We start from the raw sequence: 72,089 nt of genomic DNA, 5'->3' as shown, positions 1-72,089 counted from the left end.
AATAGCAGAACTCCAACTCCTCTTGTTAAAAACCAAATTACATTAAGAGTTCTAGTTCAGTTATAGACTGATTAAAAAATATATATATATATTTATTTATTAGATTTCCAGTATATTTTCTAGAAATGGTCCAGCAGAGAATTTCTTCTCTCTTCCAGGCCAGGTAAGTTTTTTCATCTGCCCCTGTCTCAGATCTGTGTCTCTTAAAGCTGGATTCACCCTAAGGGAAAAATACCACTGGCCTTTGATTGTTTCCATGTGGATATGGTCATCCTGCTTTCTGTTCTAGCAAGTGTTGAAGGTTAATACTCCCATCTTCCAAGTCAGAAGTGGTTCAGAACCCTGTGCATCTTCACTGCTCCTCTCTAGCCCCAAGAAAAAAGCTATTCACATGATGTTTCAGGTCAAGAGCAAGAAAAGGATCTCAGGATTGAAAGGGCTTCTAGGATCTGGTCAGGACTGGCTCTGTTTTGTGCCTGTTGTTACAGCCAGTGAATGTTCTTCCCTTCACTCAGGCCTCTTGAGCTATTGGTACCTGCACCATCACAGTGTTTGCTGGTGTGTGATCCAGAAGACAGCATCATGTCAGGGCACTGATGCTGTGGGAAATGCGGCAGGACACAGCAATTGTTCTTCCCGTCCTGGGACTATGGGGCCTCCAGAGCAGCCAAGGCCATGGTCTGACTCTATGTAGGTCATGTAGAATGGCTCTGTCCCCCAGTCATGAGGCTCTGGGATGAATCTCTTGGACACTGGTGGGTGTGGGTAGAGAGATTCCATCCAGATTCCCTCGGAATTGGGTGCTCAGACAGTGGAGGGACAGCTGCAGCTTCTAGGTCATGAGTCCAACCACCAGCCTTAGAGATAGCAACCCTGGCCTCCAGGCTAGCAACCCTGGCATCCAGGCATGCAACGGCATCTGATCTGGGGTGGGGGAAGGCCAGGGTGTGAGCGCTCCTTGGGAAAGCCTCCTTGCCCAGGGAAAATTCCCTAATTTACCTGTTACATGCTTCTGATGGCCAACTCACTACCCTTGGCTCAGATCTCACCCTTTTGAGCTCAGACCCTATTATCCTGAGCATATTCTCTCCACTTTCCTTCTCAATGACAAGGTCCAAGGAATCACAGGGACTTAGCTTCCTCCTACTCATCTTCCAGAACTCAGATTAGATGTCCCTCCCTTGAGAAGCCTTCCCTGACTCAGTGTCCTGACCGGGTGCCCCGTCCTGTGCACCATGTGGTTCTGCACCACCTCCACATGAGCCTTAGCATATTCCGCTGTCATTCCTTGCTCTGTGTCTGTCTCCCCCACTGGACTGCAAGCATAGTGGGAGCAGAACTGGACCTCTGTAGTAGACTGTATGACCTTGGTCAAGTCACTTCTGTTCTCTGGGCCTCATTCATTTATTACAACTGCTTTTCTGTTGTACCAAGGGCTGAGCTGGGAAGCCACTGAGGTTACAAGATGGGTGACTCAAGGTCTCCAGTCTCAGGTTGCTTTTGTAGGAAGTCTTGAATATAAACAAACAAACAAACAATCAAACAAAGAAAACACAAGCAAGCATGATATTTAAGCTATTTAACTACCAGGAAGGTATGGGCATCCACCACTCGGCACACTCATATGGGGGCATCCCAGCTGAGTGTTGCCCCTCCAAGAAGCATGGCACCAAAAGCCCACGGCCATGGTGTAGATGTGCGCAAGATTCAGTGATGAGGGAAAAAGTAGCCCCAAGGTCTCAGTTTCCACATACATAAAATGAGGGCTTAGATTCGAGCAGAGGTCAGCCAGTGCTAGCCTGGCCCGTGGACCACATTTGACCAGCTAGCTGTTTGTGTAAACAAACTTTTATTGAACACAGCCACGCCCACTTGTTTACCTATTGTCCATAGCTGCTTTCATGCCACAACGGCAGAGTTGAGAGGTTGCAACAGAGCCCGGATGGCCCACAAAACATGAAATATGTACTATCTGGCCTCCTATAGAAAAGTTGGCTGACTCCTGGATTAGATAACGTTGTATTTTTCTCTGTGATTTCCTGAGCAGGTAGAACACACAAGTCGCATTAGATGTGGTTTTCTTTGAAGAACTAGGCCAAAAGTCTGTGTGTCCCAAGCAGACAGTGAATGCCATTCCCTGGGATGATGGGGAGTGGAGACCAAATCCTTGGAATACAGAATGTAGGCTGAGCTCTGTCCTCCAGGGAAATTATTTTTCTTCTGTACAAAAAATTCTGCCCATTGCCATAATGAAGCCCATTAGGGAGTTGCTCATTGTACCAGTTGGGGAGCACGTATTTGCAATTAAAAACAATGAAGCTTCCAGGAAGTCACAGTCAAGAAATGTGCTTAGACATGTAAGAGCTGATCCACATGCAGACAGAAGGGTCTAATGGGCTTGGTTGGACTGGCTTGGAAATCAACACTGCATGGTTTTTCCTTGCAGACTTCAAGAGAAAGAATCAGTAGGTTGGAACCAGGTTGGCTCCATGAGAGGCTGTGGTAATAGCAGGCTTGAGCAATTCTGGGAGGATGGGATGAAACCCCAAGCAAGGAGAGAGACTGGTGGAGCTCAGCTGGGCTGCTCTTCACTAATGTCTTCCCCTTGATACCCTTCCTTCTCTCATACCATCCCTTTTCAGTCTTTTCTGTTGAATCCTTAAAGGCAGACCCCAAGTCAAGAAATCTCTTGTTTATCTTTGAACCACTGTGGGTGATTGCATTATTGGCCCCAATTCCTTACCCTTCCCTGCATTCATCCTTTCCTAGTGACTTTGTAGCTCTCCCACCATCTCCAAGGACAGAGTGGGGAAATATAGTTTCATGCTCCTTGAATTTTGGTTTGGCCATGTGACCCGTTTTTGTTATATATGGGTGAGAGGACAGTGTGATAGCTCTGATCCTGAACTTGTGTTCCTATGTGTTGTTTGGTACCTCTACCATCACTAAGAAAAACATGCCTACATTAGGCAGGAGGTCAAAGGAGGATGAGAGACATATGGAGTGGGGTTGCTCTAACCAACCAACAGTCCTGCAATGAGAGCTTCCGACATGTCTGAAGCAGAGGCCTCAGCTGAGCCCAACCTAGATCAGCCAAATCCAAGTAGATCCACAGATGTGAGCAATTATAAATCATTGATACTTTAAGCCACGGAAAGTTGGGTGGTTTGTTACACAGCAGAACTAACTGATACCAACCTCCCACAAGCTCTGGAAGAAAGGGTCTATCAGAAGGCAAGAGAGCTGTTAAATGAAAGGTCAGGACAAATCCACCTACTGTGTTAGAAGCAAACATGGATAACAGCTAAAATGGATAGAGCCCTTCTTTATTCCTGGGTAAGAAAGGAGGAGGGGGAGGAGAAGGAGGAGGAGGAAGGAAGAAAGAAAAGAGGAAGGAGGGAAGGAAAGAAGGAAGAAAGGAAGAGAGAATTTGGGGCAATTGATTGAGGAAAAAAAAAAGACAAGGCTATAGCTTAAAAAAAAAACAGTAAGGGAACATTGCCTGAAGATGCAGAAGATAATTCTTTTGAAAAACATTTACCTAAGGAAACAAAGCTTTTAGATAGCTTCTGCTTGATACTTGTAATACAATTGGAGAAAATATGGACTTTTGAGGATAAGAAATTAAGTGTAAGATAAGACAACAGTATTAGCCATATGCACTCTCTTGGATCACTTACTCAGGTTCGCTTGCCAACTGCCATGCTGTGAGGACACTCAAGTAGCCCTATAGGGAGGTCCACGTGGGGAGGAGCTGAGACCTCCTGCAAACAGTCAGCATTAATTTGTCAGCCATGTGCATGAGCCACTTTGGAAGTGGATCCTGCAGCCTTCATAGGATGGCTGTTGGAAGAGAGTGCAAGGTGGAAGGTGCAATGATGTTTACAACCTACCCTCAGAAGTCACACTCCATCATTTCCTCAATGTTCTAGTGGTTGCATCCCCATTCAATGTGAAGGGAACCATGCAAAAACATGAATGCAAGGAGACCATCTTAGAGGCTTTGGGGACCATCTTGGAGGCTGACTACTACACTCAGCATATGAGATACTTGCCTAGTGGAAGAATTTTTTCAGTAAACAATAATTGCTAACATTTATCCTGCCTTGCTATGTTATAGACACTGCTGAAAGTGCTTTACATGTATTTAAACTTCCCAACAACCCTATGAGGTAGGTGCTAGTACACTCATTTTATAGACCAGGAAACTGAGGTAGTAAGAGTTTAAGTAATTTGCCCAATGTCATTCACTTAGTATGGAGAAAAGCCAGAATTGAAACTCAGGCAGCTTGGCTTCAGAAGCCACACTTGTAAGCACTGTATTATCCTGCCCCTTGATCACACTAAATTCTGCCACCACGGCTTTTTGCAATTGTTTTGTGGGAGTGGGTGTGGAAATATGAAGAATAGGAGGAAGCTAAAGAGGTGGGGGCAATTTGTTTGCTACTGTGCTCAGAATAGCAATTCCAGAATCCAGAAGCTTCTGCCCTACTGGAATGATCCTGCTACACAGTGACCTTCTCTGCACAACATGTGGATGACAGTTGGTTCCCTGTTTCCCGTCACTGCTTGAGATCATCCTCAGGATGCTTGCTGATGGGGTGTATATGCCACAACCAAGCTACCCAAGCATCTTCACACCTCCCTAGAAAAGAATACAATTAACTTTCCTTTTAAATAAACTTCCCAAGCCAGTCTATTAACAGTTATCTGCTCTCTGCTGCCAGGGAATGCAGATGGGTGGGGAGCATCTCACTCACTTGTTTGAGGAGTGTTGGGTAGTAAATTATAAACGAAAATTCAACCTGCTTAGAATAGCCCTCCCTGTACATTTGACCCCAGGAGAATGTGGTGAATTTGCACCAGAAGAAAGCAACTGGATTTCCCAGGAACAGCCTGGGGCTGCCTCTGTGGCACCCAAAGTGGAGATGGGCTGGGGTAGACCAGTTGTATATCGAGACACAGTTGAGGTTCTGCACAAGGCCACCTGCAAGGTCAGGCCACGTCCTGGGGCTTCAGTCATGTCTCAGAAGATGCTGCAGTGCCAGCCTTGGAGAGGGAAACCAACAGGGTTTGGCACAAAGAAACAGAGAGTGTGACTCAGAGCAGGGTGGCGGGTATGAGAGAATAGCCTGCAGAGGACAGTGAATGGGTGCGCTGCCATTTTTGCTGCTCTAACTTCATACTCCTTTTCTTTCTTTCTCTTTGGCTCAGGAGATGACTTAACATGTGGCTCACAGCTGACTCTTTGCAGGGATCTCAGATAAACGATGAGAAGAAGACTAATACCTGAGCACCTTTGTACTCTTCATTCTGTGTGGATTGAAGACAGAGCCAGATGGACTCCGCCCCACCTCCTTTATTTATGGAAAGCTTCACTCGCTTTTCAACAGGAAGAGTGAGGGAGGGAGGGACACTGGGGTTATGTGTTCAGGGACAGGAAACAGTAGGTATGAGCAAGCGACCCTGGTAAGCCATTGAATATGGACGTGGTCACTGGGGCCCACCTCCCTCTTCCAAAAGCCCTTGGCTTGTGGTCCAACCAAGGACCGCTAGAGGTCATAAGAAGAAGAAGCACTCATATAGTGCTTACACTGAGCCAGGCACTCTTCTAAATGCTATATGTAGCAACCTCTTGCTGCAGGCGCACTCTTACTCCCATTTCACAGATAAGAGAAGTGAGGCACAGAGAGATTAAGTAACCTGCCCAAGTTTACCCAGGTGTAAATGGCAGAGCCAGGAATGCAGACCCAGGCAGTTCAGAGCCCATGTTCATGACCACCATTCTGTATTGCGTTGCAAAGTACAAGAATCCTCGGGGCTATCTGACCCAGGTTTCCCAAACATCGCTCACTCCTAAACTACACACATTATTTTGCAACATCTGTGTCCCGCTTATGATGTCATTTACCTAACATTTTTCTCTGAATAAATCACTATGTTTAATTAAACCCATTTATTTTGAAAGGAATCTTGATATTCCTATTAAAGATGAAAAATCAGCATCCTTTGCTGTAAGTAGAAAGAAAATGTAAACATAAATTCAGTGAAAATAGTGTTACTGAATGTTAACTGGGTACTGCTGCCCGCCTGAATTGAGGGATGGAGAGAGAAGGGAAGGGGGGAGGGTCATGCTCACAGAGCTTGCCTCAGCAGATGCTCTGTTCTCTCAGGGAACCGCCTAGCTTCCCCCCTCCACTCTGAGAAAGCTAGTCTAGAACACCTCTCTTCTTATAGCTGAGGAAACAGAGGCTCAGAGAGGGGAACTGCTGTGCCTTCTCGCACATTGGTGGCCGAGCCCAGGCCAGCACTCTCGACCCCCGATTCCCCAGCACCTCGACCCCTACACCTATTTCTAGAAACGTTTCACATAGGCTGCACCTACCAGGTTCATTCCTGAGTGAATTCTGGCAATTTACATTTTGACTGGAGCTAAGCTGGTCCTCCAGTTCCCATGTTTCTGGAGGAATTCCAAGCCTCTGCTGTTGTAGCTGTCATTGTCCATTCTGGAGGTAGCCCCAGGCCACGTGTGAACTCAGGACCCCTTGACCTAGTGGGGTCTGCCTGTCACTGTGGTGTGGGTCAGTCACTTAGTTTCTTTCCATCTGCCAACCCATCTAGAGGTTGCTGCTAATAGCGTTTTCTCCATGTACTTCATAGGGCTGTTGTTAGAATCCAAGTGAGGTCATAGATTGGAAAATGCTCTGGTGAAAAACGCTGCTCTAAACAAGCACGCTCGTATTCACCCCAACACTCACTTATCTGGCATCCACAAGTGATAAGAACCATGAAGGAAGGGAAAAAGCATTTGAACAGACAAAAAGATATCTCAAAGTTGACTCATGCATTCGTGGGGCATCTACTTATCCTACAGCACAAGGTGCCAGTGCTAGCAGGGTATGAAAGAACACAGACAGGGTACCACGTGGCCCCGGCTTGAAGAGATTCACAGTGTAAAAGTCAAAGGGACACCCAGTGCACTAAAGTGATGGGGTTCTTCGCGATACAGACAGACCCTCACCCTGGGCACCACCAATCTTCCGTAGACCCAAGTCTAACAGGTTTGCTCAACTGTTTTCCTAAATCACATGACTTCAGATCTAACAGATGAAAAGGAGGCAGGTGCTAATTTCTGGGGCAGGGAAAGATTGATTTTGATGTAGAAGGGGGGCTGACCTGGAGGAAAGAGATAAGGAAACTCAGAGTCAGGAATTTATACAATGAAGCCTGAGGTCACTTAGTAGAGGAGCTCAAAACCTTACACTGACCCTGAGGTTTGTTGTTTTGTATAGTTATGAATAACCCAATATTCATAATCTCCTCCTGAATTGAGGGCTTTGTTTTTGCTGTTGCCTCTACCTGGAATGCTCTTCCCCAGACCTCTGCTGGCCTGACTCTTCAACTGCTTCATGTCTCTGTGCAATGTCCCCAACCTCAGCGACACCCACCCTAGCAACTCTATCCTCAGTTATTTCCCATCCTGGCTCCTGGAACTTTCCCATAGTACTCATCAGCTTTGGACATACTGCTTGTCATCTATCTATCTATCTATCTATCTATCTACCTACCTATCATCTATCTATCTACCTACCTATTATCTATCTACCAATGTATCATCTATCTATTTATTATCTACCAATTATCTATCTGTCTATCTACCTACCTATTATCTATCTACCTATCTATCTATATCTATTATCTATCTACCAATTATCTATCTATCTATCTGTCTGTCTGTCTGTCTATCTATCCATCCTCACTTTATCTATCTTCTATCAATTATCTATCTATCTACCTGCCTTTCAATCTGTCAGTCATCTTTCTATCTTGTATTATAGCTTTTGTTTGACTATTCTCTTTGGAACATAAGTTCCATGAGTGCCAGAGTGTTTGTTTTTTTTTTCCCAATAGAGCCCGTGGCCAGAGCATGTATTAGACACTCAGTAAATTTCTGTTGGTTAACCTCCAACTCTGAGTCATTAAGGGAAAGTCAAATTGTTAGTATATTTTAAAAAGAGAGCTCTTGGTAGCTGCTTTCACTCTCATCATCTGCCACATTATAGGGTGTCAATGTGCACACTGTATTCATTCCAGGAGAGTGGACCCCATCTTCCTCAGCTTTATATCCAGCCTGGAGCCAGGGTCAACACAGAGAAGCCACCTCCCTTCTCCAGCCCCACCCCCTCTCATGGGCTTCCCATGATGACTTCCCTGAAAGAGCTTCTGCAGAGAAACAGGTTTATTTTATTTTATTTTATTTTTTGGCATTTGCCCAATTTTCTTCACAATTTCCTTGTTTCTTACTAGTCTTTAAAGAGTCATTTAGGAGATAAGTAACCAGGATCCTTATGAAATACCTGACATAAAGAGAGAGAAAATACCGTAAATTATTGCAATTTACTCATCTATCCTCAGCCACTTAAAGGAAAAAAAAAAAAACTATAAAAGGCAAAAGTTTCAAATTAGCAACCAAAAATGCCCCACTTAACTTAAGTACTTTTTAGGCTAACTTTGTCATAGCAACTTGAAGCCCATCTTGGTGGTCACTGTGACCAATTCTATTGAAGCTAAAAATTACCTTAACTGTGTGCATATGCTTGGCCAGCACAGTAAAGTCTGCGTTACAGAAAATTAAAACTTTATAAATCAGTGAAATTACTTTTACTGGAGCAAAAGAAACCTCTCAAATCTAAGTGTTTTTCTTCTAAAAAAAAGCATAATTTGTCAGACATTAAAATAACAAAAGGGCTTTGAGAAAGGATTATGGGTTTCTGATGTTTCACCACTAGAATAGATTTACTTTATATCCGACTGATGTTGTAATCTTGCATTCTGAGGTAATGTTTTAGCTCTTTCTCTTCCCATAAATAAAGATTTCAATGATAGCACTTCATTCCTTCTCTAGAGCATTCCTTTGGATTTTTTTCCTCTCAGACTTGTAAACCATTTCACCAGGAAGGAGTACAAATTGGATGCAGGACTTCTGTCGGGGGCAGGGAACTCATTACCAGAGGTTTTCATTACTAGGAGCTTAAAATGGAAAATGTTTAAAGTCTGGAGAGTTTGAATGGAAATGCTTTGCATCAGATGCTTTTGCTAACCACGAAGAGGAGGAGAAACTCTGCTTTTGAAATGGAGAGTTCAAAGTTCTCGTCTTAAACCCAAAGGCGCGCCTGGCCCTGGGATTTCTCTGAGCCTGAGACTATCGATGATGAATACGAACTCAGGTAATTCTGATTTCAGAAAGAAAGCGCCTGTTTACAGCACTGACCCGCCGATCGCATGCGTCTCCTTTCCCTGTTGCAACCTACAACTCTCTCCGGACAGTATAGATTTAATTAGGGTGAAATCCCTTTAAAAATTCACATACATATCCCTTCCCCTATAAAGCAAACGCAGAAACTACCCAGGCTTTGAATATCTTTTGAAACTGAACAACTGTATGTAAATAAAAGGCTGTTGTTTACCAACAAGAGGACAAAAACCCGGGCACCCCTTCAGTTCCAGGCCACTGCAGGACACCTCTCCCGGGCAGCTTCATACTTATTAGCGTGATTGCCAACTTTGGTTTGTTATTCACAAATTCACCCTGAGCCCGGCCTTTGAATGCAAAGAAGAAATGGTGTTTATGTTCCAGATTTTTTGCTTTATTCTCAGGACTGAAGTAAATGATGAAGTATTTTCTGCCTCAGCAGAGCCAGCAGGGAAGAAACGCATGGTGTAATTACCTTAAACAAGCAGGCAATGGAAATTGCTTCTGGAGCTGCCTGGTAGGAGCCCCGGGGAAAAGTGGGGGACACCGGATGTCCGTCTACACTCAGACTCCCACGTGTCTACTTACATGGGGACTTTAGTCTTTCCCCTTTAGGAGGGACCCACGATGTATACCTTCAAAGGTGGCCTGTGCCCAATTTAGTGACAGAAATGCTCTCTCCAGCCAGTAAAACACATACTATTAATTGGGTATTACTTTGATTTTTCTGAAAGATGAAAATTGATGAACATGTTTAAAAGTTTTTAAAGAAAAATCATTGTAGTCAAGCCACACAAAATGACAGGAGCAAATCTAAACTTTATTAAAAATAATCTATTAAAGGGGCATCACTTATGATAAACACTTATGGATCTGAAACAAAGATAGCTTCGGACAAAGATTTTGATCGGGACAAATCAATCAATACAATCAATATGTACTTTATCAAAAGTACAAATGGTATTCAGTGTTTGACCTTAAATAATCTCCAACTCTGATATCTGGTTTGGGATCCTGTTCCAATATAATCATCTTCCTTCATAATCACTGAAAAGAGCCTATCAACTATGTCTCTGTTTTAAGCAATTGAGGTTATCACTGGGGTTTAGGCTTAAAAGCAATATTTTTATTAAACAGTCTTCAGAGCTCCTCTACTAAATAATGATGCCTGATTGTCCTTGCAGAGGTCTGGGGAGGGCAGTAACTACTGCAAAGGCTTGGGCATCCCTGGGGAGCAGGGTTGCGGGGGGTGGTGGTGGTGGTGGAGCCTGTCTCCTGGCTCCCCTCCCTGTTTCTCTCTCTGGAGAGGGCGGGCAGATTTCTTTCTCCTAACTTCTATACTTCTCCTAAGTGTGTGCGGTGTTCCTTCTACTACTAAGTAATGTGAGAATAGAGAATCAAAGAGGGTTTTTGAAGGGGGACAGATTAATCCCCTCGGATATGCCTGGAGGCAGGCAAGATATCTTCTGTTTTGTTTTGCAAAATTCTGCAATTAGATGTGCAAAACTTCCATTTTTAGTAAAGATTTTGTTGACAAATTTCATCCACTTCAGAGAAAGACACACACACACACACACACACACACACACACACCTTATTTCCAGGAAACGATTTTGAAGAGAATGTATTTTTGGACAACTGAAAGATTCCTGTGCCACCTCCCCTACCTGGCGGAGTGCCCTGGTCTTCAACGTAGAGGGTGAGCCTGGAAACTCCTCAGGGTGGACACTGCTTTAAATACAGAACTTGGACATCCCCTTCTTCATTTCAGCCCTAAAATGACCCTGGCAGGTGTCATTATTGCCCCCACTTTACAGATGAAGAAACTAAGGCTCAGAGCAGTTAAGTGATTTACTCAGGTCACACAGAGAGTAAGTGTTGGAGACAAGATTCAAACCCAAATGGCTTTACTCCAAATCCCAACCTCTTTCCTCTGGGTTCTCCTGACATCCTGCAGGTTTCATGGAAAAGAAAATGCAAGTTGGACATGTAATGCCACTTCAAGCTTAATTGTAACCCCGATGAAAAGAAGTCTGTGTCTCTCTTGTAACTCAAAGATCGATATGTGAAATGGAAGATAATTACAGGTCATGACTTAAATATTTAGTTTCTGCTTAATGCGCACAGAATTCGGATATTAGTTTCTCATAAATCAGTGCCCTTCAATTTATGCTCCTGGTCACAAATAAACCCTGGAGGTGAGCTGTAATCAGTCAGGCTAAATGCGCTGTCCCTTGAAGTACTTTTCCCCTTCATGTGAAGAAAGAGACTTACTTCTTGAAATGTCACTGACACCAGAACATCTTTTCCCCTCCCTCCACTACCAGTTCAGAAATTGGTGCCCACACTTTCCTTTTCTAGTGTTGTTTCTGAGGGTCAGTTCTTTACATCATTTGGCCAGGCTGCATAAAACAGCATCAAGTTGTGCTTTCTCTTTTTAAAGCCTCCAGGGGAAGGGAGGGGAGTGGACATGTTCTGGGCTCCTGCCCCACGCCCACGTTGTGAGCTGAGTTACGGCACTTGGTCTCCCCAACAGCGCTTGGTAGGATGAATTGTGATTCCTGTTTCCTGGATGCACAAACTGGTCTCCAGGAAGTTGAGAAGCTCATGTGCTGAGGACACTGAATGAATGAACTGCTGTGCCCTTCCAGCCTCCCTACCATCTCCCTAACAGGTCAGGAAATTTACATCTTGATGCAGAATGTCCTTGCCAGAGCCGCCTGTCACAATCCTGGAGGATAGGCACTGCGTACAGTCACAAATCCCTTCCTCAAGCCCAGTTTGAAGGTGGGACATCTGTGAGAAGGTGAATGATTTATCCAAGGTCTCCCTACATTTACTTAGTGGTGGAGTCTGGATTCAAACTGGGGTCCTTTTATTCCTCATCCTAAGCTCTTGACACTTAAAACCATATTTCTGTCAGTATCATTTACATTAATTAAAGTAGGATAGGTTAAAGAATAACAAGATTATGGCTGAAGATGAGGGCTATTTCACCTCTGAATCCAGTACAAGCCTATGAGAAGGAAGGTGTCTTCAGAGCTTCATCGAATGCTAGACATTTAGTGTTAATTTCTTACTGATCAATGCATCAGGGTTCTTCTCACCCCAAGCGTCCTGGTGAACACTGACTGTGTCCCCACTTGCAGCCCCTAAGTTCCCCATGACTGTTAGGGCTTTATATATTTCTTGAAGTCACATAATTAGGCTTAAATCACTAGTCCTCAGGGTTTTAGCTTGTGCATGGCTAACACGAAAGAGGAAGCTGCCAGGATATTTAGCCAAGAACAGAACACTTTTCCGGGACTAAGATGTTATAACCTTGGCCAAACCTGGACCTAAGAGGCCACCTGGACCGCAGTGGACCAGAGCATTTATATTGTCCAACCACTGCTCTCTGCCACGCCTAGTTTGAAGAGAGAACAGGCAAATGCAAGAAGATGGGGTAGGGGCCTGGCAGTCCCAGGGACCATGCCTCAGGGCACTTGTGCCCCAGTCAGGCTCCCACAGGTTGCTGGCACTAGTGGCCAGGATGGAGTTTGCAGGACTGTGAGGTGATCCAAGTTTCTGTTTTATGCCCCCCTTCGTGGGTCTTCTCAGAGCTCACTGGGGTCCCCGTAATTGGCTGCCTGGCCATACTCCAGCTCTTTGTGGCCTGGGCCTTTTGGACTGTACAAATACCAAAAGTGATGATTAAAAGCAAGAGCGCTGGAATCTGACAAACCCAAGTTTGCTTCCTAACCACTTAATTGCTGTGTAACCTTGGACAAGTCAGTTAACCTTTCTGAATCTTAGCTTCCTTGTCGGTAAAATGGAGATAATAATACTGCTTATTGGATAAGGATTATGTGAGATCATGTATATAAAGTACTCAGTGCCTGGCACATAAGTAAGTACTCAGTAAATGGTAGCTTATTATTTTTATTAGCTGTGTATTTTGAATATACAGCTTAAAGAATACTAGGCTTAAAATTGTGTAAAGAGCTCTGATCCATGCTACGACACTGGATGAACCTTGAAAACATTATGCTAAGTGAAAGAAGCCAGACACAAAAGACCACACATCGTATAACTCCATTAATATGAAATGTCCAGAACAGGCAAATCTATAGAGACAGAAAGTAGATTAGAGGTTTCCAGGGGTTGCGGGGAGAGGTGAAGGGGAGTGACTACTTAATGGGTCCAGGGTTTCCTTTTGGGGCGATGAAAATGTTCTGGAACTGGATAGGGGTAATGGCTGCACAACATTGTGACTGTACTAAATAACACTCAACTGTATACTTTAAAATGATAAATTTCATGTGTATTTTGCCACAGTTTAAAAAAATTGGGTAAAGCAGCAGTCCCCAACCTTTTTGGCACCAGGGACCGGTTTCACGGCAGACAATTTTTCCACAGACGGGGGGTGGGTGTGGAGAGCGGGGAGCAGGGAAATGGTTCAGCTGGCAATGCGAGCCATGTGGGTATGGTTCAGGCAGTAATGTGAGTGATGGGGAGCAACAGGGAGCAGCAGATGGAGCTTTGCTGGCCCGCCTGCCGCTCTTCTCCTGCTGTGCAGCCCGGTTCCTAACAGGTCTCGGACCCACACTGGTCCGTGGCCTGGGGGGTTGGGAATCCCTGGTGTAAAGAACACCCACTTCACACATGTCTTTATCCAACTGATGTCTGGTCACATGTTTACCTTGATAGTCATAGAGGCAGGATCAATCTCTGTACTCATTTACCCTAAAGATTAATTTGTCAAAATCAAAAGCCTTCACATTTTAAATAGAGCTTTATCATTTGCTCACATGAAACCACATTCCCCACCATACTGTGAGGTAGGCAACAAGTAAAACTGCCCCCATTTTACAGATGAGAAACTTGAGGATCAGTGGAAGTAGGACCAGTTGTGGTTGTTATAGGTGCTGTTTTATAGCATTGACCTATTTTTGGAGGTCACAGAGCTAATGGCTGTTGGAGGCTAGACTCAAATTTTTGTCTTCCGGTTCCTGGGTCAGTGTCACATTTCTTGACCATACATTGTATATTACACATACTACTTTATTTTTATGTTAATTATTTATAAATGATACTGTATTAGTGCTTATTCCTGGCTGACTCACAGGGAAGGCAGATTTCATCTTTGCGGAGAGTTCGCATTTGGACTGGTGGCTTCCCTTATTTAACTGAAAATTACCGCTTTCACTCGGGGCCATTAGCACATCAAAATGGTGTTTGTTGAGCCAGGAAAAGTGATACATTATGCTTGCATTTATTCTTTGGTCCCCAAAGACTAATTGTTGGTTTGTGTTTTTAAACATGCTTTCAAGTGCTAAGAGCCCCTAATGAGTTAAAGTAACAAACCGTTAGGGTTAAGAATAATGGTGTGACTGCACCAGGATAAGACAGTGACTCAAACACTACAAACCCCTCTATTTCTGATGCTATTTGTCACATGACAGAGTGTTTCTTCTACATTGTTATTCAATCCATACATCAATCTTTTGACGTGGGGAACTAAAACTGCCATTTTACAGGTGAGGACATTGAGGCTTAGAGAAACGAAGTGGTGCCCATTCAGAGCTCGTAAGGGGCATTCAGTTGTGGGTTGTGATACCCCCAGAGCCCACCCCAGAGAGCACCTGTTTGCTGATGGTGTCACACATTTGGTTAGGTTTTGGACATGCATGGCACTTGTCAGGTTTCTATTATAAACTGCCCAGAACCCACCTCAATACTGGCTTGGAGGTGATGTCCCCTGATTCCACTTGAAGACCTGACTTATTAGCAGAGGGCAATCTCTTCATGCAACTAAGTGACCCATGGTAAGCATCCTAGGAAGCTGTTAAAAGAAATGTTGGGGGGCTGCCCCTAAAATCTGCAGAGGTGATCAGCTGATTTCTCTGAGTGGATGGAAACCCAGCCCAACTCCCCAGTGATAAAGCAGCAGCCATGTTTGGAACATCTGGAGACATCCTCTGAGTGGATCTGTTCCCAGGGGGCCTAGGATATCACAGTTTCAGGATGAGGTTGTTAATCTTAACTACCACCATCATTTCAGCTTCCTTGGCATTGGGTGCTTAGCGCTCCATGTATGTACGATATTGAATCATCTCAGCTGTCTCATGGGGTCAGTACTATTGTTTTCCTACCTTGCAGAAGAAGGTATTGAAGCTCGGAGCAGGTGAGTGGCTTTCCTGAAGGTACAGTAGCCACTGCTCATGTGTCTCCTGCCGTACTTGCTAGCTTCCTCCCTTGGGTGGTTCTAGCATCATTGCTTGTTCTCATGATCTGCTCAGCTGAGCTCCAGAGGTATCAGATTCATCGCACCCTATCAAGCCAGGGCCAAAGCTAAGCTGAGGAGGTCGGTGAGAATGAGTCAGGAGGTTCAGGTCACTGGCAGGGCCTAAATCAACCACACACAGCCCTCATAGTTTAGGAGACTGGGGAAGATGGGCCAGGAATCACTCAAAATCAAGGGCCTCTGCTCTGAGGGAGGTGTGTGTCGTTGCACTTAGCAAAATAGATCATCTGGCCCTGTCTGAAGTTTTCTAACCAAAAAGCCTCGCTCCCCAGATTCAACCTCAGCATGGCCTATGTGCTATTCTGAGCCATACAGCACTTATGGGGTCTGCCTGGTGCTAGGGGGATTGCGCTGCTTCTTAATACGTAATAATCATCATTACCTCTCAATTACTTAACAAATAGACAAGCGCAGGGCCATGTTATTTCAAAAGAGCCTCCTGGGAGTAGGGCTGGAGATCTCCAAGTGCTACCCAGAATTAGCTGGGAGAGGGCAGGCGATCAGATCTTTTAATATGTACCCAGGGGAAAGTGCACATACTATGTACTAATAACTTAGGCAGTGTCATAAGTGTTCCATGCCCTTTCCCTCTAAGCTCTGACCTGGGACACACCCTGCTCCTTCTTTTCTTGCTAAGAAAGAGCCAGTCCATGGATGAGGATTCAATCAGGACCCTTCTGTTATTAGCACAGGTGATGAATGGGCTACCTTGCTCTCAAACCTAGCAGACCCACCTCTAAGTTGGAGACCAAGTAGCCATTCAGGAAAGATGAACAAACAAAAGTGAAAAGGAAAAAGAAAATCAGTAAATGAAATAGTGTGGAAAAAAGAAATTAAATTGTTTGGTGTTGTGTAGACCATAAAAAAAAAAAGTAAAAAAATGAAAAAAACAACAACCAAAAAAAACTGGATTGTAAGACATCACCCTCCCCTTTTTGGAATTATAGTAGCTACCTTGTGTTTGAGTTTGCCAATAAGCGAGTACTGCTAAAATTCTATGAAACAGATGCTTTGGGCAAGTTAAACATAGCCCATTTTCTTGAGAAATATATTATTTCCCAAGGCAATTTTTAGTGTCTTAAACAAGCACTGTTTCCTATGAGAAAGTAGGAACAAGTAAGACCTTTAGTTTTATATCCAAGAATTGATTTAGATTTAACGTAGATTGCAACTCTGAAAGGAGCTTTGGCTTTTCTGGTGCCACGAAAACTAAAATTAAATTTGGCTTTAACTAAAAATCCTCAATGCACAATGAGGATTAAATGTTAGGGGTCTGGCTGCCCATGAAACTTTTGATTTTGTTTTGATTGGCATCTCTGAACACTCAGAGCAGAAGGCACATATTTAATTTACAGGAATATGGAGACTTCAGGTACTCTGCTTGCTAGCTTTGTGTGGGTCTTTACACCGAGTGAATAGCTGTGCACTCCTCGTAGAATCAAGGACTGAGGAAGTAAAGGGGAGAGAAGAGATTACCCTTTCAGAACCCCGATTCCCACTAAACCAAAGGTAAGCTCTTTGTAACTATTGATCAGGAAATAAATCCTCTTTAGTATTCCACAGATGCAGGAAAACCTCTTCTCCCTCTGCTTTTCTTCAACTCTTCCTGCAAACACATAGTTCATACTGACCTTGCATTTCTTCTCACAGACTGCCAATTTGGAACTTTCCTGACCTTAATTGCTGAATTTTTTTTTTTTTTTGCCTCCTCAAAACAGGAAGTGAAAATACCTCAGCTGGTGAGTTAAACTTTTCTGTCCAAAAAATGTTCCAAACCATTTACCATTTTCAATTCACCCGGTAGGTAAAACAGTAATATATTGCGATCTTAGTCATGTCATTGTAGCCTCTCAAATCTCACATTCAGTATCTTAAAACAATGCTTTTTATTATATTCAAGGAGTAACGATGTAAGTACTTTAGATTTTTCTCTTAAGAATTAGATTATGACTCTACGTGATTCTAAGGAACCCATCAATATTTTTGAGGATATATATATTTTTCTTATTAATGCTCTGCCCAGAAATACTCAACTTCACTCAACTCACAAGTCTTTGCCAGCGGTAGCTAATGATCAACCACTGCAGAGGTGATAGAGGGGGGAGTGATGATTAGCACATATATGTTTATGTTATTTAAGTAGAAAATCCATGTGCCATTGGTAATGAATTGAAGGTTAAGTGACAATTTTTCTTTACAACCACTCTTGTCGTATAGTCTGTGAACTGAAAACTGGATTAACCTTTAATTACCCTCTACGATCTCTCAACCCCAAGACAACATTCCCACTCCTACCAGTAGTATTTGCATATACAATTTAATGAGAGAAACATCTGTTTGCATATTTGGTATCATTAATATTATGCAGATAAATAGATATGCACAGTGTGATGGGCATTCGTGTTAATGTCTCATTTTCTTTCTTCATTTCTAGTCTTTCTTCCTCCACCCACTGATTCAGCTAGACTTGTATTAATTAGAAGTAAAGCCTGTCTAGAGCCAACAGCCTTGTGCAGAATGCACAGATGCACTAGGATCTGAACGCCTGCAAAACCACATTTTATCCAACTGGGGAAAACACTGCTGGGTTTTATGAAATTTACACTTTATAGGCTCGTGTGAGTGTCTGCATGTGTGCGTGTGTGCGTGTGTGTGTGTGTGACATTTAAACAAAACTATGCTTTCCCCTCTTTAATCAAAATTTTAGAGAAATCCTTTGTATGTCTATCTTAGGAAACATTTGCTTTCATACACAGCTTTCCTCTTCAATGACTGTATCAAAAACTTCCTATATGGAGTTTGACAATTTTAGCACTGACAGAGCCCTTGGAGGCCAAGCCAATCAAACCTTTATTTTTGAGCCAGGCTAAGTGACTTGCCTGCAGTCACCTTAGTGGCTAGTGATGTAGCTGGGCCTGGGCAGGGGTCTGAGCCTCTGGACTTGAAGCCTAGTGCTTTGTCGACTGAAATGTGCTGCCTCTCTATGTGAATGAAGTTTCAAGACATTTACAAAAGCCAGTAAACCCATTTCAAACAGTTTTCTAGAAATTCTATGCGGTTATTAACTGAGGCCATTTTAAAGGTGTGCACATATGCATTATGAATATAAGATGCACTCTATAAATACAATCTTTATCAGTAAAGGTTATGTTTTGTGTATAAGTGTTTTTATTTTTGCACGTGCAACGCTTCTGTTTTTGCATTGATCCAAAGATAATGAAAGATTCCTTAAAGATTTTCAGGGCTTTAATTTCACGGTACATTTTTCAATACTTCTTTCAATATGAAAATAAAGTGCTGCTTCTTTATGCTTTTTAAAGTAGAAAAACTCTCAGTTCTAACTTAATTTCACCCCCTTCTGATCATAAGCCTTGAGCCACGCACTATCCCCTTTAGTACTTCCAGCTTCCCAGCATATGCCGTGGAAATTATTTGATAGAGCTACTCCCCATGACTGTATTGTCTCATCAGAATGAAGAAAATTCTTGGCTTTCATTAGCGAATCCATCCTCATTAATTCAAACTAAGTGGTGGTGGTGGTGAAGGGGCAGCCAGATTAACTAGTGAATACTTTGAACCATAGAGATTTTTTATGGGAATGTACTATGCTTACTTCCATGGATGTTCTGTAATTAGAGCTGGGCTGTGACTCTAAAGGTCTTTAGGATACATGATTAACTCAGTTGGTTTGTGATTTCATATCCATTATTTGCAGGCAAAGGTGCATTACTAGACTATTGGAAGCAAATTGTTCTCTAAACACTTTCAAAATTCTCCTTGTACCCTACCTGCTCACTTACACTATCTGTAAGATAAAAAGCATTTCTAGAAAAGAAAACAAGGGAGAGCTAGTTCAGATAGAGTATGGGTTACTGTCATTTCCAAATAAGTAAGATATTTACCACATTCTCCAAGTAGAAATGGATACAATGTCACAATTTGATTTCAAAAGACATTTTGAACACCTGATGTGAAGAGAACACTGATCGAGAATTAGGTTTCTATCTGAAGAATAGTCATTCTGTACAATCATTTTATTTTATTTTTTATTTTATTTTATTTTTTGGTGGTACGTGGGCCTCTCATTGCTGTGGCCTCTCCCGTTGCGGAGCACAGACTCCGGACGCGCAGGCCCAGCAGCCATGGCTCACGGGCCCAGCCGCTCCGTGGCATGTGGGATCTTCCCGGACCGGGGCACGAACCCGTGTCCCCTGCATCGGCAGGCAGACTCTCAACCACTGCGCCACCAGGGAAGCCCTGTACAATCATTTTAGATGCTCTGTCTCCTACTATTGTCCAGCAAGTAACATTTAAATACTAGGTGAGAATGTCTCCCTGCCAATTGTGACTGTGAATGCTTGACACACCAATAATAACAATATTCAATGTTCATTAACAATAAACATTTGTTGGATGGCTGAATGGATGGATGGACGGATGGATGGATTGTGGTAGCATGAGGCATCCTGACTCTGTTAGCCATTTCTAGAATCTGAAGGAGCCCACTATTTCCAATGACCTAAGTACAAATTCTAGTCCTCGGGCAAATTTTCATAAAGAGAGGTGTCACTATAATTCATGGCTTCTAGCAATAGCTGTTCTATTATGTATTTCACGGGTATCCAAATATGAATTCCTAATCACTCTAGAATTGCTTGGGTAGCAAAGTTAAGGGGTGCGTGTGTGTGTGTGTGTGTGTGTGTATGTGTTGGGGGATTCATAAGGAATCTACCAAAAATTGCATTTAATAGACAATTGGAAAGTACAGATTAGATTCCAGCTTCATGGTGACCCATATATTTTAAAATTTATGCTAAAACTTATTCTTGTTTTTATTTTATATTAGAATTGACTTATAGATGCTCTTATTGTGTATCTGGCTGTGTTCTAAACTCTAGAAGTTATAGTATATGCTCTTGGGTATACTGATTTATGGGTCATGAATACATTTACTCCAAGACAGGAGGGAAAAGATGTTAGAAGGTTCAGGGCCAGATTTCCATTGTGGAGTGTTAAGGGTGCATCTGCTGATCCACCGGTTGGAACTTCTTTGGCTCCTGCCGTAATTGTAGTTCACCTGTTTCTGATTGATTTAGGTCAGAACTCTTGGCAGGTGATCAAGCTTCTGGTTGCATTAGGAATTGGAAGCACGTATGCCTTACTTAGATGCACTAGAAGAATCTCTGGGGTAGACCTTGGGTTTCCATGGGCCCATCAACTCTGGGGCATTTGTTGCTGTCAGCAATACACTGGGGCAAGGAAAGAAAATACTAGAACTTCTATTAACATATTTTCATGAAAAAGATAAGAAATAAAATAAGCATGACTAGTACTTATTATAATGGATTAAATCGGTATATGCATATAATTTAATCGTACATATACTGAGGATGATCAAATCCTTTTTCAGGGATGGGGATACATGGTCAGAAAAGTTGGGAGACCTCTAGTCTATGGGAAAATGCACTGCATTTCCCAGGACAGCTGATCGGGGCTCTTGTCTACCTTTCCAGTTTTTTTCTCCCACTCCTTCCCGATCATTTCCTGTAGCTCTAGACAGTCTGGATACCCCACCCAATTTTCAGATCTGGGCTATGCTGTTGTGTCCCTCAGGGCCCTTGCACCTGCCTTTTTTTTAACCTTAGGTTTTCTTTTCCCTCTGCTTAGTGAATCTTCATTTTACTTTTGTAAACAGTTTCCTGTATTTTTTGGACTGTGTGGGTCTTTCTTTTCAAGGGCCCAACCATCCCCTCCTCATGTCTCTGTTACAGCTTTATGAGTTTATTGCCCTGATTGTCTTCTGAACAGCATGAGGGCAGAGATTGTTTCTTGTGCCTTGGTGCATAAATGCTTGTAGAATGAATGAATAGAAGACGTGAAAGTAGTCTTCACTGACAAGTAGCTGCACTGTTTGGACCCTGTGGCTTGTTCAGGTCACCAGGAGGGGTCGCTGTTGGCACTTCTTGTAACGGGGAGAGCCTAGCTGTCAGATCTTGGCTAACAGTGAGTTTCTTCCCAATATGGCAAAGTCTAATTTCAGGTTAAGTTCTTCCCCTACCCCTTCTCCCACACAATCACTTAGGAAGGGGAGAGAGACTAAGCCAGAAGGCAAAGCAGAGCCTTGGACTTTATGATGAAAGATTTTTTGTACCTGGGATACCCTGGAAATTGTAGTCTGGGAGCCCCTGACATGTGGGTCCATCCTTGGATGGAGTCACAAATGCTACCGGAGAAATTGTTGATGCTGTCTTGCTTCTTCTAGACCAGAGAAGTTGTTCTGGAACAAGCCATGGAATATTAAAGAGGGTTTTGAAAATATCACTGGCTGAGAAACAGCAACCAACACCCAGGAGCAGATTTTGTGAGGCACAAAATCACTTCGCTGCCTCTGAATGCAGCTGGGTTGGAAGGTTCATTTGGCTTCCCTTGGTAAACTGGATAGAAAAATGCACCAAAGTAGGCGAGATCTTTGTATTAACCATAATGTCAGAGAATGCATTGCCATTTGCCATGACAAACTGTGCTTTTAAGAGGAAAGCAGTTAGGCAGGAGTTGGTGCAAATAAAAAAGGGTACAGAATGTTTCAGTCCCATCCTTTAAAATTGCTATTCATTTTTTCCACTTTATTTTAATTCCAGGACATTTTTATACCTTGGTAATAAATTAACATTTCAAAAGTACTTTTACCTGCTGAGATGGTTCATTCTGCTAATATGGGTAACACTGTGGGCTCGAATAATTAGTGTAAATTGCCTTTGAATAACACAGAGCTGGGAACAACTCTAACTTGCCAGGGCTTAATGCCCCTTGCTGTACAGGATGAAGAGTCCTTAATGGGGCCTGGAAAAACAACTAATACCTACAAATCAAAGGAGAAAAGCCGTTTTTGATGCATTTGTCTGAGAGTGTGAGTTTTAAACTAAATTGTTAACACTTCCTCCCCTGCTGAGGGTCATGGATTAGCTAGGCTGGGAGATTCTTTGAGAATCTTTCACACTGACCAGGGGAGGTAGGGGGTTCCAAATACAAGTGTTTTCTTAACCCTAATCCCCACCTCCCTGACCAGGACAGCTCTGCATTTCCCTCTAATTAGGTGAAGAATTAGGAGGTGGATAAATGTGCTCGGGGATGAGGATAAAGTGATTAGTTCACTCCAGACCATGATAGCGATTCTGAGGCGCTACTTAGTTCCTTTCAAGATGATAACTTTTCTCTTTTCTACAAAAATGTATTCGAGCAAACCTCAAACATGTATTTATAAGCAATGATAATTATCTTCGGGTAAGTTTGGGACAGCATATTGACAAACGATTTTTACTCCCCTTTGCATTTATTTGCTTTTCATAAGATTTTTATCCCATAGAGGAAAATCCAGAGCAGTTTCTAATCGGACTCAAGTTTTATAATTATTTGTGCAATCTGAACACAATCTAATAACCTAACCAAAAAATAATGCATTCACATTTAAATGATCCTTTCAATGAAAGGGTGGAAAGGACACATTGCTTAGGAGCTGAGATAAAACCTTTTTGACACTTCTTCTGCATATGAATGGATACTACTGGGTATGCCTTTTTTTTTTTTTTAAGATCTTGTAGATATTCTTCACTGAAGTGTAATTTTAAATTTCAGGCTGATGAAAGCAGTTACAGAATAGCTTCAAACTTTGGTGATATTAGCAACCTTCACCCATGATGACACTCCCAGAGGTATCTAGATTTCTAAATCAGTTTCTGCACACAAAACCCACAGCCAGGTACCAAAAAGAACATATCATCTTTTACACTCCGTTCCAGAACTGCATGCATCAAATTTTCCTCTGCTTTTGCCATTTCGCTCGCTTATAGACTGAATGTGTCACCTTTTAGTCTTACCTAGTACATGTCTTTTTGTGCTATAAACATATAATGAAGATAACCTCAGGAAAAGGAAACGTGTTAGTGATAAATAACAAAGCATAATGTTCTTCTACATCTTTTCCGAGGGCGTTGGAAGGCCCCAGGCTTTTTTCCCCTTGGTTCTGTTTGAAGACCCATGAAAGGCAATGATCTAATTGTGACCTTTCAGAACAAGTTCTCCCTGTTTCACCCTTCTTGGACGTTCATCCCTGAGGATTATAAATGAGCCAGAGCAAAACAGAGGTGAAAAGTACAACTGTAGCTGTGTGCTGGGTCTCCGGGCTTAATTTTTCTTCTCTCTCTCTCTCTCTCTTTTTTTTTTTTTTTTGTAAGTTTAGGGTTTTATTTTTTTTAATCTTATACTTATTTATTGAAATATATGTTAATTTTTCCCCCTTTTAAAAAAATTGAAGTATAGTTGATGTATAGTTAGTTTCAGGTGTACAGCAGAGTGATTCAGTTATACATAAATATATACATGTATTTTTTTCAGATTCTTTTCCCTTATAGGTTATTACAAAATATTGAGTATAGTTCCCTGTGCTATACAGTAGGTCCTTGTTGGTTATTTTTTTAATATATAGTAGTGTGCATATGCTAATCCCATACTCCTAATTTATCTCTCCTTTCCCCTTTGGTAACCATAAATTTGTTTTCTGTGTCTGTGGGTCTATTTCTGTTTTGTAAATAAGTTCATTTGTATCTTTTTTTGTTCGTTTTTAGATTCCTCGTATAAGCAATATCATATGCTATTTGTCTTTCTCTCTCTGGCTTCCTTCACTTAGTATGATCCTGTCTAGGTCCCAGGCTTAATTTCTGAGTTAGTCTCAGCCCACTGGGAGTAGACCCTGCCCCTTATGGTGAATCATAATTATGGGAGGAAGACACCACACATTATTTGAAAACAACAACAACAGCAACGTCTTTTAAACTGCTGTAAGTTTTCCTTTCCATTCCTCCAAATATCACGGCTGGTTTAAGGTGTGATGCCCAATTATGCTATACAAGACAGATCACACTACATTAACCAGGATTATGTTGCCTCTTGATCTTATCAGCTTTGTTTCCTAAACTACAAAAAGATCTAACACAGCGCTGGTTAGCAGTTTGGCTTAGACAGTCTCCACAGTCATCCATCACTGTCACTGGTTAGCAAGAGGCATTAGGCACCAAGCAAGGAGGCAGGGTGCTGTGCTGATGGCTCTTCCCAAGCCAGGTCTCTCATCTCCCACCGATGTTTGTCCTTCCTCACTATTGAAACTTTCTTTTCCTTGGTGAAAAGAAATCTATACCTTCTGCCTTCTGAAATCTTAGGCAGTATGTTACACACCTCAGTTGTTTGCTTGTTTTTAAATTCTTAGCAGCTATAGATAAGACAGAGGGGGAACATAGAAGGCAAAATATACATTCCTAAGCTAAAAAGAGGGTAGAAAGTCAGATGCCTGAGGGAGAAGAGGCTAATTAGCAGATTAAATCTGACCAATACCATCTTCCGGGTTCAACATGGATACACTGTGTGCCCATAATGGGAATTCTCAGAAGAAAGATACAGTCTAGCAACTGGGATTTAGCATCTTTTTTTTTTTTTTTTTTCCCATCAACTCTGGGATTATTCCAAATTTATCCATTTCTGTTTTCTAGTCTGGCTCTTTTAAAGAGCCCTGGGAGTTAGCTAAGATATCTGGATTCTGACCCGCTGTAAATGGGAGCAGACAGCGCCTGCGCTGGGCACTTACCTGCGTTAGGCAGGTATCACGGCTGCCTCGTCGGGAGATGTGAAACAGAATGAGATTTGTAAACAGAATCCATTACCCTGTTTGTGGTCAAAATCTGATAGGATCAAGTAACTGGTCTCCCAGTAGAAATATCTACGTGTCAAGGAGTAAACTTGATAATTGTAAGAAGGAGAGAATAACAAACCAGATTAACATTTCTGTTACATAATTACAAGTTCAAGGAGTTCGGCCTCTTATCACTTTATAGTGAGTATAGAAAGTAGGAGTGATCTTCTTTAATTTGTAATTGTTTAACTGAAATGTGAGGTCCAGCGGCCTTTCTCTTACCCTTCCGGGCTGGCAGACATTGGTATGCAGAATCCGTGCGAGAAGGCACAGCACACTACCAGAGGGAGACGTGTTTGATTATTCTTTAAAACCAACTAAGAGAAGTTAATCTCATTGAACTTCTTTTTATTCAACAAAAGAGTTGGATGTTTCCAAGTCTAATGTGACTATAATGTTCATTAAATGGGCTTCTTTACACCTTTAAATGGATTAACGGCACATCTTCACAGTCTAATTATTATACATGTCATTCAAAAAAATCACAGATCTAATTCAGGGGAGGTGATAAAGGCCTTTCTTTTACAATGATGGAAAAGACACTGCAGTAAATGGGTGTGATTTTTATCTGGGCCATTTTTTTTTTTAAGGGCACATGCTGCTCCGAGGAGGTGGGAGGGGAGGATGTGGTGAACAAGCCAAGTGTTTCTGCCCTGGTAATTTGCGTTTGGAGATTTAGGAGCTGACCATGTCGGAGCTTGCCCCTTCCGGACTCACCGTGCCAGGTACCTTAGCGGTTCCTCCCACCCAAGCCTGCTCGGCTAATGACTTCAGTCTGTCCAAGACAGCTCTTAGGCAGATAAGCGATAAATTATGGACAGCCCCCTTTCAGTCTCAGGCCTTTGGGGCTTCTCTGAGTTCCTTTACCCAGACCTTTGTTGAAAGGCAGAGACACCCTCTCATCATGCCCCAAGAAATAGCAGTTCGGTTTTCACACGTACATTTCACATGTACCTTTGGGCCTGTACTTGTCTCCTTTTTTTGCTGGGGGAGCATTAAACTTGGCATAGTCTGGCAGCTCACTGGTGTCCTAAGAATGTCATAGGCCTTGCTTGGTGCAGGTGGGTACAGAATGTTCTAGAAGCCATCCAAGAGCTGCAAGGACATTTCTCTCCCTAGGGGATGGGAAGTCTAGAGGGGGAACCCTGGCACCCCACAGGGAGTGATTCAGGCCTTTTCCAGTTTAAAGCTGAAGAACGCAGAGATTTGTCTTCATTCATTCATTTTGCCAGTATTTACTGGGAAATTATTCTAGGTCAGGTGCTGGGCATAGCCTATGAGATGCAGCGCAAAGACAAACAGACACAATTCCTCCTCTCAGGGAGCATTCAGTCTAAGAGATACTGATATATAATTTTGTAAATCAAAGGAGTCCTCAAATTTTCTGGACGAGAGGGGCTTCGAGTTGACAATCTGGTTAGAAGTTGACTCTAGAGGACTTGCTTTGAGGTTGTGCCTGCCTAGAAAGCTCACACAGTTTTTATTTACATTATACCTATATGGAGTTGCTTTGTAGTGGTGGATGGAGACCTGGGGGAAGAAATGAAGCACCTAACCCCTCCCTTGGGGCCACCACGAGACACCTTCCTTGGAATCAGTCAACAACCTTTTTACCTCCTAGGGATACTGGGGAGGGATCACAGGTGAGGACGTAGGGTGTGTCTTTGGAGCATCTTCATGGCATCATGGAAGAAGCATACACTGTGTCAGGTAACCCAGGGGGAAACGCCAGCACGGCTACTTCCGGTGGTTGGCCTGTCAAGTTACTCATCTTTTTTTTTTTTTTTTTTTTTTTTTGTGGTGTGTGGGCCTCTCACTGTTGTGGCCTCTCCCGTTGCGGAGCACAGGCTCCGGACGCGCAGGCTCAGCGGCCATGGCTCATGGGCCCAGCCGCTCCGTGGCATGTGGGATCTTCCCAAACCGGGGCACGAACCCGTGTCCCCTGCATCGGCAGGCGGACTCTCAACCACTGCACCACCAGGGAAGGCCTGGTTACTCATCTTTTTAAGCCTCAGTTTTCTCCTCTGTAAATAGGGATAATTATATCCATCTTTCAGTGTCCTTGTGGGGATTTAGAAACGACACATATATAGAGGGTCTAGCACAGTGCCTGGCACATAGTAGCTGTTCAGTAAATACTAGTCCCCCGCTTCTTCCCTATCATCTGCCCCCTTCATCATCCTCCTCTTCTTCCCTGTCCCATTTTTAATTCTCACAGTGAATCGTTTTACTCTGAGTTAGGTCTTGCTTCATGAATAAAGTGTAAAGCTCAAAGCCTATCTGTACTGGGGTCTTTGCCTTCCGAAAGGAAACTCCTAAGACATTCAAAATCCTAAGGAGCAGTGGAATGATGCCCAGTGGGGTTGACATTTGGGCAGATGGACATGCCTTTGATGTGGACAGCCACAGAGCCTCATGACCACAGATTCTCACAGCCAGAGGCCCCTCTTCAGGCTCTGTGGTCTCACTCTAAGCCTGCTACCTCAAATGCCACCTTAGGCCTGGCCAGGGTCTGACTTACAACTCTGGATTATGCGCAAGGTTGGTGTGGCCCGGGCTTAGCACGTGCTGTCCCCAAGCCTGAGCTGCCCAGGCTCAAAGCTGAGATGTGACACTTTTGCTCCCATCGTTGCCCATCTTCTGGTCTCCTTTGTGTCTGGTGTTCCACAGGATATGGCAGCAATGGGTGAAGATACTCTTAGAAATGCCTGCACTGAGGCAGTAAACTCTTTCATAAATCATTTAAGATCCATGCTGTACCAACATCAATTATGAGAATTAATTGCCCCCTAAAGCATGAGGAATTGTGCTACAGAGAGTCAACATGAGCTCAGGAACAGTAAGGCTCTTCTTCCTGTCTTCTGAAGGCACGCCAGGCAGGTACCTCGATAAAGCAAACATCAGCCTTTTGTTGTGTGCTAGGTACTGTGTCCCCATTTCCAAACTAATAAATACTAAATGAGTAAACAATTTTGTTTTCTCTCTGCGCTATAAAGAGTCAGTTTTATTTGGCCAAGTAACTGCAGGGAATATCATTAAATACTTTTCCAATAGTGCTTTCTCTAAGCCAGAGTCTGCTCTTGGAGTATGCCTACAGATCAATCTAGAAAGTCAAGGTGGAAAGAGGTGGGGTGCAAACCCAACTCTCTATAAGAGGCCCCCTCAAAATTGGAACTGTCCTCACCAAGAGAGAAATCGACAGTGGAGACATGTATTGTTCACTTACCCATTTACTCACTCACTTGTCTTATTACTTTAATGATGTACCATGGAATATTAAATTTCAGGAATTCAAATGTTACCCAAACAAATACATTTTGTAAATAATAAAAAGCCAGAGAAAAATTTAATTATAAAAATCTGATTTCAGGATATTTAATAGAATTCTAATATTTTATTTTTTATGTATAGACTGTATATATGGATATAACTTTTATAGCATAAATGTGTGGTTAGATATATAAATAACCTGCATGTTACACATGAGATGATATTAACACCAAAAGTCTATACTCTTTAGCCAGATAACAGATTACTACTTCAAGATTTTTCTCTTCCAGGGCATTCTGTGAGATTCCTATTTCCATCTTAGATATACTTGATTCATAAGGTAGGAAGAGTTAAACAGCCGCATTATGTTTTAAGTTAATTTTGTCCTAGGTTTATCAGGTAATAGACAGCATGCTTTGATTTGCACTTATGCAGAGATCTGACACCAGCTTCAATGCTTGGGAGGGAAAAGGATCTTTGTTCAGGAAGTTACTTATTGGACAATTAACATGTGGAAACTATACTGAACGGTATGTGCAAATGGTAAGTTCACGTTGAATTTCCAAAGGGCGGAGGCTCATTCTTCTTATAACAAGACCGTGACAACTCTTGCTGATGGAATAAATGGGATCATTATATTTCAGTCTCCAAGTGATTATCAGAAATGAAGCTTTGTGAATTCTTTCCTAATGGGGCCACCTGTCACCCTTCCGTCTTTGTATATAATGGTATTTTGTTTCTGAAGACCTCGGCCCAAGTTTAACTCTTCCAAATGTGAGGACCATGTCCTGCTCTCCCTGTCTTGCTGTGATGAATAGATATATTTTCAGCCAGTTATCCACCTTCCACCCAACACGTGATTCTGTGCATCCAAAGTGACTATGGCAGGTATGTAAAGCGACAGCAAAGCCAGGTGTTCCACCATCATTGCTTGCCCATCAGAAGATTTGTTTGCTGAGACATCCGCAGCAGGAGGTGACTCACCTCCCTGCCCCCATTCCCCACCCCCCCAAGCCTGCTGCCAGCTGCTCTGGGCTTGTGGCAGCTGCATCAGGCTGTTGCAGACACTGAGAGCTAGCAGTAGCTCTCTGTGGCCTGAGGTCAGGTGAACTGGGCTTCCAGGACCTTACTCAGGGCCTCAGCCAGAACGCCAGCTCCACGTCTCTTCTACTGGCAGGCTGGCTGCGTACGCTCAAGGCTTTTCCTCTGAGGCTGGACAGAGGATGCAACTTGGCTCTGAGATCACTTGTGTGACCCACAGGCTCTTAGGGGTGCAGCTGTCTTGTAGATCTCTGGTGGATGATTCAAGATTTTTCTCTACCAGGGCATTCTGTGATGGCCCTATTGCCATCTTGTTTGATCTGTGAGATAAGGTAAGAAACGCTAAACAACTCACCATATTTTACATTAATTTTGTTCTGGGTTTACTAGGGAATAGACAAAATGATTTGATTTGTCCTTATTCAGAGACCCGACACCAGCTTTGGATGCTTGGGAGGGAAAAGGATCTTTGTTCAGGACAAATAACATGTGGGAAACTAACCAAACAGTATGTGTAAGTGGTAAGTTCACGCTGAATTTCCAAAGGTGAACGCCTACCTCTTCCCTTTCTCACGGGGCCAGAAGCCTGCGTTACTGGGTCCATTGATAGCTTTAAATAGTAGACTTTTTCCCAGAGCGGGTGTGGGGTGCGGTGGGGACCTCCGAGGGGTGCGGCCTGGCACAGTGTCCTTACCAGGGGTCTCCTCTCCTGGGCAGAGCTATGTGGACAGAAGACCAGGCCCACAGGAGCTGATCTGATAAAGTACTTTCATTAGGTTGTGCTTTGTGCTTAGTTCTCTGAAACAAGGAGGGGAAATCCTCAGAAGGTCTTTTTCATTTGAGTGAAAAGTGCTTTTCAGGGCTTGGGAGTCGAGACTGGGAAATAATATTTGAGTGCAAGTCCGTACAATCACAAGTGCCTGTGCGAATTTCCTTACCTCGGGAATTACAGGCCTATAGGTCCATGTGGATAGGGGCCGTAACATTATGGGGAAATATAATTTCACGGTAATTAGGACTTCTCACAACCCACTTCCTGAAAGGTTCAGGTTTGTGCTAGTGAGGCAAAATTTAATTAGTAATCAAAAGCATTCACTCCAAATATAGGAAGAATCCTCAGGACTTTCTTATATCACCCAAAGATGTCCTTGTTCCAAGCTGGACCCAGTGAAAGTGAGTCCCAGACTGACATCTTAACATATTTCACTCTCAAATTCTCTTGCAAGGGATGGTTCTTTAGAAACATCGCCAAGCCTCCTTCCCTTCCCCCAGCTGGACAGACGGTCACATCACTGCCCGAGTGGCTGAACTGAGCACTGCCATCCTCATGCAGCAGGTTGTGTGATTCTGATCACAGCCCCCCCAAATTGACACCTGTTGAAATAATATTGGAATCACTTTTGTAACTAATCGCTACCCAGACGTCGGCTCATTTAGTCTGACGATAGGACAACCCAGGAGACTCTGTTCCTGCCTGGGCTGATGCTCCTAGCCAAGTCCAGGCTTGTTGTCTATTATCTGACAAGCCCAGGACAAAATTAACACTAAATATAAGGTAATTTAATTAATTTCTCCCATCCCAACAGGCAGGTCCCAGCACCCTGGCACCCCAGGCCTTCTAGCAACCAGAGGAGCGTTGCACCCCCAGCGAGTAAACACTCAGGGTGTGCTTTCATTATTTTAAGTGGGCGATTTGCAACCAAGGATTTCTATGAAACTCCTTTGAGCACTAAAGCAAAAGTATAGTTTTTTCTTATCCTTAAGGACATGTAATAAATTGTGTGAAAATTGTTCACAGGAGAACATACCTTGTAAGAGTCAGGATTCTTCAAGGAATATGTGTGTACTTTCTGGAGAGGAGTGGGGAAAGAGAAGAGGGAGAAGTGGGGAGAGAGAGAGAGAAAGCACGCAGAAGACCCTGGTTTAAAAGGAACAATAATAATAAGACAGTCTGAAAGGGTCAAAAAAAAAAAAAAGAAAAAACAAAGAAGCTATAATAAATATAAGAAAAAATATACTTCAGAAATTGTTTTATTACAAAGACCTTCTGTGAGCCAATATTTTTAAGGGACACAAAGGCCCCTTTTATTTCCAAATTTCAACAAAGCTGACCCTTGACTTTCATCCCCAGTGAAGTGAACAGCAACCTATTTAATTATTCCTCCTGTTTTCCTGCTCTCCAATATTAAGCCAACACAAAGGACATAAAGCAACAGGTTATGAGCTTTATGAATGCAAATTGCAACTCCTCCATCTGTAAAGATGAAGTAGACAGTTGAAAAGTCTGGGTGGGAAAAATGAGGCAGCCTGTGGCTGTAAATGTGAGCAAGCTGAGCCCTTCGCTTATAGTCCATCACTGGAGGTCATGGGGGAAGGTGGGCTTTCCCCCCATGTCCGTGGAGTGGGAGAGTTTGCTGAAAGCCTGGCCCATGTTCTCACCTGGGTCTCGCAGTGATGAGGGACAGCCACGCTGAAGGCTGGCTGGGCTCGGTGCGTGTGGCTGGGGGACATGGATGTTCTCCAGGTGAAGCCGATTAGGTTAGGCATTAAAATGATAAGGAGGGGGCTTCCCTGGTGGCGCAGTGGTTGAGAGTCCGCCTGCCGATGCAGGGGACGTGGGTTCGTGCCCCGGTCCGGAAAGATCCCACGTGCCGTGGAGCGGCTAGGCCCGCGAGCCATGGCCGCTGAGCCTGCACGTCCGGAGCCTGTGCTCCGCAACGGGAGAGGCCACAACAGTGAGAGGCCTGCGTACCGCAAAAAAAGAAAAGATAAAAAAAAAAAAAGCCTGCAGACCTCATTAACAGGCAGATCAGCGGGATGGACTAAAATCATTAAATATGTTAATTTGCAGCCAGGAAATCAAAACTTGGGGAGAAGTCAGTGGCTGATGGCTTGAGGTTTCATCTTGGCTCCCTGGGTTCCCTCCTTGGGCAACCTTGGGTGCTCGAGATACCAGTTACCTTGTCTCTTTTGTGAGGGAGTTGGTGTATGTCATTTAAGTTCACCCTCATCCCATTTAGTTGATCACTCGGGACTCTAGTCCCCTTGAGCAGGTGCTTCTCAGCCAGGGACATTAGAATTACCAGGGACCTTTTCAATATCCCAGTGCCCAGACCCATCCCAGACCAATTCTGTCAAAATCTTAGGGGAACTCAGGAATCAGCATTTTTTTCAAGTTCTCTAGGTGATTATGTGGCCAAGACTGAGGACCACCAAACTCTCATTCTTTCTAAAAAATAGGAACTAGAGACACCTCACCTCCCCCCACACCCCCCAGCCACCAGCTCCCATCCTTGAGAAGCACTGGCATTTTCTTGATGGGAAGGGATCAAACAACTTGCTCCAGCTCGCACTTGGTTTCTGGACAAATAGCTCAGGAAAAAATGGAATCAGACAGATCACAGGTGTAGATAACAGCAAATGTCAGAGGCCTTAGATCTGCCTGGTCAGCTTGCTGATGGACAGAGCTGGAGAAGGCCAAGCGGGCCATGCCATGCCGAGGTGGAAGGCGTGAGCTGTTTGGAGGAATTGGAGCCCATCTTTGCTTCACAGACTGGAGCTCCCAGCCCCTAGTGAAGCACAGGCATTTCTCACCATGGTCTGTTGACTGCCCTCCAGGAGGGAGAGAAAACTGAGACCCATAAAAAAGTCAACATGAAAGGCGGGTTAGGGTAGATTACTCTTTTAGGCAAACTGCACTGCACTGCATGGACCCAAAGCTCATGTCCTCCCCAGAACCTCAGAATGTGACCTTATTCAGAATAGAGTAATTGTAGAGGTGGTTAAGATGAGGTCATCCTGGAGTAGGGTGGGGCCTTAATCCACTGTGACTAGTGTCCTTATGAGAAGATGGGGGCAGGGAGACACACGGGGATGACACCATGTGTGTTAGTTTGCTTGGGCTGCCGTACAAAATGTCATAACAGAAATTGGTTTTCTCAGGGTTCTGAAAGCTAGATGTCCAAGATCACGGTGTAGGCAGATCTGGTTTCTCGTGAAGGCTCTCTTCTTGGCTTGTGGATGGCTGCCTTCTTGCTGTGTCTTCACATGGTCATCCATTGACCTGCTACCTGTGTCCTAATGTCCTCTTTTTACAGGGACACCAGTGGCATTGGATTAGGGCCCACCCTAATGATCCCATTTTAACTTAATTACCTCGTACAGGCTCTATCTCCAAATGCAATCACATTCTGAGGTGCTGAGGTTAGGGCTTCCGCGTATGAATTGGGGTGAGGGAGACAGAATTCCGCCCATAACACAAGTGATGAGGATGGCAGAGATTGGAGCCACATGGTCTACAAGCCAAGGAATTCTAAGAATTGCTGGAAGAAGCACGGAAGGATCCTCCCCTGGAGACTTCAGAGGTTCTGCTGACACCTTGATTTCAGACTTCCAGCTTCCGGAGCTATGAGAGAATAAGTTTCTGCTGTTTTAAGCCACCTGGTTTGTGATCATTTGTTACACCAGCCCCAGGAAACGAATACAGCTTGCCTTATGCTTTTTCCTCTGAGCGTCTACGGCATGACTTAAATGTCTAGACACGGTGAGAGCTCACGCCCTCCAATCGAGCTTGTGCTGTCCCCGCAGGCTAGAGCGAGGGGCAACAGGACAGCCTGAGGAGCGGATTTCTCACCCGTTGCTACGGCTGCCGTCACTGCCACACTCCACACACCTTTCCACAGGGGAGCCTAGGGAAGGCTGGGCCAAGCTGGGAGAAGCAGGGCTAGCCCGGGGTCATGGTCAGGAGGGATGCCTCCCGTCGCGCCTCGCTTTTTACTGGGGAGTGGTCCTTTGAGCGCAGTGCTGGCCGCACATCACTCATCAGAAGTCCTGTGCGGGGTCGGCTCTCATCTTGGGACTGAGGGGTGATTGTAACAGAGGTCTGTTGCCTATTTATTGCTCTCAGCATCCAGCCCAACCTAAGCTCCTTTGCCAGAAATGACGCCTGGGACCCAGGCCCTTGTGTGGACAGAAACACTCAAGTTGGGCAGCAGCAGGCCCACACCGCTGGCATCCTGGTGAAGTGACGGGTCAGTGTGGACCTGCGTTGTCCAGTAAGTTCATTTACAAAAGGAGATTGGTGTGCTCCGCCCTCCCTTCCTCCTTCGAAGGGTCTAGCTGACTGGCTTTGGACCATACAGGCAGGTTTCTGACCATGGAAGGCCCAGAAAAGGGGAATAGGCCACAGAGACTACACGGGGAGAATGTGTAGGAAGAAGCTCCGGCTGCAAAGGACAGAGCACGACACGAACCCCAGAACCTCCAGACAGTCGAGCTCTGCTGGGGGCCGTTGAAGAAGCTGAGGCTGTGCTCACCATGGCAGAAACCTGTTGAATGGGTTTAAACAGGGAAGTGAAGACACACGAAAGCAGCTCCCGAGAGGTGCTTTGCCCACAGGAAGCCTGTGGTCCTGGGCTCTGCTTCTTGCTGGAGCCAGGCACGGGGAGGCTTTGCAGCTGCCACCTCCCCTCTGGGTCTCAGTCAAAGGACAGAGTTAGGATGCACGACCTCCAACCTTCTGTGACTTGGTCACTTTTCTCTGCAATCAGTGAAAGTAGCAGGAGCATGCATAATTTGGTTTGGTTCGTTTGTTTGTTTGCTTGCTTTTGGCTCCTAACCTTGCCAATGAGTCCAGGTGTGTAAATCAGGCCCTTGAAGCCTCTTTGAGAAGAAGGAGGACCCGAGGGGGGAGACCAGGCAGTGCTCAGCATCCATCCCCGCTGCGTAGCTGCAAGTAACGAGCACATAGAAGGCTGTGCAGACCCCAGGGCTTGTCTGAAACTCTGTTTCCAGGGGCACTGGGTTTAAGAGTGATTTTTAAATGCAGGAGAAAGGGAGAGAAGGGGCCGAGGAGAGGAAGGGACCCCAAAGTGGAGAACTGCCCCAATTAGATCAGCAAACAGCAGGCAGCCTTTCTCCCCAGCAGGAAGCACCCCAGCACACGATGAGTGACAAGAAGCCGCTGTGAGGTGCCCACTTTTTCAAAGGGAAAATGTAATATGTAAACAATCAACATCTTAACAAGCTATAAACAACCAGCCCTGACTTCTAGCAGATTTACTGATGCCTGAGTGACTAAAATTCACAACGTTTTTTCAAACCAACTCCGTTAATTTGTGGCCTGGTGTTCATTAGGGACCGCCTCCAGCTCCGCTTCCAACTTAATGATGCAGGGCTGGGTCTGAGCCCTTTTCGACCAGGGGTGCGGGCCCAGGGCAGTTCAATGTTGACTTCTTCTCTTTCTCACCACGGCTGGCCTTGTGCCTCACAGGATAGGATATGTTTGTTTTGTTTTAAAATTCTAGCGTTTCAAAAATCACCCATCATTTATCACTCATCTTAGATGAGCAATTGCAGGTCGATGCCGGTGGGATGCTTTTCCTCCTCTCTCCACCACACCCCCTACCTCCTACCCCCCAGGGAAATCAAGAAAAACAAGAGTCTACTTGTCCAGGCCCTCAGAGACTCCTCGGAATGGCTGGAATCGTCACAATAAGTGGTAGTAATAGAACCATATACAGGACCATAAATACAAACTGCTCTGTGGAGTGGCAAAAAATAATGAAGTAATTAGGTGAACTATTACCAGCACCTGTGACTGATTGGTACAAGCACGTCTGGGCTTTATTATATTATTATTTATCAGGAACAATAAGCAGATTCTGAAGTTGCAGAACTTCAGCCCTTGCACCCAGCTTCCCTCTCCAAAGGGCCCCAGTCACCCCCAGGGTGCGTGGTCCAGATGGGGGAGCTGTCTGCCCAGCCTGTGGAAACCCACGGCAGGTAAATGCGAGTCCTGCTTCACAACCCATTAGGGTTAATGCCACTTTAATTAGCAATTGATGGGCAGCCTAAGAGGTGCTATTTAATGCGCCACTTCTAGGCTAAGCATGTGTCCCACAGACAGACCCAAAACAAGAGACCATCAAGGGAATGGAGACATTCAAAGCTACTCACTACTGGCTCTAAGTGGAAATGACCGTTCGAATGCTCAAACTGCAATCTTGTACTTGGCAGGCTGCCCTTTCTCCTTGCTGGGATTTCTGCACCGAAGTGCCCAACTGCCAGTAAAAATAATAATTTGATGATGATAATAATAGTTAACGCTTATAGTATGACTATGCACCCGGCCCTGTTTTAAGCACTGTATACGAATTTATTCATTTACTCTTCACAAGACCAGTGAGGTAGATACTGTTATCATTCCCATTTTACAGATGGAGAAACTGAGGCACAGAGAAGTGAAGTGACTCATCCAAGGTCACAGAGCTAGGATTCCAAGCCAGGGAGTTTGGTGGTAAACTACACACTCTTTTTTTTTTTTTAACACATCTTTATTGGAGTATAATTGCTTTACACTGTTGTCTTATAAACTACACACTCTTAATCCTCTGTCCACTGCCACTCCTCAGTGGGTTCCTTATAGGACTATGGACCAAGGGATACCCACAGTGTGTCTGGTGGAGGCTGGGAAAGAAGGAGAGAGGTGAAGAAGTGGAAAAGACTCATGCTAAGAACCAAGGCAAGAAAATAGTTTCTCAGACTTGTCAATGGACTTAGGAGAATCCAGTGCCTTCCCTTAGCTGGAGAAGATAGACCTCCCTCCAGGTATAACCATCACACATACTGAGGCACGTGCTGGAATTCTCAGCCTCATCTAGAGAAATGTGTGATGTTGACAGAGTACATCTTTTTGTGAGAGCCTCAGATGCACTCAGGCTCCTCTTGGGTTTCCTGCCATGCAGAACCTCTCGGGGTCCACAAAATTTGACTGGCTACTTACCTTAAGGATTTAATTTTTAAGCCAATTGAGTTCATTGAGTTGCTAGCCAGGTGATTCTGTTTTGCAAGTTTCTGTCCGGTGGGAGAGTCATTTGCCATTTCTGGCAGAAGGAAGCTGAGCAGTGGACCTCGCTGGATGACCGCAGACATGTTACCCAACCTCTTTGGACCTCAACTTTCTTATCTGTAAAATGGGAATAATAACCCATCTGCCTCACAGGCTGACTGTGAGGATTCAAGGAGTTAATAAATGTTAATCACTAATTACTATTTCTATGTACAAAGGTGGGTTGTCCGTGAAGCCAGTGAAACTTAAGCTTCAGGTCCTGGTCTTGCATTCTTGTGCACCTCCTCCCCCAAAGCACTGTATCTCATCCTCATCATTTTGTCCTTTTTTTTTTTTTTTTAAATTTTGGCCGCACCGCTCGGCTTGTGGGATCTTAGTTCCCCGACCAGGGATCGAACCCATGCCTCCTGCAGTGGAAATGCAGACTCCTCACTACTGGACCACTAGGGAATTCCCTTATTTTTCTTAAAGAGGGCCCCAGCTTGTATACGCTTTGAGCCCTTCAAAACCTGGATCCACCTGGAATTATCTAGAAAAGGAAGCAGCTGATTTGGATAACTGCTGCAGTCCCACGTAATGCAAAAATGCAAGCTTCTAGGTCTTAGACATGAACACACGTGTGAAGGACCCTCCTTTGTGGATAGGGGCACAAACGTCTTTCTAAGCAGACAAGGAGCCATAGAAGATAGTATGTGCTAGGCTCATGATAGAGCGTCCCAGTCTTCCTGGGACGGCACCAGTTTTCAAACCTAAAGCACTAAGTCTCAGAAATACACTCAGTTCTGGGCAAACCGGGACGGTTGGTTACCCTCCTTGTTGAGGACAGACACATGTCACTGTTATTCACCACAGAGCTCCCAGGTAGCTGAGTGCCTGGCGCCCAGTAGGCGCCCAGTGACTCTTTGTGGAGTGAGTGGTGTGTAAACCAACCATGGTGCCTTGTGAGCTGGAGGAGGGAGAGTGCATGGTGGGCTGGGGGCGGGGGAGAAGGTAGATTGCATGGAAATCCAGTGTGAAAAACAATCCTGTGGTGGTGAAGTTGGATCAGAAAACTACCATTACTGGGAGGGCGGGCTGTGGATTGTGACGAGAGAAACCGCCCCCCCACCCCCCCGCAAATGCAGGTTGGCTGCCTAGACCAGGGATAGTTTCTGTTCACTTCTGGGTACCTGATAACAAACAGCATGTCTTCCACTGAGAATCTGCCCATCGTCATTTTCTCAGAAAATGCTCAGAAGCTGCCCCTGTGTCCTGTGTCCAGGCAAAGCCCCAAATACAAGCTGGATCTGGCAGGGGGTGGGGTCGGGGGGTGGGAAATGGAGCTGCAGGCAGGTCTGCGGCGGGCTTTGGGCATGCGGGCGAGCTGCTCAGGCCCCGATTCCACATGCTGTGTAGACTCCAATTACCCGAGGACTTAGAGATCAAACAGCCCAACTGTGCTCCACCATAAAAGAGGAGCTCAGTTTTACTGTGCGCTACACACGTCAGCCAGACTGTGCAAAACAATGCATCGCATTGATGTCCTCCTGAGCCCCAAACCTTCCTGAAATTGTCTCCTCTTATTCCAGCAACATCTCTATAAAGTGGACGGTGGAGAGAGTCAGAGATTTAAAAGGACTGCCCAGGATAGCACGGCTACCACACATGGCTTGAACCACATGCTCCTACTTTGCTAAGGACAGAGAATTTAAAAATTGTCACTGATTTGTATTTTCAGGTATATTTGAAAAGCGTAGCATTGGAAGATGAGGAAAATTATATCGGCCCTTAGCTGAGCTCTGGCATACATGCTGAGGACTTGAAAGAAAACAGGAAAGCCAGCAAAAGGCCAAGGGCCAGAGACTGGAATTTTTCAAATTTTATTTTTCTCCTTTCTCATAGTACAAACATAGTACGTCATAATTAGGATTTCTAGTGAGGCATGGCATGGCCAAAAATTAGTCTGTTTTTTTTTTCAACAATAATGTCAGTTCATAGGTAAATATTCTGGAAAATGCAATCACTTTGAACATATAAGATTAAGGAAAGCCGAAAGGTTTGGGAGAAAAAATTTTCTTTGTAGACCTCTAAATATGTCGGCAACAATGGAGATCTAAGCCCACAAATCTAATTCGTTTTTCCATATACCAGTATTTTAAAACATACTTTTAGCTTTCAGGACAAAAGCTATTTAATTAAGAATAGTGCACTAAAGTGATAAAAAAATCTCAGGATGTTTTGATAGGTGACTTCACCTGCATAACAATCAGGTTATTCATGTTTCTACTTGTTTATGGGCTTCTCTATAAATGAATGATACAGGTACCTTAAATGGATCCATGGTCCCCTTTGATGTAGAAAGTGAAAAATAAATGTTTGAGATGTAGTTGAAGCTCTATCACAACATAGGGATCAGGATTATAGCTCAAAAGGCAAAGGCAAATATCTTTTAGGCTGAGCATTCTTTACTGAAAGCATGCATTTATAATAAAAATTGACCTTAATGTTAAGAGGAAATGATCTTGCAGGGTTTTCTATTTTGGAACTAATACGCTAAATTGTTTCTCATTTGATGGTCTTAAAAAGCAGTTAATATGACTTTGAAAGCAGCATTTTTCAAGCACTGTAAACATGCTAGTGTAGAAGACTAGAGAGAAGCAAAACTGTCTCATCTGTGAGATTCCTAAATAATTTGTCTTAAATTTAGTTGTTTGCTCTCAAATATCGAATGCTCTTCCCACCATGCCACTATACCCACACATTGTTTATTTAGTGATTTTTGTGAAATGTACACCTAAATGACTCATGGTCACACTTCAAATTGTCTTGAAGATATTTAAAGCTGAAATAATGCAAGAACTCAAAGTGCTCACTTTATTTTGAATAACTTGCCACTATAAGAATAAACCTGGAGATATTTATTTTCTGCTACTAATTTTGGATCTATTAATTCTTTTACTGTAATAGCCCTCAGCTAGAAAGTTAAAAATCTGATTGTTGATAATCGTGAAATAGGATATTGTAATCCATTACAAAACGTCACTATTATGCATATGTGTAAGAATTAAGATGTCTTATGAATTAGCACCAAACGCTGGATAAAATGAGCCACCTGCCACAGAACCTTCTCCTGTGCAAATTCAGCAATGCTAAGCAGGTCCTCCGGGTTGTAGAAGTCATGGCCAGATCATGGGTTTCTGCACACAGTGACGGTTTCTGTGGGAAAAATGTAGCAGGGAATGTCATGTTACTTACCTTGCTTTATACCACAACTGTTGCAGGCAGATATTTCTCCGACTGCTTCCCAGTTTTGCTCCGGACCTAGAGAGAAACAGTTTCCCTGACTAGTTACTTCTTAGGTGTTCCTTAGGACATAGAGATTTGGGAAGATAATTTGGCATGCTGTCCTCAGTGGTCCCTCTCAGTTTAAAGCCTTAAAGATGGACAAACGTACCTTGGCTTCTCCTACAGGCTCTGAAATTCGGAGCAGTCAAACTGGCTCCAAAAACCTTTCCCGGGAAATGAGCACAGTTTCTCGTAGAGCCACTAGATGGCGCATGACAACCATTTGTGCCAGCCACCCACGGGCTTCCCATCTGTCAATAACTTCCCAAATGTGTTCTAAAACAATTCCTCAGATGTGTTGTCTAATAGCGACAACTTCGCTATTAGATTATCATCATTTCAATCTTTATATGGAAATTTAAATGGTTCTGATTTATGTTTTTTAATTAGACGAAATCTTCACTAGAAGAGACTATATCAGAAAGTGCATTTGCTATGTACCAACGTTAATAAACACTGGCCCTTAAAGCTGAATTAAGACACAAATATTAAATGTTGGGGCTTCCCTGGTGGCGCAGTGGTTAAGAATCCGCCTGCCAATGCAGGCGACACGGATTCGAGCCCTGGTCCGGGAGGATCCCACATGCCGCGGAGCAACTAAGTCTGTGTGCCACAACTACTGAGCCTGCGCTCTTGAGCCTGCAAGCCACAACTACTGAGTCAGTTTGCCACATCTACTGAAGCCCGTGAGCCTAGAGCCTGGGCTCCTCAACAAGAGAAGCTACTGCAATGAGAAGCCCACGCACCACAACGAAGAGTAGCCCCGCTCACCGCAACTAGAGAAAGCCCGCGCACAGCAACGAAGACCCAAAGCAGCCAAAATAAATAAATAAAATAAATAAATTAAAAAAAATGTTAATGTGTATCTTACCCATTTATCTACCAATGCTTCAACAAATTTTATTAAGTGAAAACTGTGTAGTAAATGTTACCTGTGCTTCTAAAATGTTGAAAGAACTTTTTTTCTTTTTTTTTTTTTGCAGTACGTGGGCCTCTCACTGTTGTGGCCTCTCCCGCTGTGGAGCACAGGCTCCGGACGCGCAGGCTCAGCGGCCATGGCTCACGGGCCCAGCCGCTCCGTGGCATGTGGGATCTTCCCGGACCGGGGAACGAACCTGTGTCCCCTGCATCGGCAGGCGGACTCTCAACCACTGCACCACCAGGGAAGCCCTGAAAGAACATTTTATTACCAGAAATCAATTAAGTATCTGAAAATAAAGACATCAATTCCATGTTTTACAGTTGGGCCACCAATATAATGTTAAAACTAAATAAGTGCTGGAATTTCAGCAGCTTCATACTGGACGTAGAATAAATCTGAAATTCAGGGACAAAAATGATCAAGTGAAGCACTTTGTAGATTATTTTCCCCCCATAGCAAAATATGACCACCCCTTTGCCTTAATAAATGTAAATGCCTATAAAGAAAATAAACTAGTAAAATATACAAGGGTCTATAGTAGGGTCAGTTTTCTCTTTTGTGTCCTTTATTACTAAGTATAGGTATGAGATAATGAGATGCTCTTAGGAATGAGTATTTTACGACATCATTTTTTTAGTCTATTTGTTGATAAGCCTTAATAATAACAGCGGCTTTATCACGGTGTTCAGAAGGGCGTGAGAAGAACTGTTCAAAAGTTAGTTCCACACCTGTGGAGATAAGCAACAAATCTCTAAGATCCTTTCCACTTTTAAGAATCAATGGTTAAAAAAAAAAAGAGGAGCATTTAAATTCTTTCACCCTTCTCAAAATAGGTGTGATATTTCTTCTAGGCCAGTCTCTACCCCAAAGAAAAGAATGGTCTCACTTTTAGAATTACTGGCTGTTTGTTTGAACTGAAGAATTAGTTGCATTTCAAAATAAAGACATGCCTAATGAAATGATTAAAACATACAGAGCATTAAATTATAAGCAGATGGGGGTGAAAGGGGGTGGGGGGAGGTGAGTTTGCTAGAGACCCGAGACCAGGAACACTGACAGCTTTGGGTTTTTCTCCATAATACAGAAGATGATTGTTTAAGCAATAAAAGATAAAACCACCTCTGAAAGATAAATCTTTTTTTTTGATAGACAGGAATATGCAAGAAGAGCCAGAAAGTAAAATCCATATGTATTATAATGGTTTAAAGAGATGGCTGCTATTGAAGGAAACTGGATGTTCACAATGATGCTGGGAAAGGGAACCAGGATGCTTGCAAGTGTATCATCATAGCGAGAGGTGCTATGGGAGCGAAAAGGATCAGAAGGGCCCAGAATAAGTCATGGTTCAGGGTTTGCAGTCTTCAGAAAAAAGGCATCTCCTCGGCTGTTGCCTGGTCCCATTTATTCATGTAACCCTGTCTTTCTTCCCTCCTCCCCCAAATTTATGATTTTAAATGCCGCCCCATATAGTTAAAAGATAAGAGTTTGATGAGATCAAGTTTAGAACAGCTAAAAAAGAAGTTTGGCGAATGGGAGCAATTCACAGACTGTGCAAATTGTCTCAGTGACACTACATTACAGCAGAATCCATGAGAGTTTTATCACGGGTTTCTATCAGGCCGCATTCAGGGGGAGCTGGTTCCCTGGAAACAGGCATTTTTTTTTTTTTTTTTTAATCCATGTTGTGTCTCTCTCTTTCCTGGATATACAATGGCAGTTTCGACCCATCTGAGTTGCCCTCCCGAACAGCGGCACTGATTGTCTTCGAGTGTGGGTTAATGGATGTAGGTCTAAAGATAAAGGAAATAAACCCTCTAAGATTTTGTCTAATTTTTAAAAGGCGTCTCACCTTCCTAAGTGGTGTGTCTTTGTCCTGGATGTCTGCAAGGGAGAGGACAGCCCTGCTGTGGCGACTGTGGCTGGTACCTGGGGCCGGGGCCAGGGCCGGGCTCAGAGTGAGGGCCAGGGTCATTTTCAGAATTGAAAGCAGTTCTTGCTTTAATAACAGAAAGAACACGCTGAAGATGAGTGGGGTGCACACACTCACATACACACACATACACACACAGACGCTCTCTCCAGGGAGGAATTTGCTGCCCTTGGTCTCTTTCACCTAAGACCCCATCTCCCATCCGTTTGAGCTGCCCCTGTGCGTGGCCGCAGCACTTGCATGTCTGGCCACGTGGCCGAGAGCACTGCTCTGAAAACTGAGCAGTTACTGCAGGATCTTGTTTCTCCAGCACCATCCGTGGACCTTGAGCACCGCTAAAACCTAAAGTTGGAGGTACAAGCTATCCATTCCACTCTGCCTCGTGCCTCATTGAAACTCTCAGAGTCATCTCTGCCAGGAGACGAGGTCTGTGTGTTCAGCAGCTGAGGGAGTGTGCCTCCTTCCCAAATAATTTGCCCCATTTACTGGGAAGGTCGGGGTTCAATGGAAGGCTTAGCTACACCCAACCCCATTGGCCAGATTTGGGAATAGTGACGCCCCTTCCCACCTCCCCTCTCTGACCACTGTAAGACTCTTTTTTCTCTGATTTTTTAAGTTCTGTTGAATGCGTCTGAGAGTATGATTCTTTCAGTCCTTGGAAAGTAAATGACCTTAAATGTATACATTTAACATTTATGTGTACAAAATTTACAAATAATATGTACTGACATTCTACCCTTAAATTTGGAAATTTGACAGTGTTCCCCTTCCTTTATGAGAAAAGAACATTTTTGCAGAGGCTGAGACCATCTATCTCTATTGTCACTGGCTAGAGTGGAGGGTGAGGGTCCGGAAGCTGGGATGGGGGTGGGGAATTACTTGGCAGCTGAAAAAGCAAAGCGTATCAGGGCTTGGTGAGGACATGAGACAGAGCTGCCTGGTGGGGGGACAGTGTGGGGAGAGTTATGCTCCCTGTGGGGGTGGAAAGGAGCCGAAGACCCATGAGAACGGCTCCTTCCCTCTGTACGTCTGTGGCCCTGCCCACCTCTTCCTGGTCCCTGCAACATCCTACAGGAGCAAAGAGATGACTGCAACTCTGCAACCAGGCTGGGAGGAGGCCAGACCCTGATCTTAGGTTCTGGCTCCGCCCCATCAGGCACACCCGCGGGAAGACCTTGAGTTACGTCCTCCAAAAACTCAGTTGAGTGGTTGCCATCATCGCTGTCCTCCTCCTCCTCATCTTCACCATCATAGTTGTAGTAGAAGCTAACCTATTGAGAGCTTACCTCCTTTAAGGTACTGTTGTAAGCACTTCACGTGCATCGTGCCATTTAAAGCTCCCAGTCACCCTATGAAGTAATCGCCATGTTCACACCAAGTCCTGGTCAGAATAGTGCTTGGCTCATAATAAGAGCTCCAGGAAGAACAGTCATGGCCAGCATTCTGTATGAGGCACTTGCGCGGGAACAGCCCTTTGAAAGAGGACAGAGGTACCACAGAGTGATTCATCACCACGAGTTCATTGACTCCTGTTCAGTGTCCTTGTGGAGGATCCCAGGCTGCTGGCCCTGCAGGTCTCACTGCACCGGCTGTCACACTGGGCATTTAAAAGTTGGCTGGCTCAGTCTATGGGGGGTTCAGAGACATGCATGGGCTACCCTGGTCCTGGAGACCTGAGGATGAGGAGTAGAGATGAGATGCAGAGTGACAGAAAAGTATAAGGGAGAGCAGCACAAGGTACATGTCTGGAGACATATGCCTGTCACACCCTCAGCTCCAGGCAGTATTCCGGGCCCGAGGAGCATCTGAGGAGGTGGTTAAAGATGCAGACACCTGGACCGCATCCCCAGAGTTGCTAATTTGCTGAGTCTGGATTGGGCCAGGGAATTTGCATTTTAATCAAGTGTCCAGGTGCTCCCAAAACTGGGGGTCCAAACTTAAAGGATACAGATCAGAGTGGATGGACTAGGGACCAGAGGAGGGGGGAGGCTTTGAGTGGCCCTGACCTTTATCACAACTAAGGTCATTTTTTTTTGAGACTAGTACTAACTTTTCTATCAAAACCGGACAAAGTCAGTATGAAAAAAGAAAACTATAGATGTCTTACCTATAAACATAGATGCAAAAACTCTAAATAAAACATCAGCAAGTGGAATCCAACAATGTATAAAAAAAAGTTTTCATGATCAACTTGGAATGCAAAATTGGCTGAACATGAAAAAAAGCTATCAAATCTTGATTGACACATTCTAACATATATATATATATATATACACACACATATATAGGTGTATATATATATATATATATATATTTGAAGTATTAAGACTCTGAAAGAGTTATGCCAAGTTTGAAAAATAAGGCTAAAGAGGGGAGGCTGATTCTACCAGATAGTAAGATATACTACAAAATTATATCCTTACAACTAAGTTCATTTATCTCAACTCCTCACCTGATTAAATATGGAATCGTAAGAGACTGAAATTGAGGGGGCCTCCCCACACCTTCCAGAAACATAAGCTGCAACTCTTCAGCACTGGGTGCCTGGGAGGAGAAAGAGAGACAAGACAAAACCATGCATCCTGCCTTTGGGAACTGATGCTCAGAAGATGAAACAAGGCTCAGATTAGCTCTGAGGTCCCCGGAGCGCAGTTCAGGGCTCTGACCAGCCAGGAGGAGGCTGAGGGGCACGTCTCTCAGCCTGTCATCCAGCTGCCTGGATGGAAACAGCTGAACTTCAAAAGAAGCCTGGGGTTTACCCAAAGGCAGCTGTGGTTGTGTGGGTGGGTGATGCACCCAGGGGAGCTGAAAAAAGAGCTGAAGAACAGGAAGAGAGAGAGATAGAGATTCAGGAAGGAATGAACAGCCTTAGGATTGGACTTTATTTAGGAAGGAGGTGGGCATACTTGGAAATGTCTTCCACATTTGTGTTTTCATCAACACTGAATTGTAAAATCACCCTGATAATCCCTTGAACATCCATGCAGAGAAGTTGTTTCATGGTAATTCCACCTGAAATCCTTTCCTGCACTCATACTTTAAGGATTGCCGTTAAAACGTCCTGGGAGCCAGGAGGCAAAGAACCTGGGGCATCCATGTCACTCCCAACAGATGCTTTGTGAGTTCTTTTTTCCCTTAAGAGGCAGTGATTCTACAGAGTCTGGCTAAGGGGTGGAGAAAACTCCGAACAAACAAAAGAAAGCCACTCAGGATTTGGAAGACAGAACAGCTAAGAGCCCGAACCATGTTCTGTCTTAGGAAGACAACAGAAGACAGAGCCCCTAGCAGTTTCACAATAGGCGAGATGATGTTATCGAAGGAATCGCTTTCAATGGCTTAAGTTACGGGAGGGAAAACATGGGCTCAGAGCTTGAAGAAGTTAAAAAAAAAAAAGAAAAAAAAAAACCAAACGAGGGATTGTGCAGAACAAGAGAACAAGCAAAACAAGGGAATGAACTGCCAAAGAAAGGGGAATTTCCATCCCTGGAGCTATTCTGAGCGAGAGGAGGGAACTCTTTATTACAGGTTGTTTGGAATAATGAACTCGATCCCAGCGCGATGCTTGGGAATGGACTAAATGACCCTGGCCAAGTTCCTTCCAGTCCAAACAACTCCATAATTATTGACCCAGGTGGCCAAGGGTTGGTCTCAGAGGAGGAAGAGTCCATTTTCAAATGACTTTCAAGGGCTCAGTTGCCAGCAGTGCTTTGTCATTGACTGGATCGTTTTCAAGTCATTTTGTTTGGCAAAAACTCCAATAGGGAGGCCCACTCAGCAACTGGTTTTGAGCCTTTGCCCAGGGTCTCCAGGTTTCAAACATTTCTGGCCAAATTTCATTCCCAGTTGCATCATGCAGGCTCTGGAAAGGTCCCAGAGGTCTCCTGCAGAATTCTGCTGCTCCCTGGAGAAAGGGAGGTGGCAAATGCCCTCCATGTTTTCTCTTGCTAGAAAGTTCCATCCATTGGCCTCTAAGGTTGGTTGATGGAGTTTCTCCCCAAAGATGTTGAGCAGAGTCTACCTCGATCCTGTTTTCAGTCACTTGGAGTGAGCTGAAAATGACTCTGGCCTCCTGGTCTGCATTTTTGCTGTTTTGTCACCTCTGTAGTTCGACATGAGGCTCACCCCCATGCCCCCCAAAAAAGTCAGACTCCCAATCGGTTTGAATTCTCCACTTCTCTCTCATCTTCCAGTCTCGGGGAAACAATTTAAAAAAGAATTTTAGGAAACTGGCTTCAACCTTTTATGTACTTATACAATTAATATTTCATGACAATAACTTAATTTAAAAAAAGCATCAACCCTGATCTTCTCAGGCTTCAGCAGCGTAAGGGATAAATGACCCCGCCTCCCTGGCTCTGGTCCCCCTTACATAACACGTAACGTGTAGGGCCTCTTAAAGCCTCAGAAGTTTCTTTTTTTTTTAAATCAATTTTATTTTATTTTTTATTTACTTATTTTTTAACATCTTTATTGGAGTATAATTGCTTTACAATGGTGTGTTAGCTTCTGCTTTATAACAAAGTGAATCAGCTATACATATACATATATCCCCATATCTCCTCCCTCTTGCGTCTCCCTCCCACCCTCCCTATCCCACCCCCATGCTAACAGATATATAATGAATCTCAGAAGGTTCTTTTTTTTTTTTTTTTTTGCGGTATGCGGGCCTCTCACTGTTGTGGCCTCTCCTGTTGTGGAGCACAGGCTCCGGACGCGCAGGCTCAGCGGCCATGGCTCACGGGCCCAGCCGCTCCGCGGCATGTGGGATCTTCCCGGACCGGGGCACGAACCCGTGTCCCCTGCATCAGCAGGCGGACTCTCAACCACTGCGCCACCAGGGAAGCCCTCAGAAGGTTCTTGAAAAAGCTCTCCCAACAGTCACAGAGAGTCAGTCCACCCTGGTTCCCCGCCCCAGGAAGCCGCACGGAAGGGGCAATTTGTCACCATCCCTGCTGCCAGGACCCACAGTGACAAAATGGGTCTCCTGACAAGCTTGCTGCTTCCAGGTGGTTCCAAAGTGGCAAAGCCAGGGGCCCCAGCAGTGCTGTATTCCTCAGAGTCCTCTGCATGGTGAAGACACAGGTTCAATCCTGCTGAAATGTGGAAAGACCCCTCTCCCTTAGCCTCTACCCATCCCACACTGTCTCTATGTCTCTGTAAATAAGACTCAGACACCAGTCACTCTGCTTGGCCAAGGTCTTAGTACCTGGTTCAGAGAAAATTCTCCCCCACCAGGAAGAGCAGAATGCCCTCCTGCACTGGGCTCCCAGGGGCCCTACCCAGTCAAGTCAGAATTCAGCTGTGGTTCTTGTTGGCATTTCCAACTCCAAAACCCATACTTTTTCTTTAGCTATACCCTACGATTCAGTAATTCCTTCTCAGTTACTTTTTCTAGGGAAATAACTCTGAGTACAGGAAAGTTCATAGGCACAAAAATATTTACTGAAATATCATTTAGGAGAGTAAGAAATTAGAAGTCACCAAAATGTCTGACCATTAAAAAATGGGTGGGTAAATTATGAAACGTCCCCTTCAAAAGAATGGTACACAGCCATTAAAAGTTGTTTACAGGGCTTCCCTGGTGGCGCAATGGTTGAGAGTCCGCCTGCCGATGCAGGGGACGCGGGTTCGTGCCCCGGTCCGGGAGGATCCCACATGCCGCGGAGCGGCTGGGCCCGTGAGCCATGGCCGCTGAGCCTGCGCGTCCGGAGCCTGTGCTCCGCAACAGGAGAGGCCACAACAGTGAGAGGCCCGCGTACCGCAAAAAAAAAAAAAAAAAAAAAAAAAAAAATTTACAGAGGCTTTGTAGTAACAAGGAAAATGTTTGTCAAATAAGATTAAGTGAAAAAGGCAATCAGAATACAGAATTTTATATTCAAATGATTGTAATGATATTAAAGAAAACAAAATATGCCTAAAAGGTCAGGAGTCTTTAGGTAGTAGAATACTGCGTGATTTAACAAATACATCTCTTTTTACTTTTCTGAAGATAGCAAATTTCATCCAGTGAGAGTAGCCCTTAAATAATGGAAAAATAAGTGTTAAAAAAAAAAAAAGAAAAAAAATCCTCACCCCCATTTCCATATAGGTGAAAATGAAGCCTGTATGAGCTGGTGGAGGACACACAAGTTCAGCATCCCCACTGGACACTCCGGCAGCTAATGTTCCTTCCTAAGTAAACATGACAGGGTCTAAATGCCACACCAGAAGATTTGCCATCAGAAACGTGGTCTCTGTCAATTCCGAGTATTTACATGACAGTATGAACACCTGTCATGGGTCCAGCCTTATCTCACTGAAAATGAATATAAATTAATGCCCATTTAGGAACTCTTTACAATTCCAGAAGGAATTATTATCTCTCAGGTCTGCCCTTCCTCTGCTATACTCAACTTGGGGTGCTGACGCTGGGACTCCGCACACCCCGTTACTGCTCCGCAAGCTCCCTGTGAGGCTCGGCCAGGAGGGAGAGCAGAAGGGAGATGGAGGAGGAAGGAGAGACTTGCTCTCTCCTCTTGGCTTCCTGTTTCTGAGCACCTCTGCAGAACTTGCTGCTTCACGCCGGCAGCTGCAGTTCCTTCCTGAGGCATGGCTGAATCCATTTTGCAATTTTCCCAACATTTACAGAGCTAGCCTCGTGGTGCCCCTTTAGAGACACATATTCTGGCCAGTGCTTCCTCCTCAGAGGTCTGGGTCCCACGCCACTGCTCCCTTTTCTAAGCTTCTAAATTTTAATAATCCGAACTTTCCTTTTGTTCTTCCATCCCTAGGGGTGGTTGTTGCCTTCTGCAGTAGCTACCTCTGCAATGCCTTAAAGTGGTCTTTTTAAGCCTTTCAGTTACTTAATAATTTTTTTAACCTTACTAAAAATTCTTTACATTAAATTATCTCTGTTCAAATAGCGGGAATGGCTTCTGTGTCCTGAATGTACCTTGACTGCTATGATACACATTTCCGGAAGGGGAGAGTCACTTGGGTGACGTCAGGATACCTAGACTATCAGTTCATTATCCATTTCCTCTCACAGATATTCAACATTACCTCAAATGAATCCTTCCTGTAGGCTTTTGAATCTGCTCGGATCTCACAGAATAAAAATAATCCTTTCTTGATTCCCAATCCCCTGCCAGTGGCCACCTTCTCTCTTTCTCATCCTCTCAATAACCAAACTTCTTAAAGAGTTCTTTACTTCTTGCAAACACCTCCATTGTTGCCCTACTGCCATATTTTTTATCTATTGCAATGGCCTCTTAACTGATCTGCCCTTTACCCTTTACCCTCTCCCACGGCATTCTCTAGATTGCAGCCAGAGCAATCAGCTAAAGAAGAAAATCTAAGTATGTCACCTCTCAACTTAAAGCATGTCAATGACTTCTTTTTAGTCTTAGAAAAAAACTGAAATCCTTCCCAAGACTCCAAGGCCCTGGCCCACTGCCAACCTCGCCTAACACCCTTCTCTTTCCTGTTCTCTGTTTTCCAGCCACCTGGCCTTCTCCTGTTCCTTCCTGTCCCAGGGCCTTTGTACATGCTAGTTTCATCATCTGGGATGTCTATTGATTCTTCATACCTCAGTGCAATGATCATTTCTGAGGGAAACCTTCTCTGATTCCCCCTCCCATGACCCGGGCTTGGTGAGGGCCCCTTTGCAGAGAACTATGTACCTACCTCTCCTTGGAGACACTTCCACAGTTGCAGTTTTACATTTATTCCTGTGGTTGACTGGCTGATGTTGGTCTCCCCACAAGTTGCATGTTCTAGGTCGGGGACCATATCTGTCTTGCTACGCCCTTGAATTCTCAGGCCCAGAACTGGCTCTTCCACACAATACATATGTATTTGTTGAGTAAATGAATGAGTTTGATGATCTTAGGATGCAATCTTTTTGATACGTTTACACCATGGAATCTTTCTGTATATTTAAATGGAAAATGTTGCCTGGATGTTAAGAAATACTGTTTCAAGCTGAAAGACTACAGATTAAACCACTACAACCTGAAAAGGAAAATCCATGACAGAATATCTTCCTGATTTAAAACCAAAAGAGGGCTTCCCTGGTGGCGCAGTGGTTGAGAGTCCGCCTACCGATGCAGGGGACACGGGTTCGTGCCCCAGTCCGGGAGGATCCCACATGCCGCAGAGCGGCTGGGCCCGTGAGCCATGGCCGCTGAGCCTGCGCGTCCGGAGCCTGTGCTCCGCAACGGGAGAGGCCACAACAGTGAGAGGCCCGTATAATGCAAAAAAAAAAAAAAAAAAAACCCAAAAGAAACTTCTTTTAGGCATCGTTTAAAATTAGAAATGTATTTTCAAACAGGAAGAAGGCAGATACGTGTTTCATTTACTATCTAAAGCAGAAAAGTTAGATATGTTATAATAATGGAAGTAAAACCTTTGATGAAAAACAAAACTTAAGTACAATTTGCTGCCTGAATCCAGAAGGGACAACTAGCTAGAAGGGTTTGGAAAAGAATGTCTTTTAAAAAATACACTTTTTATTTTGACATAAATTAAAATTTTTAGAAAAATTGAAAGATATTACAGAGAGATCCCATATACCCTTCACACAACTTCCCTCATTGTTAAACGTATTATATAGTCATGGCACATTTGTCAAAAGTAACCAACATTTGTAAGTTGCTATTAACTAAACTCCAGAAGTTATCTTGATTTCATGAATTTTCCCACTCATATCCTTTTTCTGTTCCAGAATCCAATCCAGGGTACCACATTGTATTTAGAAAATTTCCTTCTTCAAGGAAGAAAAAAAGGGCCCCCACACCTATTACTGATAATATGAGGAGCTGAGTCTAAATTCACTGGCTGAGATGAACTGGGAACAATTTCTGTTAATAAACAATAAAAGTGTTTATTTTTAATAAGTACTTATTGAGCACCTATTGTATATGTTACATTATCTATGTATATTTTACATAATATATATTATAACAATAGTTTTGTCTCAAGCAATCATATGCACTACCTGACTTAATAGTTACAAAATCCCATGCCATTGGTGTAATTATCACTTGTTTTACAGATGAAAGAACTAAGCCTTGGGGAGTTCAACTTGCTCAAGATTATACAACTAGTATAAGGCAGAGACTAGTCTCCAACCCCTGTCAGCTTGACTCCAAAGTTTAGCATGTTAATCACCATGAGAAAGTGCCAGTTAATGCTCACTACATGGATGTATCAGTGGTCCAGTTATCTATTGCTGCTTAAAAAACCATTTCAAACTTGGTTATTTAAACAACAGCTGTTTTAGTATGCTCATGATTTTGTGAGTCAGAAATTCAGGTAAGGCACAGTAGAAATGGCTCACCTCTGCTTAGATCGACTCAAATGGCTGAAGATGACTGGCATGGCTCACTGGGCATTACACGCCGGGGACCCTAGTTCTGGCTCTTGGCTGGGTTCCTTGACTCTTCTCCATATCACAACTTTTGGCCTGGAGGCTCCAAAATGCATTTTTCATTTACATGTCTGACACTGGGTTGGAGTAGTTGGATGAGCTGGGGCTAGTTAGGCATCTCTCTTTCTCCAAGCAGCCTTTCTACGCAGCTAACTTGGGCTTCCTCACAGCAGGGTGGTCTTTAAGGAATTTGTCTTAGATGGCAGCTGGCTTCCTTCAGAATGACCATGGCAAGAGGTGGCCTGGAAACTGACAGAATATCCCTTCTTTATTGGTCAAAGCAGTCAGAGTCCATCTAGATTCAAGGGAAGGGGAGACAGACCCCGCTTCTGGATGGGGAGGAGTGTCAAAAAATGTCACCATTTCAATTAATCATAATCAGATACATCAGAATTACTCTCAATGTTTTGCAATACTATATATATTTTACACTGTTTTATTTCTTTTTAGGATAAACACTGCTTATAAATTTAATGTTATCACTCTTGTATGAGTTTTCATGTTCTTACAACAGTAACTATACGTTAGATAACTCAGAAATGTCTATAGTGATCACAGCAGGACATCGAGGTGGAGGGTAGATAGAACAGAAAGGGTAACAATATTCTGTAATTTACAAACCCTGATGGTTAAAACATAATGACTCCCAGGAGAGTAGTGGACAGCTGAAGAAGGCTTGAAATGGGATGCTGTTATTAATGTTTCAATCTCCTCTGTTTTTATGATTTCCTCTCTCTTGCTTACCTTTATTTTTATAAGGTGTTGGGTTTTTACTGGTTTCATTGGTCTTTTAGCATTGTATTCCTCTAAATATCATTGTTCTCTTTTACAACTTCGTAAGCCCTTTTCTGGATTTTTAAAAATTAAAGCTTTTAATTTTGAGATGACTGTAGATTCAAACAAGTTGCCAAATATGATGCAATTTTCTTTCTTTCTTTCTTTTTTTTTTTGGCGTTACTTGGGGCTTCCACTGCTGTGGCCTCTCCCGTTGCGGAGCACAGGCTCCGGACGCACAGGCTCACCGGCCATGGCTCACGGGCCCAGCCGCTCCGCGGCATGTGGGATCTTCTCAGACCGGGGCACGAACCCACGTCCCCTGCATCGGCAGGTGGACTCCCAACCACTGCGCCACCAGGGAAGCCCTGATGCAATTTTCTTGTACCCTTTGCCTAGTTTCTCCCAATGATGACATCTTGCAAACTATGGTATAATATCACAAATGGGATATTGACATTGATAAGGTCAAGATGCAGAACACTTCTATCACCACAAGGATCCCTCAAGGTGTCCTTTTATAGCCACATCCACTTCCTTCCCAACCCAATCCCCCTTAAAGCCATGGCAAGCACTAATCTGTTCTCCATTTCTATAATTTTGTCACTCAAGAATGTAACATAAATGGGAAGATGTACGTATGTAACCTTTTGGGACTGGCTTTCTTCACTCTCTGTAATTCTCTAGAGATTCATTCAGATGGTTGTGTATATCAAGAATTCATTCCTTTTTATTTCTGAGTAATATTCCATGGTATGGATGGACTGTAGTTGAATCATTCACCTATTGAGGAACATCTGGGTTGTTTCCAGTTTGTGGCTATTCCAAATAAAGCTGCTATAAACATACACTTACAGGTTTTGTGTGAACACAAGTTTTCATTTCTCTAGGATAAATTTCCAGGGTCCAGTTGCTGGGTGGTATGATAATTGCACGTTTAACTTTTTAAAAAACTGCCAGACAGCTCTATTTACAATAGCCAAGACATGGAAGCAACCTAAGTGTCCATCAACAGATGAATGGATAAAGAAGATATGGCACATATATACAATGGAATATTACTCAGCCATAAAAAGAAACGAAATTGAGTTATTTGTAGTGAGGTGGATGGACCTAGAGTCTGTCATACAGAGTGAAGTAAGTCAGAAAGAAAAAAACAAATACCATATGCTCACACATATATATAGAATCTAAAAAAAAAAAAAAAAAAGGTTCTGAAGAACCTAGGGGCAGGACTGGAATAAAGATGCAGACATAGAGAATGGACTTGAGGACATGGGGAGGGGGAAAGGTAAGCTGGGACGAAGTGAGAGAGTGGCATGGACTTTATACTACCAAATGTAAAATAGATAGCTAGTGGGGAGCAGCCACATAGCACAGGGAGATCAGCTCGGTGCTTTGTGACCACCTAGAGGGGTGGGATAGGGAGGGTGGGAGGGAGACACAAGAGGGAGGAGACATGGGGATATATGTATATGTATATGTATAGCTGATTCACTTTGCTATACAGCAGAAACTAACATACCATTGTAAAGCAATTATACTCCAATAAAGATGTTAAAAAATGTCTATATATATACATATATAGACATATATAGACACACATATACATATATATGTGTGTATATATATGACATAAATGGATCAAACTCTACACACAGTTCTGTATTCTCCTATTTTCACACAATACTGTTGGCACATATGGACTATTAATGGCTGCTTAGTATTTCATTATATGGATGTGCCATAAAGAATTTAATTTTCTTAAAGCAGGCATTTAGAGAGTAACCAGGTTTTGTTATTGAGGTCATTAAGGTGCTGTAGTAAACATTTTGTCCAAAAAAAAAAAAAAAGAAAGAAACAGCCAGACAATTTTTCAGGGGGACTATACCATTTTACATTCTCGTCAGCAATATAGGAGTGATCCAGTTTCTCTACGCCATCTCCAGCATTTGCATTTTTGCTATTTTAGTTTTAGCCATTTTGATAGGTGTGTAGTGATAGGGCATGGTTTCAGTTTGCATTTCCCTAATGGTTAATGATGTTGAACATCTTTTCATGTACTTATTTGCCATCTGTATATACTCTTCAATGAAACGTCTGTTCATGTCTTTTGCCCCTTTTCTAATTGGATTGTTTGATTTCCCACCATTGAGTTTTGAGAGTACTTTGTATATTCTAGATTCCAGTCCTTTGTTGGGTATATGGTTCGCAAATATTTTCTGCTACTCTGAAGCTTGTCTCTTCATCCTCTTGTCTTTTTTGCAACAAAAGTTTAAAAATTTTATGAAGTGAGTTTATCAAATTTTCCTTCTGTGGTGTGTGATTTTGGTGTTATATCTAACTCTTTGCCTATCCCTAGATTCTAAAGATTTTCTCTATTTTTTTCCTAAAACTTTTAGTTTTATCTTTTACATTTAAGTTAGTATCTGTTTTTATTTTGTTGTTTTTTTTTTTTGCGGTATGCGGGCCTCTCACTGTTGTGACCTCTCCCGTTGCGGAGCACAGGCTCCGGACGCGCAGGCTCAGTGGCCATGGCTCATGGGCCCAGCCGCTCCACGGCATGTGGGATCTTCCCGGACCGGGGCACGAACCCATGTCCCCTGCATCAGCAGGCGGACTCTCAACCACTGCACCACCAGGGAAGCCCCTTAGTATCTGTTTTGAGTTAACTTTTGGATAAAGTTCAAGACTTAGGTCAAGATTAATTTTCCCCCCTATAGGATATCCAATTGCTCCAGCACCATTTGTTAAAATGGCTATCTTTTATCCATTGAACTGCTTTTGCACCTTTGGAAAAAAATCATTTGGGCATATTTGTGTGGGTCTATTCCTGGGTTGTCTATTCTGTTCCATTGATCTATGAGCCTATTCCACTGCCAGTGCCATGCAGGCTTGATTACTGTAGCTATATAATAAATCTTGAAATCAGGTAGACTGATTCTTCTCACTTATTTTTTATTTTTAAAAACTTGTTTTAGCCATTGTAGTCCCTTTGCCTTTCCATACAAATTTTAGAATAATCTTGCCTATATCTACAAAGATCTTACAGAGATTTTGATATGAATTATATTAAACCTGCTTATATATTTGGGTAGAATTGGTATCTTTTCTATGGTGGGTCTTCCAATCCATGAATAAATATGTCTATTTTTTTAGATCTTTGATTTCCTTTATCAGTGTTATATAAATTCAGCATACAAGTCCTGTACATATTTTGTTAGATTTATATTTAAGTATGTTATTTTTTCAAATGGTAATAAATAAGTGGTATTATATTTAAAATATTCATGTTGTATTCATGGCTATTATTTAGAAATATACTTGATTTTTGCATATTTATCTTGTATCCTGTAACCTTGCTAAACTTGCTTATTAGTTCTATGAGTTTTTTTGGGTCGATTTCTTGGAATTTTCTATGGAGAAAATCATGTCATCTGTAAGTAGGTGCAGTTTTATTTATTTCTTTCCAATCTGTATGTCTTTTGTTTTCTTTTCTTGTCTCATTACACTGGTTAGAAAGACCAGCACTATGCTGAATGAGAACAGTGAGAGTGCTTTGTTCCTGATGTCGGGGGAAAACACTTAGTCTTTTGCCATTAGATGTAATGTTAGTTGTAGGTTTTTGGTAGATGCTCTTTCTCAAATTGAAAAAGTGCTCTTTAATTCATGTACCAAAATGTTCATTGCAGCTCTATTTATGATAGCCAGGACATGGAAGCAACCTAAGTGTCCATCAACAGATGAATGGATAAAGAAGATGTGGCACATATATACAATGGAATATTACTCAGCCATAAAAAGAAATGAAATTGAGTTATTTGTAATGAGGTGGATGGACCTAGAGTCTGTCATACAGAGTGAAGTAAGTCAGAAAGAGAAAAAGAAATACCATATGCTAACACATATATATAGAATCTAAGAAAAAAAAAAAAGGTCATGAAGAACCTAGGGGCAAGACGGGAATAAAGACACAGACCTACTAGAGAATGGACTTGAGGATATGGGGAGGGGGAAGGGCAAGCTGTGACAAAGTGAGAGTAGCATGGACATATATACACTACCAAATGTAAAATAGATAACTAGTGGGAAGCAGCCACACAGCACAGGGAGATCAGCTCAGTGCTTTGTGGCTGCCTGGAGGGGTGGGTTAGGGAGGGTGGGAGGGAGGGAGATGCAAGATGGGGGAGATATGAGAACAGATATATATGTATAACTGATTCACTTTGTTATAAAGCAGAAGCTGGCACACCATTGTGAAGCAATTATGCTCCAATAAAGGTATTTAAAAAGAAGTGCTCTTTATTGCTATTTTTCTGAGAGGTTTTTTTGTTTGCTTTTTCTTATCATGAATGGGTATTGAATTTTGTCAAATGCTTTTTCTGCATATGTTGATGTGATCATATGATTTTTATCTTTAGCTTATCATTATGATGGATTACACTGATTGATTTTCAAATACTGAACCAGCCTTGCATTCCTAAAATAAGCTCCATTTGGTCATAATATATAATTCTTATATTGCTTAATTCTACTTGCCAATGTTTAAGGACTTTTGTACCTCCACTCATGAGGAATAATGGTCCATAGTTTTCTTTTTTGTACTGTCTTTGACTGGTTTTGGTATCAAGGTCATACTAACTTCATAAAATAAATTGGAAAATATTCCCTCCTCTTCTATTGTTTGAAAGAGATTGTGTAGAATTAATGTTAATCCTGAAACTTTCGTTAAAATTCTCCAATAAAACATCTGAGTCTGGAGATTTCTTTTGGGGGAGATTTAAAATTATAAACTCAATTTTCTTTTCTTTTTTTTTTTTTTTTTTTGCCGTACGCGGGCCTCTCACTGTTGTGGCCTCTCCCGTTGCGGAGCACAGGCTCTGGACACGCAGGCTCAGCAGCCATGGCTCACGGGCCCAGCCGCTCTGCGGCATGTGGGATCTTCTCGGACCGGGCCACGAACCTGTGTCCCCTGCATTGGCAGGCGGACTCTCAACCACTGCACCACCAGGGAAGCCCTAAACTCAATTTTCTTAATAGTTACAGGACTATTCAAATTATCTATTTTGTATTGGATGAGTTGTGGTAGTTTGATTTTTTGAGAGTAATTGGTCCATTTCATCTAAATTGTTAAACGTATGTATGTAGATTGAAGTATTTCCTTATTGTCCCTTTGATGTTTTCAGTGTCTTTGGCAATACTCCACGTTTCATTCCTGATATTGATCATTTGTGTGTGTCTCTGTTTTTCAGTCTTGCTAGAGTTTGTTAATTTTATTTCTTTTCAAAGAACCAGCTCTTTGTTTCATTGATTTTCTCTATTTTTATATTGGTTTTAATTTCATTAACTGCTGCTTTTGTCTTTATAATTTGCTTCCTTTAGGTTTATTTTGCTCTTCTTCTAGGTCCTTAAGGTGGAAGCTTAGATTATTGATTGTATTTTTGATTTCCATCCTTTTATTCCCAAATTACTTTTCTTGTTACATGTGAAATGAGTTTCTTGTTAGACAGCACATACTTGGGTATGTTTTTTTAATATACTCTTCTAATCTGTGTGTTTCTGTTGGTGTATTTAGACCATTTACATTTAAAATTATTGTTGATATGTTAGGTCTTAAGTCTGCCATTCTCTTTCTGCTTGTTCACTCTGTTTTTAATTTTTGTTTTCCTTTTCCCAACTTCCTGTGATTCACTTAAACATTTTTTAGAATTCGATTTCGATTTATCTAAAATCAAAATTCGAGTGTATCTTTTCCTAGAGCTTTTTAAGTGGTTGCTACAGGTATCACATTATATATACATAATTTATCAGTTTACTAGTGTCACCATCTTACCAGTTTGAGTGAAATGTAAAAAAGTTATCTCCCGGGCTTCCCTGGTGGCACAGTGGTTAAGAATCCGCCTGCCGATGCAGAGGACACGGGTTTGTGCCCCGGTCTGGGAAGATCCCACATGCCGCAGAGCGGCTGGGCCCGTGAGCCATGGCCGCTGAGCCTGCGCGTCCGGAGCCTGTGCTCCGCAACAGGAGAGGCCACAACAGTGAGAGGCCCGCATACCGCAAAAAAAAAAAAAAAGTTATCTCCCTTTATGTCAATTTATTCTTCTTCATATAATAAGCTTGTGTTAAATATTTCATTTAATACATTTAGAAACATGTCAGACAGTGTTATAATTTTTGCTTCAACCATCAACCATAATTTAAGACTCAAGGGAAGAAAGAAAGTCTATTGTATTGACCCATATTTTTGCTTGCTATATTCTTTCCTTCCTCCTGGTGTCCCAAGATTGCTTCTTCTATCATTTCATTTCTATTTAGAGAACTTCTATTAGCCATTCTCTTAGGGTAAGTCTGCTGGCAACAAATTCTCTTTGTTTTTCTTCATTTGAAAAATGTGTTGATTTCCTCTTCATTCCTGTAGGATATTTCTCTTGGATATAGGATTCTGGGTTGTCAGTTCTTTTCTTTTAGCACTTAAACAATGTTATGCCACCTCCTCTGGCCTCCATGGTTTCTGATAAGAAATTCACTGTCATTAGAGTTTCCTCAGTGTGTTTTTCAGTGATTTCAATATATTTTTTTTCAAGTTTGACTATAATGTGTCTTGAAGTGGATTTCTTTGGACTTATTCTGTTTGGAATTCACTTAATTTCTTAAATCTAAAAATGTATGTGTTTTGCCAAATTTGGGATGTTTTAAGTCATTATTTCTTCCAGTGTTTTTTCAGCCTCACTCTTTTTTTCCCCTATCCTTCTGGGAGTCCAATGGCATAAATATTAGACCTTTTATTAAAGTCCCACAGGCCCCTGAGGCTCTGATCCCTTATTTTCAGTCTAATTTTTCTCTACTGTGCAGATTAGGGAGCTATTATTGTTCTGTCTTCAAATTTAATGATTCTTCCCTCTGTTCCCTTCATTCCGTTATTGAACCCATATAATGAATTTTTAAAGTTATTATACTTTTCAGAAGAACCATTTGGTTCTTCATTTTATCTTCTATGGCTTTTCTGTGATTCTCTGTTTTTTGAATTTGTTTCAACTTGTTCATAATTTCTTATCAAAACATTTTTATGATGGCTGTTTTCATATCTTAGAAATTCTAATATCTCTGTCATCTCAGTGTTGGCATCTATTAATTGTCTTTTTTCATTCAGTTTGATATCATCCTGGTTCTTGGTATGATGAATGATTTTGATTGAAATCTGAATATTTTGAGTATAATGTTATAGGACACTAGATCTTGGTTTTTTGGGGGTTTTTTTGCAGTACGCAGGCCTCTCACCGTTGTGGCCTCTCCTGTTGCAGAGCACAGGCTCTGGCCGCGCAGGCTCAACGGCCATGGCTCACGGGCCTAGCTGCTCCGCAGCATGTCGGATCTTCCCGGACCAGGGCGCAAACCCATGTGCCCTGCATCGGCAGGTGGGCTCTCAACCACTGTGCCACCAGGGAAGCCCTAGATCTTATTTTAATCTTCTGTTTCAGTTGGCTTCCTTTGAGACTGCTCCAGCAGGAGAAGGGGAAGGGGAGAGAGGCACCACCTCGTTACTGCCAGGTTTCTTCTTGGCCTCTGTTGACGCCTATTTGAAAGGTAGGGGGATGCTTCTTGTTAGTGCTGGGAGGGTGTGGGAGTTCTGGCTCCCCACGAGGCCTCCAGTGACACCCCAGAGTGGAGTGGCCTCTGAATGTTAGAAGGTTATCCTGACTCTTCAAGCCCACCACTTCCGACACCACCAGTGGATTGGGGTAGTGGGGACATCTCATTACTGTCAGGTGGGTTTTGAAGTTTAGGGTTACCACATGACCTTCACTGATCCTGCAGCGACATGGGGGTTTGGGGTGGGGAACTCCTTACTCCCTATAGGGAATGAAAGTCCCAGCTACATGGCCATCTCTGACAACACCCCAGCAAGGGTGGGGTGGGGTTTGGACACCTCCTTACAGCCTGGTGAGGGATGATGTCTAGAATCCCACTTGGCCTCTACTGTCATGGGTGGGGCTGGGGCCACAGTGTTTTCTGTGATATTTAGTTACAGCTGAGTAGTTGTTTTCTAAAAGTTTACTACTTTCTTGCGAGGCTGCCCTTTCCTTGCCCCTTGGCTAGAGAGAGCAGGCTTTTTGCTGAAGCTTTTCGGTCTGCATCTGTTGGTATTTGCAGGTTGCCTGCTTTGCCAGCACCCAGTCTGGGATGTCTGAGGCAACAAGAAAAATCATCACTGTGCTGTTTTTCAAGTCCTGGGATCCCTAGCCCGTCTGCCTTCTCCTCTCTGCCTTTCAGAGTCTTCTTATGCTTGTTTTATATATTATGTCCAGGATTTTTAGTTGTATTTTGAGGGAGGGATAGAGAAAAGTACACTGACTTTATCTTCTGAAGCTGAAGTTCTGTTATCTTTATTTTTAAAGAATATAAAGCATTTTGTTTAAAAATAAAATTTTGAAGTTATAGTTTGCACTGTAGGAAAACAAATACAGCAATTATTAAACAAACTGAGATGTGAAACTTAGAGATAAATACTCAGCATGGTCTTTTAAAGAAACCTGCAGTCATTAAGACTATCAAAAACCTTCACAGAATAAAAAGAATGTTCCCTTATATTTAGAGTTCTTTATGCTTTCTTAAATACTTTCTTCTATTTTATCTTATTTGATCCTGCTGGGAATCCTGTGAAGGAGGTAAGGCATATATAACCACTGCAGTTTTACAGAAGGGGACATGGGACCATAAAAATCAGAACAAAACATAGGACCCATTAAAGATTTATACTAAACAATTGGCATATTTGTTTCCCTACTCTGAAATCAATAATTCTCTTTTATAGAAAATCATAAAACTAATCTTTCCTGAAGGCTTTCTTCCCTATCATCTGAAAAGAGAATATTTTACCTACTCTAATGCTTCCAGGTTCCAACCATGAGAAGACTTGTTTGGAATCAATGAGAGGATGGGAATTTACTACTTCTCCACCCCCTGCAAAAATTCCGCACCATAACTTCTCCAACTCATGAATCATCTTTTGAAAGTCTTGAGTTATATTCTGAATCCTCATCTGGACCCAAGCTGGAGAAATGGCATCTTCTTTGAATTTCAGATTCCTTCCGTGCAATGGAGGCCAAACCCTGCTGCGTTTCCCCTACCTGCTGCTGTATGGGCGGCACGCTGAAGCATGGGAACTATTCTGAGGAACATGTGATGCTGAAATGAGATGGTGTCCATTCTGACCCTGAATTACAGGCAAAGCCAATGTTTTCTTGGGCACCAAAGATTTTCCCATGACAGAAAAATTCCTCGAGTGTGAGTTTCCATCATCTGCCTCCATACCTTCTGCAGGAAGCAGACGTCACAGAGGAAGTGGTCCTAGGACTTTCTCTCGGAGATACAGCCTGGAGAACTTCTCTGTTTACTTTGGTTTCTATGTACAGATTTAAGAGATTCAAATGTAGAATCTATTGAAGAGGAGAGGGAAATAAAACAATACCTTAAACATGAGGGATCTGCTATAAAATCATAGGGAAGGAAATGTTTGAGAGTAAGGAATTGAGTGGAATGCTGAGTTTATTTAGGTACTCAATAACGGCTCACCGACACATCCAAGGCATTACGACATGGAGAAACCATTTTCCCGATTAAGCCAGGGTCTGGGTCTTTTGTTTATTTTATCTGTTGCCCATTACTTCTGTCTGAGGCAATTGCTGGCAGCAGGAAGACTCAGCCTCTGTCCTCAGGGAGCTTCCAGCCCTGCTGAGGAGGCCAGACATAGAGACAGGAAGATGAGAAGCTGCAAGGGAATGGCACAGACGAGACCCTGCTTCTGTTATTTTTGGACTGGGCTGGCCCTAGGAAGTAGACCTGGGATGTAGCAAGGGGAAGAGGGTCAGCCAAAGAGGAGAAGGGAGGAAAGGTGCGAGGGTGAGTCTCCACCTGTTCTTCAAGGGCAATGAATGAACATGCCTCCAGGACCTCTGCCAAGGACATAGTTTATGGAGGGACATAGTGGAAAAAGGGGCCCAAGAGACAGGACAGGTGAGACTGGGACTTTCTTTGGCAAGGAAGGAGCGCTCTGAAAGGCCAGTGGGGAAATGAGAGACGCACAGAAGGAAACGCATCAGGAAGATGAATCCAGCAGTGGAGTAGAAGATGGGTTGCAGAGAAGAGACCTGCATCCAGTGGTGACAGGTCATTTATTTAGAAAGAAATGTTCCCTTTTTGGTTAAACAACAGGACTCCGCAAGGGAATAATTAATTTGCATCCTCTTGATCTGTTTACAATTAATATGGTCAAATAAATGTCCAAAAATCTAAATTCAGCCAAGTTCAAGCTTTGTCAACCCTGGGGATTCCCTAATATAACCACGAAGATATTATTCAACATCCTCTGAGCATCTTCAGGGTTATATATGTGACTTTGTGTCTGGTCCACTGTGACCCCTGGATCATTTCCAGCCTGTCTCCGTGATCTGTAGGCATTCTAAATCTTATCTTGGCCTAACGTGCTTCTTCCCTCTCCGTGGGGCACTGTGATGTGCTCGCATGGTACTGCACTGTATCGGGGCTGCAGCAAGCTGCTCTCCCCGCAGCCACAGACCATAAAATTAAGAACGGCAAGACTCTCTGGATTAATTTCATTCGCCTGTCTTTAAATCCATTAAAGAAAATGCCTGTTTGAATCATTCTTTTGTGAGCATATTTGTAAATAATGCTTAAAAAACACTTCATCTAATTATTCTTACCACAGCTGAATGTTACTAGATTGAAGATGAGATTTATGTTTAGACAGCATTAAGGTACTAATTTTTTCTCAACAATAGGAGCTGCCATTGACAAAATTAAAACAGAAGGCGTAGTTTTTAAAATTAATTTGCAGCAGGCGTAATAGTTTCTCTAAGCAAAGCCAGTCTCTCCTCAGCTGCCTAAGAAAAGCCATAAAAATTTCTGAGAAGAATCTGGAGTTTAGGATTCCACACTAATTGCTTCCCCTCCCCTTTTACTTCATCTCCTTTTCTTGTTCATCTTGACCGCAGAGGGACATGCAGTTTCCATATCCAAAATGCCTTCGGCTCTGCTGGGGTAAGGAAGTCAGGGGGAGGAGGGAGCAGGCCAGGGAACCACATAAATAAATGGGAATTTCTACATGGACATGAGGATTTTCGTTTTCATTTTTTAAAAATGAGAAGAAGGCACGAGTATAAATTCCAAAAAGAGCAATTCATTTAAGTCTATCATTTTTGGCAACACAATAGAACGCACATTGGGCTGAACAGTCACAAATCACTTCCCTTCCCACTGTCTGTTTTCTCCACCATATGTTGTGGAGAATACAATTCACATGCTGAAGTTTCGCCTCCTTTCAATGTGAGAAAGCATATTGCTATATCAGCAGCCTGGTTACCGAGCCAACGCTTCTTGGAGCGGTGCGGGTGGGAAGAGAGAGGAAGCGGGGAAGACAGCTAACCCTCCAGTCAGAGTATTTATTTTAAAGCCTGGGGAAACTTCGAAATAGTTTGCTCCCCAGCAATATGGACTTGAATGAGCTGGACTAGGCGCTTCCCGTAGTTGACTTTTGTTGACTCCCAGGACTTGGATGTGAACTTGATGGGCCACCAGTGCAAACACATGGCATGGATGTCCCATCAATTTTTTTTTCAGTTGTTTACCATTTTATACACAAGGGTAACCTTCCTTCTCCATAACCAGTGGGATGTGTGGGTCTAAAGTATTTACTTAGTAGAAAGGTTATGATACCCCCCATTCTCCCCCATGGCCCCCGGCCTCCTTTTCCCCTCACCTGGTTCTCCATGACCAATCAAAAATTGGGACAACAGTGATTGGTGAAACAGACAAAAGGTAACTCCATGACAGCCTCACAGTTCCAACCTCATTAGTACTTTGTCGTAGCCCAAACAGCTGACATACCCAAAATGCACCGCCCACCCAGAGAAGACTAAAGCTGTGACAACTCTTCCATGCCATCTCTGTTCATCACCAACAGGATTGTTGTATGCTCTTTGTATCATAGCTTTCATAACCTCTGTCCTTCCGTGTAAATGGCACAGATGGCCCTGGTGAAACGAGGCTTTCTAGAGACATTCTAAGCTGACTTAGGATGAGGTTGATTAAGCCCTATACTTTCAGTTATTTAAGAAAAAACCTATGGCCCCACCAAAGAAACCTTGAGTTTTCATTTACAGCATGACAATGTTTGAAACAATATTTTCAATATATTTCAATATTTAATCAATTGCCGAATACAAGTTGACCTGTAGGAAACTTCATGAAAAACAAGAAAAAACTTTTCTTTTTTGGCTCTTGGGAGTTATAAAAATCACAGGTAAAAAGTGAATTTGATTCCTGAAATGATGCATCAAACTCCTTGTCTAAATTAAACTGAACAGATGTGGAAAAAATGAGTCAGGGGCTCCCCATATAATTCGAAATGAGCTTTCAGGTTCCGCTTCCTATGGCTGATTTCAGCCTAAGCCGCCTTATTGCTTAAAATCTGCAACTTGATACTAAAAGCTTGTCAGAATTAAGTGCACGCTTTATAAGTTTACATTTTACAGTCTGTTTTTCTTTGATATTTGACAGGGACACAGGTTCCCATGTCATCTGGCCTTGAAGTACTTTTAGAACTTTCTCCTGGACCAATTTGAGGAAGCTCAAGATTGCAGTGAGTTATGGGCCTTTAAGCTGCCTGCCCAGCCGCCGGCCGTTGGGCCCACACTTGAGGGCTAACACCTGTTGGCTGGACAGAGCAATTAATTTTTTTTTTTTAAATGCAGTAAGCCGCCAAAAATCAAAGCTAAAGGATAAAAATATAATTTTACCTCCTGAGCTTCCAGGGGTGACCTTTGATCTCATCCAACGTTTGTGTGGCAGGAGACACTGATCTTAAGTTTTCTTCCTAAAGAAGCACTTTGAAAGACACAATTTCCGAGAGCTGGCCGCACATTTTCTATCCTCTGTCATTTCACTCTTGCGTGATTATTCATATGGAGACCTGACTGAGATCGTCACTCACAACAAACAGCCAGATCTACCAAGTGTCCCCGCTTTAAGAAAATTATAATTGGGAGCTCTTAAATTATACTGCGGTCTATCCCTTGTATGATCGAGTGTTATTTCCCTAAGAGGTGACAGTCGGGTTTTCTAGTTGATGAGTATAATGTGGCTTTTTTTTTCAGAATACGTCTGTACGTTAAATAGATAACTGTGAACTTCAAAGAGCTAAATACCAATCGTGGGCTGGGGCATGGCCACATGGACAGCCTCCCTCCTTCTCCAAACCCTTTGGTAGCCAAGACAAGGTCACTGATCAGGGTAATTTGCAGGAAAAGTCAATTTCTCAAGTACCGAAGCAGGTGTTGTGGCACTCTATGACAATTTACTGAATCTAAATTGAGGAAGTTGAAAAAACCAAAGGTCATGATCCACAGGAAGAAAGGAGGAAAGGAAATCTCTTTGACTGTATTTTTAACTCCTTTTCAACCAAGACACACTCACCAACCGAGTCGATTAACGCCAAAAATAAATAAATGCAAATCAGAATATCTCACTCCAATCAGCAACTTATCTGATTTCTTTAAGTAAGAGGAGAGGAATTCAATTTTGCTTGCATTCACAAGGAAACAAGCTCAGTTTATAGAAGCTCAAGATCAGGTCTTTCGGCTCATGAGTTTAGAAACAAAAATCAAACCGAGATGTCAGAACTTTCTGTCTTTAGAAAAATTAGATATGTAATATATATTGTATGATATATACTACTTAGCATAGAGTAGAAAGTACAGTGTAAAGTATGTAAATGATAAACAAATAATCTATAACCTGGATTTTTTCTTTTAAATGAGCACATTCCCTACTTCCCCACCCTAGGAAAAGAGAACACAGCTGAAATGGAAAATGCTTTTAGGAAGGGAAATGTAATATGAGCCTTAGCATCTGTACCGTTGTTGGTGTAGCAAGGAGAACATGGGATGTGGAATAAGAAGATTTGAACTTGAATTTTAGTTAATCACTAATTGTGTAATTACAGCTAATCGTTTAACCTCTTTAAGCCTCCATTTTCTCACCTGTCGTACGGATTAAATGAGCTAATATATGGGGGCAACATTTGGCAAACTATACATATTAATTATCATTACTAACCTTTAGGGCATTATTATCCAGAAGGATGATACACACACACTGGTATGCATGAGGCTGTTATAAGCCTTTGAGGTTTAAAAAAAATGAATCAATTAGAAGAAAAATGTTAAATAAATAACAGCACAGGTGGAAAAATATTGAAGGTGGCAGGAGAAAGACTGGTATTTGGGTGACTTTTCAAGATTTAGTTAAATTCTTCTTGGGAGGTAGGGAAAAGAGACGGAGCCCCCATACTCCCTAATAATGGTTCCAGCACAAGAAATGTTTTTTTAATGCAGGTAAAAATTTAAAAAACGAGTTACTTTTAGTTAATTCCAACATTCAACCTAAGAAGAAAGTACATTTGCTTGCTTGTCATTTCTCTTATTCCAAAGAAAATTCTCATTAAAACAACACTATTCATGTAACCCGAAGATTTCTGAGTTCTAGTTTGTAGGTCAATGATTTCAAGCAATATGAAATGCAACAAAATTCTCTTCCGGCATAATCTGAATGCCTCCCTGGGAACTCACGTCTTTTGTCTAACACGGTGTTGCAGGTCATAGTGTGCTAGCCACAAGTTATCATAAATGTCATGTATGCCAACCTCCTTGCTTTATGGATGGGGAAACTGAGGACCAGAGAATGGTAGCAGTTTGGTGACTCTGCGTATGTCACAGATCCAGGGCTGGGAGGGGCTTTGGGTCCAATGACTACGTCCAGGGCTTTTCCTAATTCCTAAATGTCAAGTGCTTAATGTTCCAGCTAAGCCAGGGGGGACTGTGGAGGATGCCAATGCTACCTGTAGCATTTTGACATTTAAATCTTCTCCATTCATTTGTCTTTTTAATTTATTAGTGTTAGTGAAAATCTTATCTAGAACACAGAGGGCAACCTTAAAAAGCATTACACACTCCATACATTAAGAATTGAAATATAGGTGAATATTATTTCTTCCAGACTCATATTCTCACCTGCTCTTAAATTTTATGATGCTTTAATATTCCTAGTTTAGTTCTGAAGTTACTTTCCATGTTTATGTTACCTCCCCTTGGGTTTAAATATACTTTCCCAAAGGTGCTTCTTAATCTTAACCACGGTGTTTGCACACCTTCTACATTTATTGGAAAATTTTGATATTGATCATTGAAAATTCAGCATACAGAAACATTGGTCTATAAGGAAGGCAATAATTTAATTGTTGATACATATTTTTACACTTGAATATTTAATCTGAAAATAGTTTGCTTTTTTATGTTGGTACTCATTGTTTGGTAAAACAGATATTTTCCAGTGGCCATTCAAATAAATTGCTGGAAAATGAGTCTATTTTAGCTCTCAGGATTCTATGGTCATTTTGGCTTTCAGAAACTAAGTTCCAAACGTGGAGAGAAATGTTTCCTGCGGTGGTCAGTCTCAGAACATTCTAGCCTTTCACTCACACCCTTGGCACTGTGCCCTCCAGAACTGGATGCCTAGTCTAGAGGGTCATTTATTTTAAAGTTTTTAAAATTACATTTTAAATATTGAAATAATTTTACATATGAAAAAGTCACAATAATAGGACAAAGAGTTCCCGTATATCCTTCATCAAGATTGCCTATGTTCACATTTCACCACAGTTACTTTATCACTCTCAATAGAGAGATAGAGATATATATATTTTTTCTGAACCATCTGAGAATAAATTGTAGACCTGATGTTGCTTTATTCCTGAATACTTCAGTGTTTATTTTCCCAGTATAGGGACATTCTCTTACATGGCCACAGTAAAATAATCAAAATCAGGAACTTAGCATTGACACAGGACTATTGTCTAATCTACAGACCTATATAGAGTCTACAGACCTATACATAGTCTACAGACCTATACTTATTCAAATTTCTCCATCTCACTAATTTTGTTTCAATATTTTCAATATTTCATGTCATCTTGCTCTACCTGATTTATTGGCAATTCTATAAACCAGAGGCTCCTGTTCCCATAAAAAGAATTAATTTATCTATTCTAGATATATTAATTATAATAAGTTGTTCCTATTGAAGGAATACTCATATTTAAATTTGTAGACAAGGCCCATTAGAGCACCTTCTAGTGAGTCAATGCAAGTCACACACTCTTGTCTCAAAAGCATGTTTCATGTGAAAATTGTGAACTATGGAGAACAGTATGGAGGTTCCTTTAAAAACTAAAAATAGAACTACCATATGACCCAGCAATCCCACTATTGGGCATATACCCTGAGAAAACCATAATTCAAAAAGAGTCATGTACCACAATGTTCATTGCAGCACTATTTACAATAATATCCAGGACATGGAAGCAACCTAAGTGTCCATCGACAGATGAACGGATAAAGAAGATGTGGCACATATATACAATGGAATATTACTCAGCCATAAAAAGAAATGAAATTGAGTTATTTGTAGTGAGGTGGATGGACCTAGAGTCTGTCATACAGAGTGAAGTACGTCAGAAAGAAAAAAAAAAAACCTTATGCTAACACATATATATGGAATCTAAAAAAAAAGTTCTCATGAACCTAGTGGCAGGATAGGAATGAAGACATAGACGTAGAGAATGGACTTGAGGACACGCAGGGGAAGGGGAACCTGGGACGAAGTGAGAGAGTAGCATTGACATATATACACTACCAGATGTAAAATGGATGGCTAGTGGGAAGGAGCTGCATAGCACAGGGAGATAAGCTTGGTGCTTTGTGACCACCTAGAGGGGTAGGATAGGGAGGGTGGAAGGGAGACTCAAGAGGGAGGGGATATGGGGATATATGTATACATATAGCTGATTCACTTTGTTATACAGCAGAAACTAACACAACATTGGAAAGCAATTATACTCCAATAAAGACATAAAAAAATAATATTCCCAGCTGAAAGAAAAAAAAGAATTTATCATCATCTTATACACTTTATATTTTTGGGCTTACTTTATGGCTATAAGCACCACACCATGAGGATAGTGATCTTGGACATTTTATTCACTTCTGTTCCTCCAGACCTAAAAATACGCCTGGCATATAAAAAGAAATCAGTAAATAATTGTTGAATAAATGAATTAATTGGAAAAACAATTGTGAACTTACCTGAGTGTTTGTGATTTGCAGGGATGGGTTCCCCTTTGCAGGGGTGGAAAGTTAACCACACATCTGCAAGTAAGTGCTTTGGAGAAATAGCTTGTATCTTGAAGGCAGCTTCCCCACTGAGGCTGTGTTCACTTGGGCTGCTTATTCTTGGAGTTTCGATTTCCTCTGGTCAATGGGACACGCAAGCTCTTCCTCCGTGAATTACATGAGGTAAATAAAGCATTAGGACTGGGATTGGCCTGTTAGGGGCCCCATCACTTATAGACATGGTTAATTTCATCATTTGAATGAACTAATAGGCAAATGCACTTTGTTTTGCATGAAACAGGAAAAAAATTATTTCCAATTCAATGGAAAGCAATTAACACATTGATTTTCCACGGCTTTTGTAAGCAAGCTAAAGGGATCCTAGCCCTCCTCATGAAAGAAAAACTAATTGCACCCTTGTCTTGGAGCTTTCCAAATTAAGAGAATATATTAAACTAAGAGCACAGAACTGGGACAGGGGCTATTTTATTTGTATACTGCAATGGATACTTTGCCTACAGTGCCTTAAATGATACACCTACAAACTTTCTGATTGTCGTCGTTATTTCTATTCCTTGCCTAAGAGGTCTTAAAATAAGACAGCCTATCACAGAAGCTAAAGAAAATTAGAAAGCACCTTTCTTATTTTCCTTTCTTTCTTTCTTCCTTCCTTTCTTTCTCTTTTTCTTTCTTTCTTTTTCTTTCTTTCTTTCTTTTCTTTCTTTCTTTCTATTTCCTTCTTTCTTTCCTTCTTTCTCTTAGGAAGAGACAAAGAAGGAACACCTCCAGCTTGGGAATGTGACCCCGAGCTGATTAGCCAGGCAAATAAACAAATACAGTAAAATATACAAATAGAGGTTGCCACACCTGCAGGCATGCGGGCTGGGTGAGAGGGGACCACACTGGCCCCATTTCCACCACCACTGACCATCCCGCAAGTGCAGCTGTAACACCACTTCGCCTGCAGCAAGGTCAGAGTACAGCGGGACAGAAACAGAGGCAGCATTGTCTCATGTCCACACGGAATACCATCCAGCGTGCTCTGACCT

This window comes from Hyperoodon ampullatus (assembly GCF_949752795.1).
Source record: "Hyperoodon ampullatus genome assembly, chromosome: 1".
Classification (NCBI taxonomy): Eukaryota; Metazoa; Chordata; class Mammalia; order Artiodactyla; family Ziphiidae; genus Hyperoodon; species Hyperoodon ampullatus.
This window is presented reverse-complemented; position numbering follows the sequence as displayed.